Source organism: Prionailurus bengalensis, chromosome A3 (genome assembly GCF_016509475.1).
Source record: "Prionailurus bengalensis isolate Pbe53 chromosome A3, Fcat_Pben_1.1_paternal_pri, whole genome shotgun sequence".
Lineage (NCBI taxonomy): Eukaryota > Metazoa > Chordata > Mammalia > Carnivora > Felidae > Prionailurus > Prionailurus bengalensis.
Window position 1 is genome coordinate 114988787 of NC_057354.1, and position 72089 is coordinate 115060875.

At 40.0% G+C, this 72089-nt stretch overlaps 1 long non-coding RNA gene across 1 annotated transcript in view; it reads left to right on the forward strand.

Moving 5' to 3' along the window:
• Window positions 1-2176, forward strand: part of LOC122497283 — a 16530-nt gene extending 14354 nt beyond the window's left edge. Inside the window, exon 3 of the long non-coding RNA XR_006301071.1 lies at window positions 2027-2176. This is a non-coding gene — a long non-coding RNA (uncharacterized LOC122497283). The remainder of the gene's footprint in view (window positions 1-2026) is intronic.
• Window positions 2177-72089: the final 69913 nt, after the last annotated feature.

Sequence of the window (72089 nt, forward strand, 5' to 3'; positions counted from 1 at the left end):
GCAGAATCACCTGAGACAGACAGGCAGTTAGTTACAGTCTTGGATCCCACCCTCGACTTACTGAATTAGAATCTCCAGGGGAGGGTTTTGGGAGTCTGCATTTTTTTTATAAGCACCTGAAAATGATCTGTATCAATTAGCCAAGTTTAGGAAACGCTGATGAAAACGTCAAGGAGACGTCAGAGAGGTTTCCCCAGTCATCTGTAATTGTTTCGCTCATTGCTTGAAGAAATTTTCCATTTTACCGAATGTTCATTTAATGGTTTACAAGCAAAATTCACAATATTTTGTCTTATGGCTTCCAGTTCAGAAGACAACAGGAAAACTGTGGAGATGAGAAAAAGTGGCAACAAAAAATTGGAACAAGATACCTGAAAAAAAAAAGTGAGTTCCGTTAGCAAATGAAACATTAAATGCTTATCCACATTTTGTATTATGAAATTATTGAAGCCTGGGTAAACTTTGATTTTAGTTGTAGACTTTGAAAATCAGCATTAAACCTTAAACACCAGTGTTAAACACCAGAAAAATGTTTCCAGGAATGCTTTGCAAAGTTGGAAATCTTGATTAATGGAGTGGCCAATTTCATCATGCTAGGAGCCACAGAATGTTTTTATTTATTTTGTTTATCTATTTATTTTTAGTTTCAAGTTTTTATTTAAATTCCATTTGGTTAACATATAGTGTAATATCAGTTTCAGGTGTAGAATTTAGTGATTCATCACTTACATAACAACACCCAGCACTCATCACAACAAGTTCCCTCCTTAATACCCATCACCCATATAGCCCATCCCTCCACCCACCTCCCCTCCAGCAACCCTCAGTATGTTCTCTATAGTTAAGAAATCTTCTTTATCCATTCATCAGTCAATGGACATTGGGCCCTTTCCATAATTTGGCTGTTATTGATAATGCTGCTATAAACATCGGGGTGCATGTATCCCTTTGAATCAGTATTTTTGTATCCTTTGGGTAAATACCTAGTAGTGCAATTGCTGGATTATAGGGTAGTTCTATTTTTTAACTTCTTGAGGAAACTCCATACTGTTTTCCAAAGCGGCTGCATCAGTTTGCATTCCCACCAATGTCGGAGGGTTCCCCTTTCTCCACATCCTTGCCAACATCTGTTGTTTCCTGTGTTGTTAATTTTAGCTATTCTGACAGGTGTGAGGTGATATCTCATTGCAGTTTTTATGCATATTCATATGCACTCTATGATGATGAGTGATGTTGAGAATCTTTTCATGTGTCTGTTAGCCCTCTGGATGTCTTCTTTGGAAAAATGTTCATGTCCTCTGCCCATTTTTTTAACTGGGTTATTTGTATTTCGGGTGTTGAGTTTGATATGTTCTTCATATATTTTGGATACTAACCCTTTAATAGATATGTGATTTGCAAATATCTTCTTCCATTCCAAAGGTTGCCTTTTAATTTTGCTGCTTGTTTCCTTTGCTGTGCAGAACTTTTGTATTATAATGAAGTCCCAATAGTTTATTTTTGCTTTTGTTTCCCTTGCCCCAGAGACAGATCTAGTAAGAATTTGGTATGGCTGATGTCAAAGAGGTTGCTGCCTGTGTTCTCCTCTAGAATTTTGATGGTTTCCTTTCTCACATGTAGGTCTTTTATCCCTTTTGAAATTATTTTTTGGTATCGTGTAAGAAAGTGGTCCAGTTTTATTCTTTTGCATGTCGTTGTTCGGTTTTCCCAGCACAATTTGTTGACGAGACTGTGTTTTTTTCCATTGGATATTCTTTCCTGCTTTGTCAAAGATTAGTTGACCGTATAATTGTGGGTTCATTTCTGGGTTTTCTCTTCTGATACGTTGATCTATGTGTCTGTTTTTGTGCCATAGTGTCTTGATCACTACAGATTTGAAATACAGCTTGAAGTCTGGAATTGTGATGGCTCCAGATTTGTTTTTCTTTTTCAAGAATTCTTTGGCTATTCGGAGTCTTTTGTGGTTCTATACAAAAATACCACCAGCATTTTTCACAGAGCTAGAACAAAAAGTCCTATGAAAAAGCTCTGTGAAAAATGCTGGTGATATTCTGATAGGGAATGCATTAAATGTTTAGATTGCTGTGGGTAGTATAGACATTTTAACAATACTTCTTCTTCCAATTCATGAGCGTGGAATGTTTTTCCATTTCTTTGTGTCCTCTTGAATTTCTTTCATAAGTGTTCTAAAATTTTCAGAGTAAAGATATTTTACCTCTTTAGTTAGGTTTATTTCTAGGTATGTTATGATTTTTGGTGCAGTTGTAAATGGGATCAATTCCTTGATTTCTCTTTCTGCTGTTTCATTATTAGTGTATAGAAATGCAACAGATTTCTGTACATTGATTTTGTATCCTGTGACTTCACTGAATTTGTGTATCATGGCTATTGCATTTTTCATTGTAGCCTGACTAGTTTTTAGGTATTTTATCTCTGCAGTAAGGGACTCCCTGGTGCCTTCTATGCTTCTTCAAGCTCATCTAGTATCCTTATGGTAAATTCTGGATCAGGCATATTACTCATACCTGTTTTGATTAGATCTCTGGCTTGACCTTTTCATGTTCTTTCCTTTGGGATGAATTCCTCCATCTTGGCATTTTGCCAAGGTCTCTGTCTTCTGTGTGTTGGGGGAGCCTATTATATTTCCTGCTCCTGAGAGTAATGGCTTTATGAAGAAGAGGTCATATACTGTCCAGAGTCTGATGCTTCAGGAAGTGTCTCTGGTGAATGCTGTGTGTACTCTACTACTGTGTTTTGGCTGCTCTTTCCCTCAGGTCAGTCCTCTGCAGAGTTTCTCCTTGCCTGCAGTGGAGAGTGTTTTGACCTTGGCCAAGTGTGTCAAATTTTAACTAGGTGTGCTCTGGTCTATTTGTTAAAAGAGACCTGATGCTATTTCCACTAGAGCTGAAGTTTTGCAGCTATGAAGTTTTGTCTATGGTTGGTAGACATGGTGCATGTGGGGGTTTGCTGGTCTTCTGGGGAAGAGGCCTGCTTCATTGCTTCTCAGGCACACTTGCCCAAGAAAAGCAGCACCTGCAGAGTGCAGGGAGGCGGGGCTTGGTGTTGAGACATTTAGGCTGCCACTGTTGGTGCAGTGCTGCTTACTGAAGTTTATGTTGAGGAGCAGGGGAGAGAAATGGCATCAACCAGCTCCCTCATCTCCAGAGCGGGGGTTTGCACCCCGTGCTGTCTGGGAAGCCCTCCCAGAAGAGCAAACAGTCTCCCCTTGTGTGTCTCAATCATCCCTTAGATCCCTGCCTTCACTCTGTCTGTGGCTGGACCTTCTGCCCACCTGGCAGTGCAGTGCACCTGCGTTCTATCCCAGGAAGGCTGGCTGAGTTTTTAAATTTTTTTTTCAACGTTTATTTATTTTGGGGACAGAGAGAGACAGAGCATGAACGGGGGAGGGGCAGAGAGAGAGGGAGACACAGAATCGGAAACAGGCTCCAGGCTCTGAGCCATCAGCCCAGAGCCTGACGCAGGGCTCGAACTCACGGACCACGAGATCGTGACCTGGCTGAAGTCGAACACTTAACCGACTGCGCCACCCAGGCGCCCCCTGGCTGAGTTTTTAAACTAAGGACCTGGTGTGGTAGGGACCCTCACTGGTCCTCTGGGGAAGAGTCTCACTGCACTGGGACTGATGCAAATTTGTTCCAGGAAGACAGTCACACCAAAGTGCAGGGGTGTAGAGTTTGGAGTGAAGTGCAGCAAAGAGCCAGTCTCCAAGTTAGCCGCTCTCAGAACATGTCTCTGTACCTCTGCTGAGGGGTGAGGGAGGGTAATGGCACCTGCTGGCTTCTTTTGTCCCCAGAGAGGCAATGCCACATCTCCTAGATGAGCTCCCAGAAGAGGGAAGTGTCTTTCCCAGTGCATCCCAGGGGATCCTCAGATTAAAAAAAATTTTTTTAATGTTTATTTTTTTTTTTGAGAGAGAGAGACAGAGTGTGAGTGGGGGAAGGGGCAGACAGATAGAGAGACACTGGATCTGAAGCAGGCTCCAGGCTCTCAGTTGTCAGCACGGAGTCTGACACAGGGCTCTAACCCACGAACTGTGAGATCATGACTTGAGCTGAAGTCCGGCACTTAACCAACTGAGCCACCCAGGCACCCCACCAGGGGATCCTCAGATTGCCGACTCCAGTCTTTGAGCCTCGCTGGTTATAAAAACTCATGAAATTGAGCCCCTGTCATTTTCCCAGTCAGTGGATTTGGGGAGTTCTTTGTGCAACTCCCCTATGTGCTCTTCTCCCTGTCTCTCTGTCTCTCCTCTCTTCTCTTCTCTTTGCAGCACCAGGGGTTCCTCCCCTCCACAGCACCCATGATCCATTTCTCCCTCAAACCACATCTCTGCACCTCCTACCTTTCACTTATGTGGCCTCTTCTCTCCCTCTAGTTGTGTGGTTTGTTCTGTTAGTCCTCAGATCAATTTCTTGGGTATTGAGAATGATTTCTTATTGATCTAGCTGTGTTGGAGGGAGGAGGCAAGCCTAGGGTCCTACTCTGCCATCTTAGCTCCTCTTCCCACAGAGGTGTTGGTAAATTGATCTTGAGGACAAAAGTAAGGTGAAGTGAGGTTCTACCTCACAGAAGCTCCTCTCCAAGCTCAGAATGGAGAGTTGATTTCATGAGGAAACTTGACTTTGGATCTTCTGAGGATACTTGGGTTGGCTCAGTAAAGATCAGCTAGTGGTGTAGATTGGACTCGAGGTTTCCAAAGATCATTTCAAAAATTTTTTTTGGCAGTAAAATATACATAACAGAATTTACTATCTGAGCCAATTTTAAGTGTGTAGTTCAGTGTTATTGAGTACATTCACATTGTTGTACAACCATCACCACCTTCCATCTCCACAACGCTTCATCTTGCAAAACTGAACTGAAAACTGAAACTCTGGACCCATTAAAAAATGTAACTCCTCTATCTTCCTCCTCCCAGCCCCTGATAACCACCATTCTACTTTCTGTTTCTATGATTTTGACTACTCTAAGTACCTCTTATAAATGGAATTATGTAGTATTTGTCTCTGTGTCATCTTCCACTCTTAAAGCAGGGAAAATTTGTCTTATACCCTAGTTTTTCTCTCTTGTGCTCCCCCCCCCCACTTTTTCTTTCTTCCTCTCTCTCTTTCTATAGATAGAGAGGCATAATAGATTATATGATGTGTTTAATAGCTTATATGATATATATATTATATCATATACATATGCTTAGTCAGATATGCTATTTCTTTGGTGGTTATATCTCTAATATGTATATATTTCTCTTTCCCCACATATGAAACTTTTCAGAATGTTCATGCAAAAGACAGATTAAACACATTTTTATTCTTGCTAAACTGTTTTAAGAGTTACAAATCTTAATGCATATTTTCTTAATGAGATGTTAATATTTTCACAGAAGCAAATTCTTAGCAAAGAAGTAAATCGCAGACATCAGTGAGCAGGTGAAGGATATTTATATTAAGTGGGGAGGTGTGGGTAGAGATAAAAATTCCAAAGCCCAGGCCACAGCCCAGACCAATTAAGTGAGAATCTTGGAGGGTGTGTTCCAGACATCAGTGTTTTTTTCAACTCCTTCAATGACTTAAACGTGCAGCCAAAGTTGAGAATCACTGTCCAAAGTAAGGACTAAGGCAGTGGCTCACAGTCACTTCTGCACATTAGAATCAACTGGGGAGCTTAAAAAAAAAAGCACAGTGCTTGAGCTCTGTCTTAGACCAATTAAATCACAACTTTTGAGGAATAGAGTCTGGGAAATATTGTCTTTTAAAAAAACTTCCAGGTGATTCTAAATATAGCCAAGGGTTGAGAACCACTGAACTAAAAGATGGATATTCTGAGAAATTAGTAATAAATTTATTATTGTATTCTAAAGCAGGACCCATAATTGAGTTTGTGGATGAATTTTTTCAAACTTTAACAAAAACTAATTTTGATGCTTCATATATAGTTTCTGCTTATGGAAAAAAAGTAGAATGCTACTATAAAGTAAAATGGTGAACATGGCATGACATAAAGGAAATATGGAGAAATAGTAGAGACTTAGAGAACTCAGAAGTAGACCATAGTTTATACTAGAATTTTGGAAGTTCTTACTGTAAAAGTAATTTGCACTTAAAACAGATTGTTTAAAAAAGAGAAGCAAACAAATGATAGTAAAAGTCACCAGATATAACCACTCTTAACTTTTTAGTGTGTATGATTTATTTTTTCCATTTTTCATTTCCATATTTAAATGCATTGTACATAGTTAAAAAAGAGCTTTATTGTGGAGAACTTTGGGCATATGCAAAAGCACCCTGAATAGTATAATGACCTCAATTTCCCAGTTACTTTACTTCTGTTATCAACCCATAGTCCATCTTGTTTTATCTAAATCCTCCTCCACGTTTCTCTCTCTTAAATCACTGTTGAAGCAAATCCAAGATATATCATTTTATATATAGTTATTGTTTCAGTTAATATATTATGAATATTTTTTCATGTCAGTAACTATTTTCCTATTACTTAATTAAAAAAAATTTTTTTAAATTTACATCTAAATTAGTTAGCATATAGTGCAACAATGATTTCAGGAGTAGATTTCTCATTGCCCCTTACCCATTTAGCCCATCCCCCCTCCCACAACCTCTCCAGCAACCCTCTGTATATTCTCCATATTTATGAGTCTCTTCTGTTTTGTCCCCCTGCCTGTTTTTATATGATTTTTGTTTCCCTTTCCTTATGTTCATCTGCTTTGTGTCTTAAAGTCCTCATAGGAGTGAAGTCATGTATTTGTCTTTCTCTGACTAATTTCACTTAGCATAATACTCTCCAGTTCTATCCACGTAGCTGCAAAAGACAAGATTTCATTCTTTTTGATTGCCGAGTAATACTCCATTGTACATATATACCACATCTTCTTTATCCATTCATCCATCGATGGACATTTGGGTTCTTTCCATACTTAAGCTATTGTTGATAGTGCTGCTCTAAACATGGGGGTGCACGTGTCCCTTCAAAACAGCACACCTGTATCCTTTGGGTAAATACCTAGTCGTGCAATTGCTGGGTTGTAGGGTAGTTCTATTTTTAGTTTTTTTTGAGGAACCTCCATACTGTTTTCCAGAGTGGCTACACCAGCTTACATTGCCACCAACAATGCAAAAGAGATCCTCTTTCTCCGCATCCTCGCCAACATCTGTTGTTGCCTGAATTGTTAATGTTAGCCATTCTGACAGGTGTCAGGTGATACCTCATTGTGGTTTTGATTTGTATTTCCCTGATGATGAATGATGTTGAGCATTTTTTCATGTGTCGGTTGGCCATCTGGATGTCTTCTTTGGAGAAGTGTCTCTTCATGTCTTTTGACCATTTCTTCACTGGATTATTTGTGTTTTGGGTTTTGAGTTTGATAAGTTCTTTATAGATTTTGGATATTAACCATTTATCTCATATGTCATTTGCAAATATCTTCTCCTATTCTGTGGGTTGCCTTTTAGTTTTGCTGATTGTTTCCTTTGCTGTGCAGAAGCTTTTTATTTTGATGAGGTCCCAGTAGTTCATTTTTGCTTTTGTTTCCCTTGCCTTTGGAGATGTGTTGAATAAGAAGTTGCTACAGCCAAGATTAAAGAGGTTTTTGCCTGCTTTCTCCTTGAGGATTTTGATGGCTTCCTGTCTTACATTGAGGTCTTTCATCCATTTTGGGTTTATTTTTGTGGATGGTGTAAGAAAGTGGTCCAGGTTCATTCTTCTTCATGTGGCTGTCCAGTTTTCCCGGCACCACTTGCTAAAGAGATTGTCTTGATTCCATTGGATATTCTTTCCTGCTTTGTCAAAGATTAGTTGGCCATACGTTTGTGGGTCCATTTCTGGGTTCTCTTTTCTGTTCCTTTGATCTGAGTGTCTGTTCTTGTGCCAGTACCATACTGTCTTGATGATTTCAGCTTTGTAGTAGAGCTTGAAGTCCGGGATTGTGATGCCTCCTGCTTTGGTTTTCTTTTTCAAGATTGCTTTGGCTATTCGGGGTCTTTTCTGGTTCCATGCAAATTTTGGGATTATTTGTTCTAGCGCTGTGAAGAATGCTGGTGTTATTTTGATAGGGATTGCATTGAATACATAGATTGCTTTGAGTGGTATCAACATTTTAACAATATTTGTTCTTCCTATCCAGGAGCATGGATCTTTTTCCATTTTTTTTTTGTGTCTTCTTCAATTTCTTTCATAAGCTTTCTATAGTTTTCAGTGTATAGATTTTTCACCTCATTGATTAGATTTATTCTTAGGCATTTTATGGTTTTTGGTGCAATTGTAAATGGGATCAATTCTTTGATTTCTCTTTCTGTTGCTTCATTGTTGGTGTATAGGAATGCAACCGTTTTCTGTGGGTTGATTTTATATTCTGCAACTTTGCTGAATTCATGAATCAGTTCTAGCGGTTTTTTTGGTGGAATCTTTCAGATATTCCATGTAGAGCATCATGTCATCTGGGGAGAATGGAAGTTTGACCTGCTCCTGGCTGATTTGGATGCATTTTATTTCTTTGTGTTGTCTGATTGCAGAGACTAAGACTTCCAATACTATGTTGAATAACATGGCGACAGTGGACATCCCTGTCTTGTTCCTGACCTTAGGGGTAAAGCTCTCAGTTTTTCCCATTGATGATGATATTAGCGTTGGATCATCATATATGGCTTTTATTATCTTCAGATATGCTCCTTCTATCTCTACTTTCTTGAGGGTTTTTATCAAGAAAGGATGCTGTATTTTGTCAAATGCTTTCTGTGCATCTATTGAGAGGATCATATGGTTCTTGTCCTTTCTTTTATTGATGTGATGAATTACATTAATTGTTTTGCAGATAATGAACCAGCCCTGAATCCCAGGTATAAATCCCACTTGGTCGTGGTGGATACTTTTTTTAATGTATTGTTGGATCTGGCTGGCTAATACCTTGTTGAGGATTTTTGCATCCATGTGCGTCACAGAAATTGGTCTATAGCTCTCCTTTTTAGTGGGGTCCATATTTGGTTTTGGAATCAAAGTAATGCTGGCTTCATAGAAAGAGTTTGGAAGTTTTCCTTCCATTTCTATTTTTTGGAACAGTTTCAAGAAAATAGATGTTAATTCTTCCTTAAATGTTTGGTAGAATTCCCCTGGAAAGCCATCCGGCCCTGGACTCTTGTTTTTGGGGAACTTTTGATTACTACTTCTATTTCTATATTGGTTATGGGTCTGCTCAAATATTCTATTTCTTCCTGTTTCAGTTTTGGTAGTGTATATGTTTCTAGGAATTTGTCCATTTCTTCCAGATTGCCCATTTTATTGGCATATAATTGTTCATAATATTCTCTTATTATTGTTTGTATTTCTGCAGTGTTGGTTGTGATCTCTCCTCTTTCATTCTTGATTTAATTTATTTGGGTCCTTCCCTTTTTCTTCTTGATCAAACTGGCTAGTGGTTTATCGATTTTGTTAATTCTTTCAAAGAACCAGCTTCTGGTTTTATTGATCTGTTCTACTGTTTTTTGTTTTGTTTTGTTTTGTTTTGTTTCAATAGTATTAATTTCTGCTCTAATCTTTATTACTTCCTGTCTTCTGCTGGTTTTGGGTTTTATTTGCTGTTCTTTTTCCAGCTCTTTAAGGTGTAAGGTTAGGTTGTGTATCTGAGATCCTTCTTCCTTCTTTAGGAAGGCCTGGAGGCTATATACTTCCCTCTTATGACTGCCTTTGCTGTGTCCCAGAGGTTTTGGGTTGTGGTGTTATCATTTTCATTGGCTTCCATATACTTTTTAATTTCCTCTTTCACTTCTTGGTTAGCCCGTTCATTCTTTAGTAGGATGTTCTTCAGTCTCCAAGTATTTGTTACTTTTCCAAATTTTTTCTTGTGGTTGATTTTGAGTTTCATAGCATTGTAGTCTGAAAATATGTACGGTATGCTCTGGATCTTTTTGTATTTGCTGAGGGCTAATTTGAGTCCCATTTGTGGTCTATTCTGGAGAACGTTCCATGTGCACTGGAGAAGAATGTATATTGTGCTGCTTTAGGATGAAATGTTTTGAATATATCTGTTAAGTGCATCTGGTCCAGTGTGTCATTCAAAGCCATTGTTTCCTTGTTGATTTTGTGGTTAGATGATCTGTCCATTGCTGTGAGTGGGGTGTTGAAGTCTCCTACTATTATAGTATTACTGTCAATGAGTTTCTTTGTTTCTGATTAATTGATTTATATATTTGGGTGTTTCTGCCTTTGGAGCATAAATGTTTACAATTGTTAGGTCTTCTTGGTGGATAGACCCCTTAATTACAATATAATGCCCTTTTGTGTCTCTTGATATAGTCTTTATTTGAGAGTCTAGATTGTCTGATAGGAGTATGGCTACTCTGGCTTTCTATTGTTGACGATTGGCATGATAGATGGTTCATCATCCCCTTACTTTGAATCTGAAGGTGTCTTTAGGTCTAAAGTCAGTCTCTTGTAAACAGCATATAGATGGATGTAGTTTTCTTATCCATTCTGTTACCCTTTTTCTTTTGATTGGAGCATTGAGTCCGTTGACATTTAGACTGAGTACTGAAAGATATAAATTTACTGCCATTATGTTGCTTGTAGAGTTGGAGTTTCTGCTGGTGATCTCTGATCCTTTCTAATCCTTGTTGCTTTTGGTATGTATGTATGTATGTATGTATGTATATATGTATGTATTTATATTTTCATCTTTTCTCTCCTCAGAGAGTCCCCCTTAAAATTTCTTGCAGGGCTGGTTTGGTGATCACAATCTCCTTTAATTTTTGTTTGTCTGGGAAACTTTTTATCTCTTTTTCTATTTTGAATGATAGCCTCTCTGGATAAGAATTCTTGGCTGCATATTTTTCTGATTCAGCACATTGAATATATCCTGCCACTCCTTTCTGACCTGCCAATTTTCTGTGGATTGGTCTGCTGCAAACCTGATCTGTCTTCCCTTGTAGGTTAAAGACTTTTTACCCCTTGCTTCTTTCATGATTCTCTCCTTGCCTGAATATTTTGTGAATTTGACTATGATATGCCTTGTTGATGGCTGGTTTTTGTTGAACATAATGGGAGTCCTCTGTGCTCCTGAATTTTGATGTCTTTGTCTTTCCCCAGGTTAGGAAAGTTTTCTGCTATGATTTGCTCACATAACCCTTCTACCCCTATTTCTCTCTCTTCCTCTTCTGGGACTCCTGTGATTCTGATGTTGTTCTTTTTTAATGAGTCACTGATTTCTCTAATTCTTAAATCGTGCTCTTTGGCCTTAATCTCCCTCTGTTTTTCTGCTTCATTATTCTCCATAAGTTAGTCCTCTATATCACTGATTCTCTGTTCTGCCTCATCCATCCTTACTGCCGTGACATCCATCCGTGATTGTAGCTAAGTTTTAGCACTTTTTATTTCATCCTGACTAGTTTTTATTTCTTTATCTCTGCAGAAAGGGATTCTAATCTATTTTCGGCTCCAGCTAGTATTCTTTTTATCATTATTTTAAATTCTGGTTCAGACATCTTGCTTCTATCTGTGTTGGTTAAGTCCCTGGCTGTCGTGTCTTTGTGCTCTTTCTTCTGGGGTGAATTCATTAGTTTCATCATTTTGAAGGGAGAAAATGAAGTAATGAGGTAGAAAAAATGAAAATTAAAAAAATATTAAAATTAAAAAATTAAACACACACACACAAAATCGAATAAATGATGCTAGATCCTAGGTGTGTTTTGGTCTGGGTGTTGAAAGTGGCTTGATAGATTAGAGAAAAAAGGAAGAAAAGAAAAAAGAAAAACAAAGGATATTGTTTGAAAATTTGGAAAATTGAATACACTGAAGTAGACTAAAATGAAATGATGAAAGTAAAATAGAATTTGAAAAAATTTACACAAAAGTAAAGAATATAGTAGAAAAAATTAAAGAAAAAGATTTTTAATAAAAATTAAAAATAAAAATGAAAATTTTCTCTTTGTGTATTCAGAAAAAGAAAAGAAAAAGAGAAAACAGCAAAAAAAAAGGATATCATTTGAAAATTTGAAAAAGTAAATACACTACAGTAGACTAAAATAAAATGATGGAAGTAAAATAGAATTTGAAAAAATTTACACAAAAGTAAAACATATAGTAAAAAAATAGTAAAGAAAAGTATTTAAAAAAATTTTTTTTTCAACGTTTATTTATTTTTGGGACAGAGAGAGACAGAGCATGAACAGGGGAGGGGCAGATAGAGAGGGAGACACAGAATTGGAAACAGGCTCCAGGCTCTGAGCCATCAGCCCAGAGCCTGACGTGGGGCTCGAACTCACGGACCTCGAGATCGTGACCTGGCTGAAGTCGGACGCTTAACTGACTGCGCCACCCAGGCGCCCCAAAAGAAAAATATTTTTAATAAAAATTGAAAATAAAAATGAATTTTTTCTCTTTCTGTATTCAAGAAAAAGAAATGAAAAAGAGAGAAAAAAGAAAGAAAACTGAATAGGTGGAACTGCTAACAGACTGAAATTACTTCTTTTTCCCCCAGAAGTCAGACTATGAAGCGGTTTATACTCCATAAACTAAGCTGGCGGTGGTGAGGCTTGTGTTCTTGAAGAGCGAGGTTGGCCCAGATGGGTGGGGCTTAGTGTAATGGTTCCCTTCTCCACTAGATGGCGCTGCTAGCCTACTGGAGTGGATTGTTGTGGTGCTCATAGGTATGTATGCACACGCGCGGGAGTGGTGAAAATGGCGTCACCCAGCTCCCCAGTCTCTAGTATCAGTACTCTGTTCTCCCCGATCAGCAATCACGCACCCATCCTTTGTCTTCAGCTTTAATTCACTCCCTGTTTTTACACTGTCTGTGACCAAGCCTCAGGTAGTACCTCTCTCCTGCGTTTTGTCTCAGATGCGGCCATTTTTCCCAGCCCCTTACTTCTGAGGGACTGCTGCTTTGACTTGTTCTGCCCCTCTACAGGAGGGTCTCACCAAGCAGTGGCTAAATGACAGCTGCACCCAGGAAAGTTCGTGGGACTGTGCTGCTGCTGATGTCCAGAGACTGTGGCTGGGTGCCAGCCCACCCCAGAAAAAGTTTGCGACTTAGTGTAGCAGCAGCGTTTCAGGGATTATGGAAAATCACAACACACATCTGGCACCAGGCTTCACCCTTAATGACCTTGTTCTAGCACCAGCGAATATGGTGGTCTGGGGTCTGCTGGGTCCAGGTGGCTTCAACAGTCTCTACCAAATGTCCTTCCAGCAGTGGAACCGCTTTTCCCTATGTAGCCTGAGAACCTCCCGGACCCCACTCTGCTCCTAGGGATTCGCCCTTTCCACCAGAGCACTGCCAGTTATGGAGCTGCATGGTTGCAGACTCTGAGCTCCCCCTGTTTACAGTCTTAATGGAATTTAAACCCTCTCCTTTCTCCTTTCTCCATTTTTAGTTCAGTCCCTGCAGCTGTTTCCAATTTTCTACTTTCTCTCCAGCTACTTTTGGGGAGGGATGCTTTTCCCGTATTCTCCCCGTTGCCCCACCCCCCACCTCCATCCTCTCTCTGCCTGCAAAAGCAGCTCTGTGCCCTCCACGGCTTCTCTCTCCCCAAGTTCAGCTCTATGCACCATGTACCTGCTGAAATCTGTGGTTCAGGTTGTGCAGATTGTTGTGTCAATCCTCAGATCAGTTTTCTAGGTGTGCAGGATGGTTTAGTGTTGGTCTGGCTATATATCATGGACAGGAGACACGTAAAAAGTTCCATGCTGTTCTGCCATCTTGGCTCCCTCCCCTGTTAACTTAATTTTTAATGGCTATATAGTATTTCATCATATGGATGCATCATTATTTATTTGGACAGGCTGTATTGTTGCTTCTAGTATTTTATTACTAAGTACAGACCTTTAGTGAATATCCTTCTAAAAATACATTTTTGATTTTTAACAAAATCAATTATTAGAAGGGGAACTGGTGCTCAAGCTTTTGTATATTTTAGATAGTTTTTGACAGACTTTATCAACTGCCCCCTTAGTAAGCTTGTATCCTCTTGGCTATCTATGAAAAATGTCCTCTATTTCACATCTTTGCCAGTATTGAGTATTATTTCAAGAAGACTTTGCCATTTTGATAAGTAAGAAATAGTATTTTATTTATTTATGTATTAAAAATATTTATTATTTTTTGAGAGAAAGAGAGAGAGAGACAGATGTGAGCGGGGGAGGGACAGAGAGACAGGGAGACACACAATTCGAATCAGGCTTCAGACTCTGAGCTCTCAGCAAAGGGCCTGACCTGTGGGCTCCAACTGAAGAACCATGAGATTATGACCTGAGCCGAAGCCATACGCTTAACTGACTGAGCCACCCAGACACCCCCCAAAATAGCATTTTATTATTGCTTTAATTTAATTGCAGTTTTTTCTTGTGAGAATAGAATTCTCACAGAAAAAATTCAAATGTCATTACAGTAATATGTACATACGGTTACAAATGACAGTCTCCATGCCTAAATTTTTCTCATCCACAGGCCCCCAGAAGGCCACCGACTCTTTTAGCTATTTCTTCTGGTGGATACTTCTGTATCTCTAAATGATTCAATCTCTATTTATTAGTTGTTAAAGATAGACATTTTCCACGAGTTTTCTGTTATAATATTTGAGAATTTATATTTCATTTCCCATTTCAAATATTTATATCACTCTTTTTTGAAAGCTTCTTTATCAGTTACATATTAACCTTTTTATATCTTCTTCCATTAAGTAGAGTTGCTCACTTCATATTTGCTTGGTTTTAGAATTCAAGAATAGAAATCATTTTCCCTCAGAGCTTTATATCCACTGCTTTGTTGTCTGTTGGAATTTAGTGTTTCTGATGTGATGACCTAATATCTTTTGAATTTTTGTTACCTTTTGATGATCTGTCTTATTTTCTTTTTCCTCTTACTCTGGAAGTGTCTAGGATAACTTCTTTGTCATTAATATTCTTTTTTTTTTAATGCCTGAAGTTGGTTTCTTTCTTTCACATTGCCATGTGTTTAGTCCTGTGGAGTCCCATTCTCTCTAACTTTACCTGAGTTTTCTCACTTTTTCCTGTTGTGGACAACTTTCCCTAATACTTTCTTTGCCCCTTACCTTTAGCGTCTCTGACAATGGCACAAAATCAAGCAATCGATCACTGTTTATATATTGTTTGCTGTGGGGGATACAAAACAGGTAGGCTACATAATCTCTCTCTAAGAAACTTATACATTATAACTATATTATTTGGAGAGAGGTTCTAACATCAGTAAGTGGCCATGATAAAGTAGGAAATGTGTTTTTCTCAGGATCAGGGACTACACATTGTGTGAAGGTGGTATGTGAGTGGGAGCAGTAGTATTAGGATATACTATCACTAGTTGAACAATTAGTATGGGGGACATGCGTTTTTTCTTGCTCTAGTGGGGGAATTCTGTGTTAATCCTCAATAAAGGAAAGGCCATGGGTTAATCGTAACTACACAAGATCAATTCTCAGAGGGACTGAGGAAATACGAGTTTTGTATTTTTTCCTGATGGTCTGGTTTAGTCTGGGACAGAAATTAATGAAAGAGTAGTTAACAGTGACAATGAACTTTCCCAAATGTTTGATGTCTTAAAGAGCTTTGGAAATGTCTGTTTCTTACTCTACTTGAAATGAGCCAAACTCTCTGGTAGTACACAATAAGTTCTCCTTTGTTGAAAGTACCAGACATAACCAGCAGTCTGTGAGCATAATAAAAATATAACTTGCCCAACTTCTACAGAGAAAGAAGAGATAAGATCTGAATGCAAATGAAACCACATAAGATAAGCTGAATCTGTGTATGTTTCTTTTTAAACACTTAAAATAATCTAAAATAAAATAAAACAATCTATAATGATGTTTATTTTTTTAAATTTTATTAAAAAAAATTTTTAAGGTTCATTTATTTTTGAGACAGAGCGAGGCAGAGCATGAACAGGGGAGGGGCAGACAGAGAGGGAGACACAGAATCCGAAACAGGCTCCAGGCTCTGAGCTGTCAGCACAGAGCCCGACGCGGGGCTCAAACTCAAGGACCGTGAGATCATGACCTGAGCTGAAGTCAGAAGCTTAACCAACTGAGCCACCCAGGCGCCCCCAATGATGTTTTTTTTTTTATATAAAATGTTTGATACATTGAAAAATTTTTGAAACTTGTATGTAAGTTACAAGGCATAATAACAAAGTGAACAGCCATGAACCCATCATTCAGTTTAAGACCTAGAACATTACTAATACACTGAAGTTTCCCCTGTCTTTTTCCCGCTTGTCCATGTCCCTGTCTCTATCATCAAAGTGAATGTGATTGTAGATTTTAACTAATCATGCTAGTTTTTAATTTATTTTTTATTATTTTCCCCCTCCCTCCCACCCCCCCATCAAACCTCAGTTTATTCTCAGTTTTTAAGAGTCTCTTATGGTTTGCCTCCTTCCCTCTCTGTAACTATTTTTTCCCTTTTCCCTCCCCAATGGTCTTCTGTTAAGTTTCTCAGGACACACATAAGAGTGGAAACATATGGTATCCATCTTTCTCTGTATGACTTATTTCACTTTTCATAATACTCTCCAGTTCCATTCACATTGCTACAGAAGGACATATTTCATTCTTTCTCATTGCCAAGTAGTATTCCATAGTATATATAAACCACAATTTCTTTATCCATTCATCAGTTGATGGACATTTAGGCTCCTTCCATAATTTGGCTATTGTTGAAAGTACAGCTATAAACATTGGAGTACAAGTGCCCCTATGCATCAGCACTCCTGTATCCCTTGGGCAAATTCCTAGCAGTGCTATTGCTGGGTCATAGGGTAGGTCTATTTTTAATTTTTTGAGGAACCTCCACACTGTTTTCCAGAGTGGCTGTACCAGTTTGCATTCCCACCAACAGTGCAAGAGGGTTCCCGTTTCTCCACATCCTCTCCAGCATCTATAGTCTCCTGATTTGTTCATTTTGGCCACTCTGACTGGCGTGAAGTGCTATCTGAGTGTGGTTTTGATTTGCATTTCCCTGATGAGGAGTGACGTTGAGCATCTTTTCATGTGCCTGTTGGCCATATGGATGTCTTCTTTAGAGAAGTGTCTATGCATGTTTTCTGCCCATTTCTTCACTGGGTTATTTGTTTTTCGGGTGTGGAGTTTGGTGAGCTCTTTACAGATTTTGGATACTAGCTCTTTGTCCTATATGTCATTTGCAAATAGCTGTTCCCATTCCGTTGGTTGCCTTTTAGTTTTGTTGGTTGTTTCCTTTGCTGTGCAGAAGCTTTTTCTCTTCATAAGGTCCCAGTAGTTCATTTTTGCTTTTAATTCCCTTGCCTTTGGGGATGTGTCAAGTAAGACATTATTGCGGCTGAGGTCAGAGAGGTCTTTTCCTGCTTTCTCCTCTAGGGATTTGATGGTTTCCTGTCTCACATTAAGGTCCTTCATCCATTTTGAGTTTATTTTTGTGAAAGGTGTAAGAAAGTGGTCTAGTTTCAACCTTCTGCATGTTGCTGTCCAGTTCTCCCAGCACCATTTGTTAAAGAGACTGTCTTTTTTCCACTGTATATTCTTTCCTGATTTTCAAAGATTAGTTGGCCATACTTTTGTGGGTCCAATTCTAGGGTCTCTATTCTATTCCATTAGTCTATGTGTCTGTTTTTGTGCCAATATCATGCTGTCTTGATGATTATAGCTTTGTAGTAGAGTCTAAAGTCTGGGATTGTGATGCTTCCTGCTTTGGTCGTCTTCTTCAAAATTACTTTGGCTATTCAGGGTCTTTTGTGGTTCCATACAAATTTTAGGATTGCTTGTTGTAGCTTTCAGAAGAATGTTGGTGCAATTTTGATTGGGATTGCATTAAATGTGTAGATTACGTTGGGTAGTATTGACATTTTAACAATATTTATTCTTCCAATCCATGAGCATGGAATGTTTTTCGATTTCTTTGTATCTTCTTCAATTTCCTTCATCAGCTTTCTATAGTTTTCAGCATACAGATCTGTACATCTGTTCCTAGGTATTTTATGCTTCTTGGTGCAATTGTGAATGGGATCAGTTTCTTTATTTGTCTTTCTGTTGCTTCGTTATTAGTGTATAAGAATGCAACTGATTTCTGTACATTAATTTTGTATCTTTTGCAACTTTGCTGAATTCATGTATCAGTTCTAGCAGACTTTCGGTAGAGTCTTTTGGGTTTTCTGTGTAGAGTATCATGTCATCTGTGAAAAGTGAAAGCTTGACTTCATTTTTGCCGATTTTGGTGGCTTTGATTTCCTTTTGTTGTCTGATTGCTGACTAGAACTTCCAACACTATGTGAAACAACAGTGGTGAGAGTGGACATCCCTGTCGTGTTCCTGATCTGAGGGGGAAAGCTCTCAGTTTTTCCCCATTGAGGATGATATTAGCTGTAGACTTTTCAACGTTTATTTATTTTTGGGACAGAGAGAGACAGAGCATGAACGGGGGAGGGGCAGAGAGAGAGGGAGACACAGAATCGGAAACAGGCTCCAGGCTCTGAGCCATCAGCCCAGAGCCTGACGCGGGGCTCGAACTCACGGACCTCGAGATCATGACCTGGCTGAAGTCGGACGCTTAACTGACTGTGCCACCCAGGCGCCCCAGCTGTGGACTTTTCATAAATGGCTTTATGATGTTTAAGTATGTTCCTTCTATCCCAACTTTCTTGAGGGTTTTTAGTAAGAAACATGCTGAATTTTGTCAAATGCTTTTTCTGCATCGATTGACAGGATCATATGATTCTTTTCTTTTCTTTTATTAGTGTGATGTATCACATTGATTGATTTGTGAATAGTGAACCAGCCCTGCAGCCCAGGAATGAATCCCATTTGATCATGGTGAATAATTCTTTTTATACACTGTTGAATTTGATTTGCTAGTATCTTGTTGAGAATTTTGCATCCATATTCATCAGGGATATTGGCCTGCAGTTCTCTTTTTTTGCTGGGTCTCTGTCTGGTTTGGGAATCAAAGTCATGCTGGCTTCATAGAATGAGTCTGGAAGTTTTTCTTCCCTTTCTATTTTTTGGAACAGCTTGAGAAGGATAGGTATTATCTCTGCTTTAAATGTCTGGTAGAATTCCTCTGGGAAGCCATCTGGTCCTGGACTCTTATTTGTTGGTACATTTTTGATAACTGATTTAATTTCTCCACTAGTTATGGGTCTGTTCAAGTTTTCTATTTCTTCCTGTTTGAGTTTTGGAAGAGTGTGGGTATTTAGAAATTTGTCCATCTCTTCCAGGTTGTCTAGTTTGTTAGCATATAGTTTTTCATAGTATTCCCTGATAATTGCTTGTATTTCTGAGGGATTGGTTGTAATAATTCCATTTTCATTTGTGATTTTATCTATTTGGGTCATCTCCCTTTTCTTTTTGAGAAGCCTGGCTACAGGTTTATCAGTTTTGTTTATTTTTTCTTTTTTTCTTTTTTAATTTTTTTTTCAACGTTTATTTATTTTTGGGACAGAGAGAGACAGAGCATGAATGGGGGAGGGGCAGAGAGAGAGGGAGACACAGAATCGGAAACAGGCTCCAGGCTCTGAGCCATCAGCCCAGAGCCTGACGCGGGGCTCGAACTCACGGACCGCGAGATTGTGACCTGGCTGAAGTCGGACGCTTAACCAACTGCGCCACCCAGGCGCCCCTGTTTATTTTTTCAAAAACCAACTCTTGGTTTCATTGATCTGCTCTACAGTTTTTTTTTTTAGATTCTATATTGTTTATTTCTGCTCTTATCTTTATTATTTCTCTTCTTCTGCTGAGTTTGGGGTGTCTTTGCTGTTCTGCTTCTATTTCGATTAGGTGTGCTGTTAGATTTTGTATTTGGGATTTTTCTTGTTTCTTGAGATAGACCTGGATTGCAATGCATTTTCCTCTCAGGACTGCCTTCGCTGCATCCCAGAGATTTAGATTGTTGTATTTTCATTTTCATTTGTTTCCATGTAAATTTCAATTTCTTCTCTAAATGCCTGGTTGACCTATTCATTCTTTAGTAGGGTGTTCTTTAACCTCCATGCTTTTGGAGGTTTTCCAGACTTTTTCCTGTGATTGATTTCAAGCTTCATAGCATTGTGGTCTGAAAGTATGCATGGTATGATCTCAATTCTTGTATACTTATGAAGGGCTGTTTTGTGACCCAGTATGTGATCTACCTTGGAGAATGTCCATGTGCACTCGAGAAGAAAGTATATTCTGTTGCTTGGGATTCAGAGTTCTAAATATATCTGTGAAGTCCATCTGATCCAATGTATCATTCAGGGCCCTTGTTTCTTTGTTGATTCTGTCTAGATGATCTATCCATTGTTGTAAGTGGAGTATTAAAATCCCCTGCAATTACCACATTCTTATCAATAACGTTGCTTATGTTTGTGATTAATTATTTTATATATTTGTGGGCTCTCATATTTGGTGCATAGACATTTCTAATTGTTAGCTCTTCCTGATGAATAGACCCTGTAATTATATAATGCCCTTCTTCATCTCTTGTTACAGCCTTTAATTTAAAGTCTAGTTTGTCTGATATAAGTATGGCTACTCCAGCTTTCTTTTGACTTCCTGTAGCATGATAGCTAGTTCTCCATCCCCTCACTTTCAATCTAAAGGTGTCCTCAGGTCTAAAATGAGTCTCGTGTAGACAGCAAATAGATGGGTCTTGTTTTTTTATCCATCCTGATACCCTATGTCTTTTGGTTGGAGCATTTAGTCCATTTTGTATTCAGTGTTATCACAGAAAGATGTGGGTTTAGAGTCATTGTGATATGTATAGGTTTCATGCTTATAGTGGCGTCTCTGGTAGTTTGTGGTCCTTGCAACATTTCACTCACAGAGTCCCCCTTAGGATCTCTTATAAAGGGCTGGTTTAGTGGTGATGAATTCCTTCAGTTTTTGTTTGTTTGGGAAAACCTTTACCTTTCCTTCAATTCTGAATGACAGACTTGCCAGATAAAGGATTCTTGGCTGCATATTTTTTATGTTCATCACATTGGAAGTTTCCTGCCATTCCTTTCTGGTCTGCCAAGTTTCAGTAGATAGGTCTGCCACTTCTCTTATAGGTCTACCCCTGTAAGTTAGAGCCTGTTTATCCCTAGCTGCTTTCAGAATTTTCTCTTTATCCTTGTATTTTGTCAGTTTCACTATGATATGTCTTGCAGAAGATCGCTTCAAATTATGTCTGAAGGGAGTTTTCTATGCCTCTTGGATTTCAGTGTCTTTTTTCTTCTCCAGATCATGGAAGTTGTCAGCTATGATTTGTTCAAATATACCTTCAGCCCCTTTCTTTCTCTCTTCTTCTTCTGGAATTCCTATGATATGGATATTGTTGGATTTCATTGCATCACTTAGTTCTCTAATTCTCCCCTCATACTGGATTTTTTTAAATCTCTTTTTCAGCTTCCTCTTTTTCCATAATTTTATCTTCTAATTCACTTATTCTCTCCTCTGCCTCTTCAATCTGTGCTGTGGCCGCTTCCATTTTAATTTGTACCTCATTTATAGCATTTTTTTTAGTTCCTCATGCCTATTTCTTAATTTCTTGATCTCTGTAGCAGTAGATTCTCTGCTGTCCTCTATGCTTTTTTCAAGCCCAGCGATTAACTTTATGACTATTATTCTAAATTCTTGTTCCGTTATATTGCTTCAATTGGTTTGGATCAATTCTTTACCTGTCACTACTTCCTGGAGTTTCTATTAAGGAGAATTCTTCAGTTTTGTCATTTTGGATAGTGTCTGAGGTAGCTCCAAACTGCAGGGCACTTCCCCTGTGCTGTCCGGAGGAACTTGTATTGTTGGCTGCGGCCGTAGTCAGATCCAGTGTCTGCCCCAGCCCACCACTGGGCCACAGTCAGACTGGTGTGTACCTTATCTTCCCCTCTTCCAGGGGAAGGACTCACTGTGGAGTAGTGTGGCCCCTGTCTGGTCTACATGCACACTGCCATGCTTGTGGTGCTGCTTCAATGGGATCTGGCCAAGGGCGAATTAGATGGGGTGGATTCGCAGGCTGCACAGGGGTGGGAGGGGCAGACTTAGCTTGCTTTGTTGTCATTGGTCCCCTGCAGGAGGGGCCCTAAAGCACCCATATTAGTTTTTAAAAACTCTTTAAAAAATAGAAATTTGGGTCCAGAAATACAATATTGGAAGAACCTGAGAATAAGGTGAGTAAATTTTCGCTCTCTAGTATAACATAGTATATACAATTGTTGATGGACATTTGGTTTATGTCTCATTGTTGGATATTACATAAAACATGGCTAAGAAGCACATGTCTCACATGTGTACTTCTGTAGGGTATATAATAAAGAGTATAATTGCTCAGTCATAGGTTGGGCATATCTTCAATTTGAATAAATAATGATAAACATCTTCAAAGATAGTAGAACAAATTTAATCTCTCACTAGACATCTATGAAACCCCATTTGCACACAACTTTACCAACATTTGATATTGTTAAATTTCAAATTTTAGCCTTCATGAAATAACAGAAAATATATATGTTGGTCTATGTCCCCCCATTCCAGAATTTAGGCATAAAGCTCCAAAAACCCTTGTACATAATTTCCTAAGTGATAGAATCACTAGGAGCAATTTTTTTGTTTTAATATTTGGTCATTCGTATATTTTCAAGTTTGCTATTATACATGGTGCTACAATTAAAATGATAAAATATACTGAAAATATTTTTAAAAGGATTAAAATAAATGGAGACATATGCCATATTTATGCATAAGGAGATTCCATGTTGCAAACATGTCACTTTTCCTTGAGTTGATTCTTAGATTCAGTTCATTTCTCAAACAAACAAACAAAAACTCAGCAAGCTTGTTAATCATATTTTATTTGATTGAAATAGTTTTTGCATCCCTATGGGATAATTGATTTACTCAAAAGATTCTCAATAGATATAGTGCTATTAGGTGAAAGTTGTTTGGGGAAGGGTATTTACACAATGGCAAGGTATGCCACAGTTTGTTTGCTAATTGCAAAGGGAAATGCACTTTTACAATGGAGAGTTCTGTCAGTCTCTCTTTTACCAGGAAACAAACCAAGTATCAATAATGGTGGGACAGGGGCACCTGGGTAGCTCGGTCAGTTAAGCGTCCAACTTAGGCTCAGGTCTGATCTCACTGTTCCTGAGTTCAAGTCCTACATTGGGCTCTGTGCTGACAGCTCAGAGCCTGGAGCCTGCTTCTGATTCTGTGTCTGCCCTCTCCTCTGCTCACGCTCTGTCTCTCAAAAATGAGTACACGTTAAAAAAAAATTTAAAGAAAATAATGGTGGGACAATCCATTATGTTGTGACTCATGATGTGATGCAGTATAAAGAACCCAGTGAATCTGGATGGGGTCGGAAGATGGCGGCATAGGAGGATGCTGGGCTCACCGCATGTCCTGCTGATCACTTAGATTCCACCTACACCTGCCTAAATAACCCAGAAAACCGCCAGAGGATTAGCAGAACGGAGTCTCCGGAGCCAAGCGCAGACGGGAGGCCCACGGAAGAGGGTAGGAAGGGCGGAGAGGCGGTGCGCACTCCACAGACTGGCAGGAGGGAGCCGGGGTGGAGGGGCAGCCTGCCGGCCAAGCACAGCCCCCAGTCTGGCTGGCAAGAGCGGAGGGGCCGGACAGACTGTGTTCCAACAGCAAGCGTGACTTAGTGTCTGGGAGGTTATAAGTTAAGAGCTCTGCTCAGAAAGCAGGAAGGCTGGAGGACAAAGGGAGGGAGAGCTGCTGAGCCCCCAGACGACAGAGCTCAGTTTGGTGGGGAACAAAGGCGCTCGCCAGCGCCATCTCCCTCGCCCATCCCCCAGCCAAAATCCCAAAGGGAACCAGTTCCTGCCAGGGAACTTGCTCGCTCTGCGCAAACACCCAACTCTGTGCTTCTGCGGAGCCAAACCTCCGGCAGGAGATCTGACTCCCTCCTGCTGCCACAGGGCCCCTCCTGAAGTGGATCACCTAAGGAGAAGCGAGCTAAGCCTGCCCCTCCTGCCCCCGTGCACCTTGCCTACCCACCCCAGCTAATACGCCACATCCTCAGCACCACAAGCCTGGCAGTGTGCAAGTAGCCCAGACGGGCCACGCCACCCCACAGTGAATCCCGCCACTAGGAGAGGGGAAGAGAAGGCACACACCAGTCTGACTGTGGCCCCAGTGGGGGTCTGGAGGCAGACATCAGGTCTGACTGCGCCCCCCCCTCCCCCCACCAACTCCAGTTATACACCACAGCACAGGGGAAGTGCCCTGCAGGTCCACACCACTCCAGGGACTATCCAAAATGACCAAACGGAAGAATTCCCCTCAGAAGAATCTCCAGGAAATAACAACAGCTAATGAGCTGATCAAAAAGGATTTAAATAATATAACAGAAAGTGAATTTAGAATAATAGTCATAAAATTAATTGCTGGGCTTGAAAACAGTATAGAGGACAGCAGAGAATCTCTTGCTACAGAGATCAAGGGACTAAGGAACAGTCACGAGGAGCTGAAAAACGCTTTAAATGAAATGCAAAACAAAATGGAAACCACGACGGCTAGGATTGAAGAGGCAGAGGAGAGAATAGGTGAACTAGAAGCTAAAGTTATGGAAAAAGAGGAAGCTGAGAAAAAGAGAGATAAAAAAATCCAGGAGTATGAGGGGAAAATTAGAGAACTAAGTGATACACTAAAAAGAAATAATATGTGCATATTTGTATCCCAGAGGAGGAAGAGAGAGGGAAAGGTACTGAAGGGGTACTTGAAGAAATTATAGCTGAGAAATTCCCTGAACTGGGGAAGGAAAAAGGCATTGAAATCCAAGAGGCACAGAGAACTCCCTTCAGACGTAACTTGAATCGGTCTTCTGCACGACATATCATAGTGAAACTGGCAAAATACAAGGATAAAGAGAAAATTCTGAAAGCAGCAAGGGATAAACATGCCCTCACATATAAAGGGACACCTATAAGACTCGTGACTGATCTCTCTTTTGAAACTTGGCAGGCCAGAAAGGATTGGCACGAGATTTTCAGTGTGCTAAACAGAAAAAATATGCAGCCAAGAATCCTTTATCCAGCAAGTCTGTCATTTAGAATAGAAGGAGAGATAAAGGTCTTCCCAAACAAACAAAAACTGAAGGAATTTGTCACCACTAAACCAGCCCTACAAGAGATCCTAAGGGGGATCCTGTGAGACAAAGTGCCAGAGCCATCACTACAAGCATAAAACATACAGACATCACAATGACTCTAAACCCGTATCTTTCTATAATAACACTGAATGTAAATGGATTAAATGCACCAACCAAAAGACATAGGGTATCAGAATGGATAAAAAAACAAGACCCATCTATTTGCTGTCTACAAGAGACTCATTTTAGACCTGAGGACACCTTTAGATTGAGAGTGAGGGGATGGAGAACTATTTATCATGCTACTGGAAGCCAAAAGAAAGCTGGAGTAGCCATACTTATATCAGACAAACTAGACTTTAAATTAAAGGCTGTAACAAGAGATGAAGAAGGACATTATATAATAGTTACAGGGTCTATCCATCAGGAAGAGCTAACAATTATAAATGTCTATGCGCCGAATACCGGAGCCCCCAAATATATAAAACAATTACTCATAAACATAAGCAACCTTATCGATAAGAATGTGGTAATTGCAGGGGACTTTAACACTCCACTTACAGAAATGGATAGATCATCTAGACACACGGTCAATAAAGAAACAAGGGCCCTGAATGATACATTGGATCAGATGGACTTGACAGAGATATTTAGAACTCTGCATCCCAAAGCAACAGAATATACTTTCTTCTCGAGTGCACATGGAACATTCTCCAAGATAGATCATATACTGGGTCACAAAACAGCCCTTCATAAGTTTACAAGAATTGAAATTATACCATGCATACTTTCAGACCACAATGCTATGAAGCTTGAAATCAACCACAGGAGAAAGTCTGGAAAACCTCCAAAAGCATGGAGGTTAAAGAACACCCTACTCAAGAATGAATGGGTCAACCAGGCAATTAGAGAAGAAATTAAAAAATACATGGAAACAAATGAAAATGAAAATACAACAATCCAGACGCTTTGGGATGCAGCGAAGGCAGTCCTGAGAGGAAAATACATCGCAATCCAGGCCTATCTCAAGAAACAAGAAAAATCCCAAATACAAAATCTAACAGCACACCTAAAGGAACTAGAAGCATAACAGCAAAGGCAGCCTAAGCCCAGCAGAAGAAGAGAAATAATAAAGATCAGAGCAGAAATAAACAATATAGAATCTAAAAAAACTGTAGAGCAGATCAACGAAACCAAGAGTTGGTTTTTTGAAAAAATAAACAAAATTGACAAACCTCTAGCCAGGCTTCTCAAAAAGAAAAGGGAGATGACCCAAATAGATAAAATCATGAATGAAAATGGAATTATTACAACCCATCCCTCAGAGATACAAACAATTATCAGGGAATACTATGAAAAATTATATGCCAACAAATTGGACAACCTGGAAGAAATGGACAAATTCCTGAACACCCACACTCTTCCAAAACTCAATCAGGAGGAAAGAGAAAGCTTGAACAGACCCATAACCAGCGAAGAAATTGAATCGGTTATCAAAAATATCCCAACAAATAAGAGTCCAGGACCAGATGGCTTCCCAGGGGAGTTCTACCAGACGTTTAAAGCAGAGATAATACCTATCCTTCTCAAGCTATTCCAAGAAATAGAAAGGGAAGGAAAACTTCCAGACTCATTCTATGAAGCCAGTATTACTTTGATTCCTAAACCAGACAGAGACCCAGGAAAAAAAGAGAACTACAGGCCAATATCCCTGATGAATATGGATGCAAAAATTCTCAATAAGATACTAGCAAATCGAATTCAACAGCATATAAAAAGAATTATTCACCATGATCAAGTGGGATTCATTCCTGGGATGCAGGGCTGGTTCAACATCTGCAAATCAATCAACGTGATACATCACATTAATAAAAAAAAGAGAAGAACCATATGATCCTGTCAATCGATGCAGAAAAGGCCTTTGACAAAATCCAGCACCCTTTCTTAATAAAAACCCTTGAGAAAGTCGGGATAGAAGGAACATACTTAAACATCATAAAAGCCATTTATGAAAAGCCCACAGCTAACATCATCCTCAACGGGGAAAAACTGAGAGCTTTTTCCCTGAGATCAGGAACACGACAGGGATGCCCACTCTCACCGCTGTTGTTTAACATAGTGCTGGAAGTTCTAGCATCAGCAATCAGACAACAAAAGGAAATCAAAGGCATCAAAATTGGCAACGATGAAGTCAAGCTTTCGCTTTTTGCAGATGACATGATATTATACATGGAAAATCCGATAGACTCCACCAAAAGTCTGCTAGAACTGATACATGAATTCAGCAAAGTTGCAGGATACAAAATCAATGTACAGAAATCAGTTGCATTCTTATACACTAACAATGAAGCAACAGAAAGACAAATAAAGATACTGATCCCATTCACACTTGCACCAAGAAGCATAAAATACCTGGGAATAAATCTAACCAAAGATGTAAAAGATCTGTATGCTGAAAACTATAGAAAGCTGATGAAGGTAGTTGAAGAAGATATAAGGAAATGGAAAGACATTCCCTGCTCATGGATTGGAAGAATAAATACTGTAAAAATGTCAATACTACCCAAAGCTATCTACACATTCAATGCAATCCCAATCAAAATTGCACTAGCATTCTTCTCAAAACTAGAACAAGCAATCCTAAAATTCGTATGGAACCACAAAAGGCCCCGAATAGCCAAAGTAATTCTGAAGAAGACCAAAGCGGGAGGCATCACAATCCCAGGCTTTAGACTCTACTACAAAGCTGTAATCATCAAGACAGCATGGTATTGGCACAAAAACAGACACACAGTCCAATGGAATAGAATAGAAACCCCAGAACTAGACCCACAAACATATGGCCAACTCATCTTTTTTTTTTTTTTTAACTTTTTTTTTAACGTTTTTATTTATTTTTGGGACAGAGAGAGACAGAGCATGAACAGGGGAGGGGCAGAGAGAGAGGGAGACACAGAATCGGAAACAGGCTCCAGGCTCCGAGCCATCAGCCCAGAGCCTGACGTGGGGCTCGAACTCCCGGACCTCGAGATCGTGACCTGGCTGAAGTCGGACGCTTAACCCACTGTGCCACCCAGGCGCCCCTGGCCAACTCATCTTTGACAAAGCAGGAAAGAACATCCAATGGAAAAAAGACAGTCTCTTTAACAAATGGTGCTGGGAGAACTGGACAGCAACATGCAGAAGGTTGAAACTAGACCACTTTCTCACACCATTCACAAAAATAAATTCAAAATGGATAAAGGACCTGAATGTGAGACAGGAAACCATCAAAACCCTAGAGGAGAAAGCAGGAAAAGACCTCTCTGATCAGCCGTAGCAATCTCTTACTCGACACATCCCCAAAGGCAAGGGAATTAAAATAAAAAATGAACTACTGGGACCTTATGAAGATAAAAAGCTTCTGCACAGCAAAGGAAAGAACCAACAAAACTAAAAGGCAACCAACGGAATGGGAAAAGATATTTGCAAATGACATATCAGACAAAGGGCTAATATGCAAAATCTATAAAGAGCTCACCAAACTCCACACCCGAAAAACAAATAACCCAGTGAAGAAATGGGCAGAAAACATGAATAGACACTTCTCTAAAGAAGACATCCGGATGGCCAACAGGCACATGAAAAGATGTTCAGCGTCGCTCCTTATCAGGGAAATACAAATCAAAACCACACTCAGATATCACCTCACACCAGTCAGTGGCCAAAATGAACAAATCAGGAGACTATAGATGCTGGCGAGGATGTGAAGAAATGGGAACCCTCTTGCACTGTTGGTAGGAATGCAAACTGGTGCAGCCGCTCTGGAAAGCAGTGTGGAGGTTCCTCAGAAAATTAAAAATAGACCTACCCTATGACCCAGCAATAGCACTGCTAGGAATTTATCCAAGGGATACAGGAGTACTGATGCATAGGGCCACTTGTACCCCAATGTTCATAGCAGCACTCTCAACAATAGCCAAATTATGGAAAGAGCCTAAATGTCCATCAACTGATGAATGGATAAAGAAATTGTGGTTTATATACACAATGGAATACTACGTGGCAATGAGAAAGAATGAAATATGGCCTTTTGTAGCAACGTGGATGGAACTGGAGAGTGTGATGCTAAGTGAAATAAGCCATACAGAGAAAGACAGATACCATATGGTTTCACTCTTATGTGGATCCTGAGAAACTTAACAGAAACCCATGGGGGAGGGGGAAAAAAAAAAGAGGTTAGAGTGGGAGAGAGCCAAAGCATAAGAGACTCTTAAAAACTGAGAACAAACTGAGGGTTGATGGGGGGCAGGAGGGAGAGGATGGTGGGTGATGGGTATTGAGGAGAGCACCTTTTGGGATGAGCACTGGGTATTGTATGGAAACCAATTTGACAATAAATTTTATATATTGAAAAAAAAAAATGACTAATCTGATTAAAAAAAAAAAAAGAACCCGGTGATAACTATAATGTATTTGTGCCCAAAGTATATAATATGAACTTAACCACACTTTTAAGAACAATTTCCCACTTATAGGGAATATAGGATATAGAGGAAAAAGTTAAATAACACTATCTAGAAATTATCAGACAAATCCAGAACGTGGGTCAATCTATAGGACAACTAACTTGATAGCTAAAAGTCAATGTTATGAAAAAAAATGGCAAGGGGACTATTCTAGAATACAAGAAACTTAAGAGCCATAATAATCAAATATGATATGATGATGTATGTGCCTTGATTGGATCTGGGTACAAAAAATTACTAGTTTTTAAAGACATTTTTGGATAATTGGGGAAATTTAAATATGGGCTAAATATGAGATGAATATAGGGAATTGCTATTTTTCTTAGGTTTGATAATTGCATTCTAGTTTTGGAGGAGGATACTCTTAGTAAATTAACACTGAAATACTTAAGAGTGAAGTGCCATAATGCTTATTATTTTCAAATGTGTAGAAATGAAAATAATCTTTCCAAATATATTTATATATGTATAAAGCAAATTTGGGATATATTAAAAATTAGTGAATCTAGCTTGTGATTATACAGGTGATCATTGCACTATTTTTTCTGTATGTTTGAAGTTTTCCCCAAAATTATAGAAAAAACACATCAAATTAGATTATGAAAATTTCAATGGGACTTTTCATAGAACTTAGCAAGTTAATTCTAAAATTTAGTTGGAAGGGATGCCTGGGTGGCTCAAATGGTTAATTGTCTGACTCTTGATTTCAGCTGAGATATTATGGTCATGAGATTGAGTCCCTCAATGGGCTCTGTGCTGGGCACTGAGCCTGCTTAAGATTCTCTCCCCCTCTGCCTCTTCCTCACTCGAGTGCATGCTGTGTCTCTCAAAAAAACAAAAGATACAAAATCCTTAATAACAATAAAGGACTGAAATATTACTATATTAATTTTATGAATCTGTATACATAAAAAATCATAAAATGAAGAGACATAACATAAACTAGAAGAATTTTCCATACATATAACACAAATAAAAGATAAGAAATGTGAAATGCAACAAAAAACCAAACAAACAACTTCTAAAAATCAGTGAAAAAAAGTTAACCCAACAGAAAGGCAGACAAAAGATGTGAGTATTTTTGATAGAGAGGTTGAATGAAGTTGAACATTCATTTTTGAATGTCTCTGTTCTGAGCCCAGCATAGGGTGATAAGTAAACAAAACAAATAAATAGCTTTGCTCTTGAACAACTAATATTTTAGTGGATAACACTGGTAAAGAGAAATAAGAACTCAAAACTGAAATAGAAACTGAGTCAATAGTGTGGTGGAAAGAGTGCAGGCTCTGTGGTCAAACTCCTAGATACAATCTCAGCTCCTCTGAATGGCATCTCATGTGCATTCCTCTGATTCTCTAAGCTTCCATTTCCTCTTCTGGGAATAAAAACACCTACCCCATATGGTTGTTGAGGAAGTTAAATGAGATAATGATACATGCAAAGCACTTAGCATGATGTCTGTTATGTAATAATCACTCAATAAATATTAGATCTTCTTAATCTTCTATTATTAATAACAATCCCACAGAATGGGTGTAATCAATTAAATTCTGAAACCACCATTTCAGAACATTTTGCAACACATTTGCACCAGCAATGCTGGCAACTGGACTCTGGATTCTGCAGCTGCCCTAGTTATTCCCAGAAACTCAGCTGTTGCAAAGCCAAGTTCAGTTCCTTACAGAAAAAGCCAAACATCCACTAATAGAGCAGGACATTGATTAGCTCATTAGTGAGAATAGATAAAATGAGAAGAGAATCCAGAGAGAAGAGTGTCTCTAAGAACCTCAACCTCTAAGAGATCAACAGAGGCAGTGAATCCCATAGAAGACACTGAAAAGCAGCAGCAAAGAGTTGGAGAGACAATTGGCAGGGCAGTGATTTGGAAGTGCTTTGGAGCTAAGGGAAGAAAGGGCTCTGGGATAGGGTGGTTAATTAACAGTGCAGATGCTGGTGAGAGGAGCAGTAAGGACTCACAAATGTCTTCTGGGCTTAGCAAGAAGGAGGTTATTTGTGACCTTGCTGAAAACATTTTTGCAGGGTTGGGATGAGGGTAAGGAGGGGAACAGAAGCCAGATTACTATGGGCTGTAGAATGAGTGGGAGGTAAGGATAGAAGTAGTTGAGTTTAGACAACTCACAAGAGTGTTGGTAGGGAAGGGAAGGAGAGAACCAGAAGGACATGAACTCAAGATACCTCAGGGAGTTTATTTTGTTTTGCTTAAAGTTGGGAGAGATTTGAGGACGTTTAAATGCAGATGTGAAAGAATCTGAAAAAATGAAAAGTTTGGGGAGTGGAAGCAAGAGATGATACAGAGATAATAAGCTCCTGAGGAAGAGTAGCAAATGTGTATGGAGAGTCTAGTGTCCTAGAGACACTCTCTGAAAAATAACAGGTGGTCCCTGACTTCCACAAAATATTGACTCAAGGAAAGTGGTTTTACCTCTCTCTTCCACTCTCTCCTCTTTGCCCAAAGTGGTAACTTCTTTTAATTGGAAAACAAGGAGGACTGAATTTAATAAATATGTCCAACTTTAGATTTTATGTTATGAAATATAAGGTAATAAGAATGTTCTAAATGTTCTAAATCCTGAATGCTGTCACCTGGGACATGTTCTGAGAACTACCTCTCGAATGGTAGCATGTAGTCGTGAACAGAATTGGGGAGAGGCACATGAGAGACCTCAAAGATACTAATAATGCTCTTTTTCTGACAGTGGATGACAGGCACGGAAATGTTAGTTGTACCATTTTTCTTTATAGTTACTCTATTACATGTGCTCGATATTTAATAAGAGCAATTTAAAAATTGCTTTATAATACAGCAGAAGATGTGTCAGCATTTGATGTTTCAGTTCTTAGGTTGGAGAGTGGGCTCTTGAGTATGTGTTTTATATGCATACACATTATACACATACATCTACACTTTTGTATCTTATCAGATCTTACAAAACATAGTCATTGAAAAACCAGAGAGAGGCAAGTCCTCCATGAACTTGGTGATGATTATCAGTTTGGAAATCTTAATTAGGAAATTCCTGCTTCTGTGTGGGGATAGCTTCAGGGAGATCAGAAGGAATGAGTGGGAGGAAGAATTTGCTTCTGAGTCAGAGTTCTACAGTATTTGCATTGACCTTTGTGATCTGTCGTTGTTTGCCAGAGGTGAGGCCATGTAAGCCTTGGGACAAGTGACTGGGGCCACTGGTTCCAGTTGACAGACTGGGTCAAGGCTGATGTAACTTATGTGCCCTTACTTGGTCTCTATCTCCCTGTTGTGCCCACTGCCTCCCAGGAAACTTCAAAGCCATTTTTGGCCCCAGGGCTACTTTTTGGATCATGGCTGCCTGCTCAGAGGCCCCTGGTCTTCCTTCCTGTGGACCTGAGAGTCCAGTCTGCTTTCTTCTCTTACACAGCATCACCTCCTCTAGTCCTTAATGTTCCCTGCGCTGAAGACTGACTATGAAACGGGATGGGTTTCTTCAACTTCTTCAAAAGTAACCACCAAGTTCCCTTTTATTTTAGCTTTTTCTCTTTTAATCACTCCAAGCAAACAGGCAGGAGAGAACCTAAATTCTAGAAGTGGGGAAACAGAGGATCTTGAAATCCTTCAGCCTTCTTCTGGAGCTGGATCCTGGTCTGTAGCCCCTGATTTCCTTCTGAAACGCTCTGCTTTCTATTTTAAATTGAGATGTGGAGGGGCGCCTGGGTGGCGCAGTCGGTTAAGCGTCCGACTTCAGCCAGGTCACGATCTCGCAGTCTGGGAGTTCGAGCTCCGTGTCAGGCTCTGGGCTGATGGCTCAGAGCCTGGAGCCTGTTTCCGATTCTGTGTCTCCCTCTCTCTCTGCCCCTCCCCCGTTCATGCTCTGTCTCTCTCTGTCCCAAAAATAAATAAACGTTAAATTGAGATGTGGATAGGTGGGGTTGACCTCCCACTTCCAGATGCTCCGTGGAGGCCCAGATGGCTGCCATGAAAATGGCATGCTCACATCTATGGTCTGGAGCATAACTGAGAGAAGTCCCCAACGACTGCCCCTTCAGCTTGCAACACTACTGCAGCTCATGTTTCCTGCAGGCTCCTCCTCATCAGTGACCGGTTGATGGTGGGCTTCCTAAGGCTGGGCCATTCAGGGGAGATGTAGCTGTCTGCTACCAGTGACTCTGGTACAAGGATTCCCCACTGACTTGGCTGAATCTTTTTTGGAACTTCTTGGAAATCTGAAACTCTTGCAAGCCAGCCCTCTTCTCTTGCCTCTCTCCTTCCATAAGTGCCAGACCTGCATTCTCGCCTTCTCATGCTCCCTACATATCACTCTTCCATTTTGAATCCCATCTTGCTGTCTGCTTCTTGGCAAACCTTAGTTAATTAATTAGTAATTAATTAACTAACACACTCCCTCTTTGGTAGCACAGAGGCCCATGAGAACAACATAAATAGGATCAAGATGTCCCTTCTGGAATTTAGGTTGCTGAGATGCTTCAGTGTGGGGCATACACATCTTCATGAGTTAGGTGGAGATGTGATATCCTAGGGGCTTTATTACATTTCCCTGTGTATCTGGGACTCAAAGTCATCCTTCAGCCCTTTGTCAGAGACCTGGAGCCTAGAGGCTGGTGCTGGAGGAGGAACCAGCAGCAGGAGTGGCAAGAAGCCCAGGCAGGTCTGGCTCCATCTCTGGGGGTGCTGGAGCAGACCCTGGTGCACCAGTGTCCAGGTAGAGAGGCAGAGGATCAGAGCATACCAGTATACCAGCATACCAGAGCATACCAGAGCATACCAGAGCATACCAGAGCAAACCAGCATACCAGAGCATACCAGAGCATAGCAGTATGGAAGTGTCTGGGCAGGTGGAAGATGGCTGAGGTGGGGGGTATGACAAATAGCACCCTCCCTCTCAGGGATGAGCCCAAGACTTGTATCCCTAAAGACAGAAACAGAGTTGATCCCTGGTCCCTGGGGAACTGGACAATATCTGGGAGAAAATGGACACAGTTACCAGCCAGGTTGGTTCAGGGGCATCATTGGCCTTGCAGCACGAAGGCAGGGCTCCTTGGCTATTCTCCTGAGTAGGAGAAAAAGTAGAATCAGAGGCTAAGGTAGAATGAGAATGGGGTTGGTGGAGGGAGAGAAAGAGGGGCCCAGGAGCAGAGGGGTCACTACAGGAGTGGGGAGGGGTGGCTGCTGGTTAGGTATGAGGCTGTGCTGTGAACCTTGTGGGAGACCACAAGGCGACCATGTGCTGTATTCGTGGGGGGCCTGGTGGGGGGCACTGGGCAGGCTTAATTGGGGTATGTGCTACTCTGTGATAGTGGTCAGCTGAGGTCTGTGTTTTGATGAGCATGACAGGCATGTGGATATTTTCCAAAGTGCCATGATTGGTTCAGTCAGCCCTTGAGCAGTACTGTGAGCTGGAGAGGCTTGAAGGGCCCGGACAGATGTTGAAAGTCCCTGATAATGAAAAGTGAGGACATTTGTGCACCAGCTGCTTTCTGTAGCTGTTAATCCCAGTCTCCTTTTCAAATCCATCTTCAGTCCTAACTGCTGCAAATGGGAAAACCAATGCGCTAAGCCTCCTCCCCGACTCAGGCTTCACAAAGATACACACAGCCAAAAATCTCTAGATGGGGAGGAAGGAGTAGCCACGCCCTCTGTAATGCAGGTGCTGCTCTGGCAATGCCCAAATATACAGAGCTGGCTGAGGGACAGCAGAACTGGTGTGGGAACTGGACAAATTCCAGACAGCACAGGGGTGCTAGTGGCAGGCAGTGGGCAGGGAGAGGGGGGCGGTTATCCCAAAGAGGTAAATCAGAAAAACAACACTTCCTGTGGTTCCTCCTGAAATCACGACTTCCTGCTTCTGCCTTCTTTGGGCCTCTGTGGCCGCTGGCTTCACGACACATCAGGAGGAGGGGCGTTGAGGGTGTAGATGCTAGTTAAGTATTTGGATTCCCAGGTTTCTCTTCCATGCACGCTGCTTTCTAATCTTGAGATGATGACTCTAGGGTCTTTTTTAATGGTCCTGTTTAGGAGACAGAGGCACAGAGGAAAGTGCATCCTAAATCTGGGGATTCGGCCTGCTGACCTACTCTTCCATTGGCCCTCTGCTGAAAATGTGTCTTTTGATTTGTGCCTGGTGATTTCCATCCATGGTATGATTGCAGACTTTGTTGTAACCTGTGGGCACCTTACTGTGATAGAAATATAGAATGTTGCATGTAACTCAAAGGACCATTTCAAAAGTCAGGGAAGGGGTCAAGTGCCAGCTATTTTCTAGGTACCATGCCTGACATTTTACACACATTATCTCATTTATTTGTTAGAGCCACCACAGGTAGGTAATATTATTTCCTTTTGCACAGTAGGAAAATCAGGTTCACATAGGTTAAGTTAACTCAGCTCAAATCTTAGCTCTGCTAAGACTTATTTGAACACCCTTTGGTGGACATTAAAGCCCTCAACCTTTCTTTTCTCAAAGAAGGGCTACATCGCTTTTGAGATCAGCAAGGCACTTCATCTTGGGAGGAGGAAACAACAGCCCTGAGGTATGAAGTGCCTTGCTGAAAGTCACACGGGGAATTATAGTAGGCTTGTGGTGGGTCTCAGGACTCCTAGGTTCTGTTCTGGGGCTCTTTTTGTCCAGCCGTGCAGGTGCCTGACTGTGACAGGAACCCAGGATCCTGTGAGCCCCACTGACGTCTCCTGCATAGAGTTCTTCCTGGTGGAAGTCCCTCCCATGGAGTTTGTACTCTGGACCATGTTCTGCCCTTCTCGGTTAGCTCCACTGGCCAAACTCAAGCCTGTATCTCACTGCCAAGATCTCAGACCTTTATATTATCTGTCTCTCATTTGCTATTTCTCCTACATGAGAATAGGAAAAGTACTTGACCCTTGAACAACACAGGTTTGAACTGCAAGGGTCCACTTCTATGTGGATTTCTTTGGATAGACGCTGTACAGTACTGTAAATGTCTTTTTCTTATGATTTTCTTCATAACATTATCTCTTCTCTAGCTTACTTTATTGTAAGAACACAATATGTAATACATACAAAATACGAAACAGGTGTTAATTGTTTACGTTCTTGGCAAGGCTTCCGGTCAACAGTAGGCTATTAGTAGCTAAGTATTTGAGGAATCAAAAGTTATATGCAGGTTTTTGACTGTGCAGGGGTCAGTGCCCCTAATCCCTGAGTTGTCCAAGGATCAACTGCACCTCAAAGCAGACATTTATGAGTCAGCTCTTTTAGGTGAGGTTTTAACAAAAGTTTCTCTTGAAATAGAAGTCAGGCTTTTTGTTTTAATGGTTGTCTATGAAAACTTATTCTCATTTATAAAGTAAAAGAGGAAGGTTGCCAGGTGGAGGCAGAGAATGTGGAGAAGTAAACAACTCAGTGGGCAGCAGGCTGTGTTCTTTGACCCGGCAAACTCCCTCGGGGTCACAGTTTGTGCCCAGCAGCCTGGGGACACCGTGGGGACCATGGACCTGCACATTCTTCCTCCTCACCCCCACAACCTCACAGTGTTCTGGGAATATGTTCTGAGCTTTCTTCTTTCCACACCTTCTCTCATGAAATCCCCTCTGCCAGGGATGCCCTCCCTGATTTTCTCCTCAATTCCTATTCTGCTGTTCTAAAACCAAGTGCAAGTGCTGCCTCTTTCATGAACACTTTTTTAATATATATATATATACCTCACATGATAACTGCTCTCCCCTGTCAGACTTCCCAGTGCTTGGTGTCTCTTATGCTGTTCCACTAAATGTTGCCCTGCTTTGTGCTGCCGTCACTTTCTGTCTTAGCTGCAGCAGCAGGGGACACCGTACTGAATCTGACAACTGGGTCTTTGACATGAGGCCTGTACTGAAAACCCTTGGGTGGCCTTCCACGACCTAATTTCTCAGTGCCTTTCATGTGAAGAACCTTATAGTTACTCTCCCACCGTCCTCAACTTCTTCCCTTCTTTATGCAGTTCTGCTCGGGGGAGAACGCTTTCATCGAGTGGTCATTTTAGAGCATATGGTGGAGTGTTGGCACAAAAGGAAATCCTGTTTCTTTCTTGGTCAGGGTCCATTTGGAATCCTGGAAGAGTAACTCCTGTCCTCTGTTGACCAAGGACAAATGGAGTCACTTATGTTAAGGGACTTGGTTTTCACTGGGCTAACTGTATTTCTGTGCTGGAAGCTGTGGAACTGGCGAGCTTGAAGAGGAGGCAAGACAAGAGAAAGAATAGAAAGGGAGGGTCTCTGGGAGGAGGGCCAAGTGCTCCTCAAAAGGAATTTAAGAGAAATCTCAGGGCAGACAAGGATGAGGAAGCTGGAGGGACAGTTCAGGGGAGCTGAAGCCCCAAGCTGCATACTCAGAGATTTGCTAATTCTCAGAGGGGAAAGTGGTGCAACCATTCAGCTTCATTCAGAGTGACAGGGATCCAGGCAAAAGAGGCTTGACTATCTAAGAGGCTAAGAGGGCTAAGAGAACATTCACAGCTTTGGACTGGAAGGGGACCTGGAAAAGGAAAACACCATGTAAGGTGATAACCCTTGTGAAAAAGAAAACCACAGGTCCCCAACAGAGTCACTAATGTTGAGGCATCACATCAGTATACAAAGACTTAATACCTATCCCAGTTTCAGTTTCACCCCCTCCCCTGGGAATGTAATCTTTAACCAGCCAAACTGGAGTTTCCTTGTCAATACTAGGAAGTAATCTACTGAAGGACCCCTTCTCTTCCCCTTAGGAGGCTCACCTGGCCTAAAGCAGGAGATTGCCAGCAATCTCCTCCCACCTCTTTATTTTACTTTTTTAAAATATAATTTATTGTCAAGTTAGCTAACATACAGTGTATACAGTGTGCTCTTGGCTTCGGGAGTAGATTCCCATGATTCATCGCTTACATACAACACCCACTGCTCATCCCAACAAGTGCCCTCCTCAATGCCCATCACCCTTTTTCCCCTCTCCCCCACCCCCACATCAACCCTCAGTTTGTTCTCTGTATTTAAACCTTTCTTTTCTGCAACTTGACAGAGGTCCTTTCTGTTTGCTAGATGGGATGCTGCCGGATTCATGAATCCTATACTGAAGCCAATTAATCTTCAAATTTACTTGATTGAATTTTGTTTTATAACACCTAGAACTCTGAATTTACCTAATTTTAACTGCACTGGGTAGTTTCTACACCCAGTAATTTCCTAACAAGACTATAAAGTAACTTGTGGACTGAACAGTTCATTGCTAGAAAGGCCACGGTGAAGGGAGAACCGAGGGAGAGAAGGCCCTGCACTTCTGACTGATGCAGACAGACCCAGAGGGTAGATGAAGTGACTTCAGGGTTTCCTGCATCATGTCCCTCGGCAGGCAGTGTCCAGCATGTGCCCAAATGACAGCCCCCCCCCCCCCCCCCCGTCCAATCTGTCCAAATTGTCAGATCTGGACAATTTGATCTGGAACCATCTAGTTGTATTATAGCCCACCCCTGTGTTGTGTCCCACCTATGGATCCCTTAGGATCACCTGGTTTTGAAGGTCAGGATAAAGGTCTCTATTAGAGATTTCTCCATGATCAGATAGAAAAATATACTTCTTAAGTGGTTGGACTCTGCTGTGCATTCTTTCCCTAGCAGTGTCTGACAGGGCCCAGTACTTGTCTCAAACCTCACGTGCTGGGAGGGACCCTTCAGCTCAGGTTTCAGTCTAATTAGTCCCATGGGCTTTCACAGGCTTCTGGGAAAAGGAAAGAGGAAAGTTATTGTGTATAAGATGGGTATTCTTTTTTTTTTTTTTTTTTTCTGCCCCACAATACCGTTGATCACACTCCCTATGCAGTATCTTTCATCCCTATGACTTTTTCATTCCATAACTGGAAGACCATATCTCCTACTCTCCTTCACCCATTTTGTTCATCCTCCAACCCCCTCCCCTCTGGCAACCACCAACTTATTCTCTGAATTTATTGCTCTGTTTCTGTTTTTGGTAGTTTGTTTTTTATTTGTTTTGGTTTTTAAAGTCCATATGTAAGTAAAATCATATGGTATTTATCTTTCTCTGACTTATTTCACTTAGCATAGTATCATCTATGTCCATTCATGTTTTCACAAAAGGCAAGGTCTCATTCTTTTTTTTTTTTAATGTTTATTTATTTTTTAGAGAGAGAGAGAGAAAGAGAGAGAGAGCGAGCTAGCAAGGGTGGGGCAGAGAGAGGGAAACAGAGGATCCAAGGCTGGCTCTGCACTGACAGCAGAGAGCTCAATGTGGGGCTCATACTCACAAACAATGAGAGCATGACCTGAGCTGAAGTTGGATGCTTAACTGACTGAGCCACCCAGGCACCTCTAAATCTCATTCTTTTTTATGGCTGAGTAATAGTTTATACATATTTCTCATATATATCATATATATGTGATATATATGCCACATTGTCTTTATCCATTCATCTATTGATGTACACTTAATGTTGCTTCCATATCTTGGTTATTGTGAATAATGCAATAAACCTAGGGGTGCATATGACTTTTAGAATGAACGTTTCCATTTTCTTTGGGTAAATACCTGAGTGGAATTAGTAGATTCTATGGTATTTCTATTTTTATTTTCTTTTTTAAAAAATATAATTTATTGTCAAATTGGCTAACATATAGCGTGTGAAGTGTGCTCTTGGTTTTTGGGGTAGATTCCCGTGGTTTATCACTTACATACACCCAGTGCTCATCCCAACAAGTGCCCTTCTCAATGCCCATCACCCATTTCCCCCTCTCCCCCCCCCCAGTTTGTTCTCTTTATTTAAGAGTCTCTTATAGTTTGCCTCCTTCCCTCTGTGTAACTATTTTTGTCCCCTTCCCTTCCCCCATGGTCTTCTGTTAAGTTTCTCAAGATCCACATGTAAGTGAAAACATATGATATCTGTCCTTCTCTGACTGACTTATTTCACTCAGCATAATACCTCCCAGTTCCATCCATGTTGCTGTAAAGGGCATTATTTCATTCTTTCTCATTGCCAAGTAGTATTCCATTGTATATATAAACCACATCTTTTTTATCCATTCATCAATTGATGGACATTTAGGCTCTTTCCATAATTTAGGTATTGTTGAAAGTGCTGCTATAAACATTGGGGTACATGTGCCCCTACGAATCAGCACTCCTATATCCCTTGGATAGATTCCTAGTAGTGCTATTGCCGGGTTGTATGGCAGTTCTATTTTTAATTTTTTGAGGAACCTCCACACTGTTTTCCAGAGTAGATACACCAATTTACATTCCTGCCAATCATGTAGCAGGGTTCTTTTTCTCCATATCCTTACCAACACTTGTTATTTCTTTTGTTTTTTAGTTTAGCCATTCTCGCAGATATGAGGTGATATCTTATTGTGGTTTCAATTTGCATCATCCTGATGATGAATGGCATTGAGCATCTTTTCATGGGTCTGTTGGCCATCTGTCTTCTTTGGAAAAATGTCTATTCAAGTCCTCTGCCCCTTTTTTTTTTTTTGAATAATAATATTTAACTTGTTTAATTTAATGGATATGAGAACTCTGCCCCCAACAAATAGTGGTTCTCCATTCTTTTTTTTTTTTACTTTTTTTAAATATTTTTTTTCAATATATGAAGTTTATTGTCGTATTGGTTTCCATACAACACCCAGTGCTCATCCCAAAAGGTGCCCTCCTCAATACCCATCACCCACCCTCCCCTCCCTCCCACCCCCCATCAACCCTCAGTTTGTTCTGTTTTTAAGAGTCTCTTATGCTTTGGCTCTCTCCCACTCTAACCTCTTTTTTTTTCCCCCTCCCCCATGGGTTTCTGTTAAGTTTCTCAGGATCCACATAAGAGTGAAACCATATGGTATCTGTCTTTCTCTGTATGGCTTATTTCACTTAGCATCACACTCTCCAGTTCCATCCATGTTGCTACAAAGGGCCATATCTCATTCTTTCTCATTGCCACGTAGTACATAAACCACAATTTCTTTATCCATTCATCAGTTGATTGACATTTAGGCTCCTTCCATAATTTGGCTATTGTTGAGAGTGCTGCTATAAACATTGGGGTAAAAGTGTCCCTATGCATCAGTACTCCTGTATCCCTTGGCTAAATTCCTAGCAGTGCTATTGCTGGGTCATAGGGTAGGTCTATTTTTAATTTTCTGAGGAACCTCCACACTGTTTTCCAGAGCGGCTGCACCAATTTGCATTCCTACCAACAGTGCAAGAGGGTTCCCATTTCTCCACATCCTCTCCAGCATCTATAGTCTCCTGATTTGTTCATTTTGGCCACTCTGACTGGTGTGAGGTCATATCTCAATGTGGTTTTGATTTGTATTTCCCTGATGAGGAGCGACGTTGAGCATCTTTTCATGTGCCTGTTGGCCATCCGGATGTCTTCTTTAGAGAAGTGTCTATGCATGTTTTCTGCCCATTTCTTCACTGGGTTATTTGTTTTTCGGGTGTGGAGTTTGGTGAGCTCTTTATAGATTTTGGATACTAGCCCTTTGTCCAATATGTCATCTGCAAATATCTTTTCCCATTCCATTGGTTGCCTTTTAGTTTTGTTGGTTGTTTCCTTTGCTGTCCTCTGCCCATTTTTAAAATTGGATTATTTGTTTTTGATGTTGAGTTGCATAGGTTCATTATATATTTTGCATATTAACTCCTTATCAGATAGCTCATTTGCAAATATCTTCTCCAATTCAATAGGCTACCTTTTTGTTTTGTTGATGGATTCCTTCACTATGCAAAACGTTTTATTTTGGTGTAGTCCCAATAGTTTCCTTTTGCTTTTCTTTCCCTTGCTTTAGGAGACCTATGTAGAAAAATGTTGCTGAGGCTGATTACTGCCTATGTTTTCTTTAAGGGGTTTTATAGCTTCGGGTCTTACATTTAGGTCTTTAATCCATTTTGAGTTTATTTTTGTGTATGGTGTAAGAAACTGGTCCAGTTTCATTCTTTTGCATGTGACTGTCAAGTTTTCCCAACACTATTTGTTAAAGAGACCATCCTTTCCCTATTGTATATCCTTGCCTCCTTTGTTGAAGATTAATTGACCATATAATTGTGGGTTTACTTCTGGGCTCTGTATCCTGTTCCATTGATCTGTGTGTCTGTTGGTACAATTTCTTAAATATCTGGAATAATTTACAAGTGAAGCTTTCTTGTCCCAGAGATTTCTATGTGGGAGGATAGAATTAACAGTTCAGTTTCTTTCAATTTCTTCATAGATAACAGTTCAATTTCTTTCATAGATACTATGATATCTTTTATATTCATGAATTTGGTTATATGTGCCTTCTCTTTTTACTAGAGGTCTATCAATTTTACTGAATTTTTCAAAAAATGGATTTTTGGCTTTGTTTTCCTTTGTAAGATTGTTTTCTATTTTATTAATGTCTACTCTTTAGAAATCTCTTTTTATTCTTTTAGGTTTAATTTGCTCTGTTTTTCTTTTTCTTTTTTTTTTTTTTTGTCCCTAAACATTCTTTTATTATTTTTTTTTTATTTTTTTTTTCTGAAATTTATTGACAAATTGGTTTCCATACAACACCCAGTGCTCATCCCAAAAGGTGCCCTCCTCAATACCCATCACCCACCCTCTCCTCCCTCCCACCCCCCATCAACCCTCAGTTTGTTCTCCGTTTTTTACAGTCTCTTATGCTTTGGCTCTCTCCCATTCTAACCTCTTTTTTTTTTTTTTTTCCTTCCCCTCCCCCATGGGTTCCTGCCAAGTTTCTCAGGATCCACATAAGAGTGAGACCATATGGTATCTGTCTTTCTCTGTATGGCTTATTTCACTTAGCATCACACTCTCCAGTTCCATCCACGTTGCTACAAAAGGCCATATTTCATTTTTTCTCATTGCCACGTAATATTCCATTGTGTATATAAACCACAATTTCTTTATCCATTCATCAGTTGATGGACATTTAGGCTCTTTCCATAATTTGGCTATTGTTGAGAGTGCTGCTATGAACATTGGGGTACAAGTGGCCCTATGCATCAGTGCTCCTGTATCCCTTGGATAAATTCCTAGCAGTGCTATTGCTGGGTCATAGGGTAGGTCTATTTTTAATTTTCTGAGGAACCTCCACACTGCTTTCCAGAGCGGCTGCACCAATTTGCATTCCCACCAACAGTGCAAGAGGGTTCCCGTTTCTCCACATCCTCTCCAGCATCTATAGTCTCCTGATTTGTTCATTTTGGCCACTCTGACTGGCGTGAGGTGATACCTGAGTGTGGTTTTGATTTGTATTTCCCTGATAAGGAGCGACGCTGAACATCTTTTCATGTGCCTGTTGGCCATCCGGATGTCTTCTTTAGAGAAGTGTCTATTCATGTTTTCTGCCCATTTCTTCACTGGGTTATTTGTTTTTCGGGTGTGGAGTTTGGTGAGCTCTTTATAGATTTTGGATACTAGCCCTTTGTCCGATATGTCATTTGCGAATATCTTTTCCCATTCCGTTGGTTGCCTTTTAGTTTTGTTGGTTGTTTCCTTTGCTGTGCAGAAGCTTTTTATCTTCATAAGGTCCCAGTAATTCACTTTTGCTTTTAATTCCCTTGCCTTTGGGGATGTGTCGAGTAAGAGATTGCTACGTCTGAGGTCAGAGAGGTCTTTTCCTGCTTTCTCCTCTAAGGTTTTGATGGTTTCCTGTCTCACATTTAGGTCCTTTATCCATTTTGAGTTTATTTTTGTGAATGGTGTGAGAAAGTGGTCTAGTTTCAACCTTCTGCATGTTGCTGTCCAGTTCTCCCAGCACCATTTGTTAAAGAGGCTGTCTTTTTTCCATTGGATGTTCTTTCCTGCTTTGTCAAAGATGAGTTGGCCATACGTTTGTGGGTCTAGTTCTGGGGTTTCTATTCTATTCCATTGGTCTATGTGTCTGTTTTGGTGCCAATACCATGCTGTCTTGATGATGACAGCTTTGTAGTAGAGGCTAAAGTCTGGGATTGTGATGCCTCCTGCTTTGGTCTTCTTCTTCAAAATTCCTTTGGCTATTCGGGGCCTTTTGTGGTTCCATATGAATTTTAGGATTGCTTGTTCTAGTTTCGAGAAGAATGCTGGTGCAATTTTGATTGGGATTGCATTGAATGTGTAGATAGCTTTGGGTAGTATTGACATTTTGACAATATTTATTTTTCCAATCCATGAGCAGGGAATGTCTTTCCATTTCTTTAAATCTTCTTCAATTTCCTTCAGAAGCTTTCTATAGTTTTCAGCATACAGATCCTTTACATCTTTGGTTAGATTTATTCCTAGGTATTTTATGCTTCTTGGTGCAATTGTGAATGGGATCAGTTTCTTTATTTGTCTTTCTGTTGCTTCATTGTTAGTGTATAAGAATGCAACTGATTTCTGTACATTGATTTTGTATCCTGCAACTTTGCTGAATTCCTGTATCAGTTCTAGCAGACTTTTGGTGGAGTCTATCGGATTTTCCATGTATAATATCATGTCATCTGCAAAAAGCGAAAGCTTGACTTCATCTTTGCCAATTTTGATGCCTTTGATTTCCTTTTGTTGTCTGATTGCTGATGCTAGAACTTCCAGCACTATGTTAAACAGCAGCGGTGAGAGTGGGCATCCTTGTCGTGTTCCTGATCTCAGGGAAAAAGCTTTCAGTTTTTCCCCGTTGAGGATGATGTTAGCTGTGGGCTTTTCATAAATGGCTTTTATGATCTTTAAGTATGTTCCTTCTATCCCGACTTTCTCAAGGGTTTTTATTAAGAAAGGGTGCTGGATTTTGTCGAAGGCCTTTTCTGCATCGATTGACAGGATCATATGGTTCTTCTCTCTTTTTTTGTTAATGTGATGTATCACGTTGATTGATTTGCGAATGTTGAACCAGCCCTGCATCCCAGGAATGAATCCCACTTGATCATGGTGAATAATTCTTTTTATATGCCGTTGAATTCGATTTGCTAGTATCTTATTGAGAATTTTTGCATCCATATTCATCAGGGATATTGGCCTGTAGTTCTCTTTTTTGACTGGGTCTCTGTCTGGTTTAGGAATCAAAGTAATACTGGCTTCATAGAATGAGTCTGGAAGTTTTCCTTCCCTTTCTATTTCTTGGAATAGCTTGAGAAGGATAGGTATTATCTCTGCTTTAAACGTCTGGTAGAACTCCCCTGGGAAGCCATCTGGTCCTGGACTCTTATTTGTTGGGAGATTTTTGATAACCGATTCAATTTCTTCGCTGGTTATGGGTCTGTTCAAGCTTTCTATTTCCTCCTGATTGAGTTTTGGAAGCGTGTGGGTGTTCAGGAATTCGTCCATTTCTTCCAGGTTGTCCAATTTGTTGGCATATAAGTTTTCATAGTATTCCCTGATAATTGTTTGTATCTCTGAGGGATTGGTTGTAATAATTCCATTTTCATTCATGATTTTATCTATTTGGGTCATCTCCCTTTTCTTTTTGAGAAGCCTGGCTAGAGGTTTGTCAATTTTGTTTATTTTTTCAAAAAACCAACTCTTGGTTTCGTTGATCTGCTCTACAGTTTTTTTAGTTTCTATATTGTTTATTTCTGCTCTGATCTTTATTATTTCTCTTCTTCTGCTGGGCTTAGGCTGCCTTTGCTGTTCTGCTTCTAGTTCCTTTAGGTGTGCTGTTAGATTTTGTATTTGGGATTTTTCTTGTTTCTTGAGATAGGCCTGGATTGCAATGTATTTTCCTCTCAGGACTGCCTTTGCTGCGTCCCAAAGCGTTTGGATTGTTGTATTTTCATTTTCGTTTGTTTCCATATATTTTTTAATTTCTTCTCTAATTGCCTGGTTGACCCACTCATTCGTTAGTAGGGTGTTCTTTAACCTCCATGCTTTTGGAGGTTTTCCAGACTATTTTTCTGTGGTTGATTTCAAGCTTCATGGCATTGTGGTCTGAAAGTAAGCATGGTATAATTTCAATTCTTGTAAACTTATGAAGGGCTGTTTTGTGACCCAGTATATGATCTATCTTGGAGAATGTTCCATGTGCACTCGAGAAGAAAGTATATTCTGTTGCTTTGGGATGCAGAGTTCTAAATATATCTGTCAAGTCCATCTCATCCAATGTCTCATTCAGGGCCCTTGTTTCTTTATTGACCGTGTGTCTAGATGATCTATCCATTTCTGTAAGTGGTGTATTAAAGTCCCCTGCAATTACCACATTCTTATCAATAAGGTTGCTTATGTTTATGAGTAATTGTTTTATATATTTGGGGGCTCCGGTATTCGGTGCATAGACATTTATAATTGTTAGCTCTTCCTGATGGATAGACCCTGTAACTATTATATAATGTCCTTCTTCATCTCTTGTTACAGCCTTTAATTTAAAGTCTAGTTTGTCTGATATAAGTATGGCTACTCCAGCTTTCTTTTGGCTTCCAGTCGCATGATAAATAGTTCTCCATCCCCTCACTCTCAATCTAAAGGTGTCCTCAGGTCTAAAATGAGTCTCTTGTAGACAGCAAATAGATGGGTCTTGTTTTTTTATCCATTCTGATACCCTATGTCTTTTGGTTGGTGCATTTAATCCATTTACATTCAGTGTTATTATAGAAAGATACGGGTTTAGAGTCATTGTGATGTCTGTATGTTTTATGCTTATAGTGATGTCTCTGGGACTTTGTCTCACAGGGTCCCCCTTAGGATCTCTTGTAGGGCTGGTTTAGTGGTGACAAATTCCTTCAGTTTTTGTTTGTTTGGGAAGACCTTTATCTCTCCTTCTATTCTAAATGACAGACTTGCTGGATAAAGGATTCTTGGCTGCATATTTTTTCTGTCTAGCACCCTGAAAATCTCTTGCCAATTCTTTCTGGCCTGCCAAGTTTCAAAAGAGAGATCAGTCACGAGTCTTATAGGTGTCCCTTTATATGTGAGGGCACGTTTACCCCTTGCTGCTTTCAGAATTTTCTCTTTATCCTTGTATTTTGCCAGTTTCACTATGATATGTCGTGCAGAAGATCGATTCAAGTTACGTCTGAAGGGAGTTCTCTGTGCCTCTTGGATTTCAATGCCTTTTTCCTTCCCCAGTTCAGGGAAGTTCTCAGCTATGATTTCTTCAAGTACCCCTTCAGCCCCTTTCCCTCTCTCTTCCTCCTCTGGGATACCAATTATGCGTATATTATTTCTTTTTAGTGTATCACTTAATTCTCTAATTTTCCCCTCATACTCCTGGATTTTTTTATCTCTCTTTTTCTCAGCTTCCTCTTTTTCCATAACTTTATCTTCTAGTTCACCTATTCTCTCCTCTGCCTCTTCAAGCCGAGCTGTGGTGGTTTCCATTTTGTTATGCATTTCGTTTAAAGCGTTTTTCAGCTCCTCGTGACTGTTCCTTAGTCCCTTGATCTCTGTAGCAAGAGATTCTCTGCTGTCCTGTATACTGTTTTCAAGCCCAGCGATTAATTTTATGACTATTATTCTAAATTCACTTTCTGTTATATTATTTAAATCCTTTTTGATCAGCTCATTAGCTGTTGTTATTTCCTGGAGATTCTTCTGAGGGGAGTTCTTCCGCTTGGTCATTTTGGATAGTCCCTGGCGTGGTGAGGACCTGCAGGGCACTTCCCCTGTGCTGTGGTGTATACCTGGAGTTGGTGGGCGGGGCCGCAGTCAGACCTGATGTCTGCCCCCAGCCCACCGCTGGGGCCACAGTCAGACTGGTGTGTGCCTTCTCTTCCCCTCTCCTAGGGGCGGGATTCACTGTGGAGTGGTGTGGCTCGTCTGGGCTACTTGCACCCTGCCAGGCTTGTGATGCTGGGGATCTGGCGTATTAGCTGGGGTGGGTAGGCAAGGTGCTCGGGGGCAGGAGGGGCAGGCTTAGATCGCTTCTCCTTAGGTGATCCACTTCAGGAGGGGCCCTGTGGCAGCGGGAGGGAGTCAGATCCGCTGCCGGAGGTTTGGCTCCGCCTAAGCGCAGAGTTGGGTGTTTGCGCGGAGCGAGCAAGTTCCCTGGCAGGAACCGGTTCCCTTTGGGATTTCGGCTGGGGGATGGGCGGGGGAAATGGCGCTGGCGAGCGCCTTTGTTCCCCACCAAACTGAGCTCTGTTGTCAGGGGGCTCAGCAGCTCTCCCTCCCTTTGTCCTCCAGCCTTCCCGCTTTCCGAGCAGAGCTGTTAATTTCTGACCTCCCAGACGCTAAGTCGCGCTTGCTGTCGGAACACAGTCCGCCCGGCCCCTCCGCTTTTGCAAGCCCGACTCGGGGGCTCTGCTTGGCCGGCGAGCCGCCCCTCCGCCCCGGCTCCCTCCCGCCAGTCCGTGGAGCGCGCACCGCCTCGCCGCCCTTCCTACCCTCTTCCGTGGGCCTCTCGTCTGCTCTTGGCTCCGGCGACTCTGTTCTGCTAATCCTCTGGCGGTTTTCCTGGTTATTTAGGTAGGTGTAGGTGGAATCTAAGTGATCAGCAGGACGTGCGGTGAGCCCAGCGTCCTCCTAAGCCGCCATCTTGCCGCCCTAGAGGATGCTCTGTTTTTCTAATCTATTGAATCTGATACTTTAGTTATTGATTTGCAGTTTTTCTTCTTATTGAATATGTACATTTAATGTTGTGTAGAATCTTCTTTAAGTACTTCTTAGTTGTGTTTGCAAGTTCCAATGTCATGTTTTTATTTGTGCATTCTTTCCTCAAAATACTTTCTAATTTTATTTGCAATTTATGCTTTGACCTTTGGGTTATTATAAGTATTACTGCTTAGGAGCTCCTGGGTGGCTCAATCCGTGGAGTGGCCAACTTCGGCTCAGGTCATGATCTCATGGCTTGTGAGTTTGAACCCCACGTTGGGCTCTGTGCTGATGGCTCAGAGCCTAGAGCCTGCTTTGGATTCTGTGTCTACTTCTTTCTCTGCCCCTCCTCTGCTCGCACTCTCTCTCTTTCAATTTTTTTTTCAACGTTTATTTATTTTTGGGACAGAGAGAGACAGAGCATGAACGGGAGATCTTTCAAAATGAACATTAAAAAAATTAAAAATAATTAAAAATAAAGAAGTATTATGGCTTGATTTCCAAGCATTTGGAGATTATTGTCATATTGATTTATAGTTTAATTTTACTATGGTTAGTATGCTGAGTAATTTCTATGCTTTCAAATTTGTTGAGCCTTGCTATTATGAGTCACTGTGTTCAACCGTACCTCTCAAAAGCTGTAGAAGTCTTCACCCTCAGTACCTGTCAGTGTGATATTATTTGGAAATAGAGTGTTTGCAGATTACCAAATTAAGATGAGGTCTTTGGATGGCCCTAATCCAGTATGACCGTGTGTTTATAAAAAGCGCAAATTTGGATACAGAGACTAAAACATACCAGGAGAACACCATGTAAAGATGGAGGTAGAGATTGGGGGTGATGTGTCTACAAGTAAGGAACACCAAAGACTGCCAACAAACCCCCAGAAGCTGGGAGAGAGTCACAGAACAAATTCTTCCTTGCAGACTACAGAAGGAATCACTCTGCTGACACCTTAATCTCAGATTTCTAGCCTATACAAGTGTGAGACAATAAATTTTTGTTGTTTAAGCCACCCAGTTTGTGGTACTTTGTTATGGCAGCAATAGGAAATTAATACACTTGCTTCACGATTCAGCAAATGTTTAGTTTTGCCAAATGTTCCATGGGTATTTGAAAAGACTGTTTTTTGTGCCATTTTGGGGTGCATTATTCTATACTTGTATATTAATGAGGTTAAATTTGTTTATTGTGTTCTATAGGTTTTCTAGAGCCTTACTGATTTCTTGGATGCTTGTTCTGTCAGCTATCAGAAGAGGTATGTTAAAATCTGTCTTAATGATTTTGGGTCTGCCTGCTTCTGTTTTAAGTGTTTAAATTTTTGTTTCATTCTGTGTTCTTAGATACATATATATTTAAGATTGTCATATGGTCTTGGTAAACTGGTATCTTTATCATTATGAAATTATTCCTTTTTTTCTCTAGTAATATTTTTTGTTCTTCAGTATTTGTCTGATATTACTGTAGTTATACCAACATTTTTGGGGTGAGTGCATTGTATATCTTTTCCCAACCTTTCATTTTCAATCTTTCTGTGATCCTATACTGAAGATTTGTCTCTTGTAAGTAGCATCTAGCTAGGTAAAAAGCTTCTGCACAGTAAATGAAACAGTCAACAAAACTAAAAGGCAACCGATGGAATGGGCAAAGATATTTGCAAACTGGATAATGGGGTTAGTATCCAAAGATATTTGCCTATCAGAAAAAGGGTTAGTATCCAAAAATCTATAAATAGTTTATCCAACTATATACCCCAGAAAACAAATAATCTAGTGAAGAAATGGGCAGAAGACAGTAATAGACACTTTAAAAAATATTTATTTTTAAATTTTTTATTTTTATTTTTATTATTTTTATTTTTTCCCATATTATAAAAGTTTTATTTATTTATTTATTAAAATGAAATTCATTTTCAAATTGGTTTCCGTACAACACCCAGTGCTCATCCCCACAGGTGCCCACCTCAATGCCCATCACCCACTTTCCCTCCCTCCCACCCTCCCATCAACCCTCAGGGTATTCTCAGTTTTTAAGAGTCTCTTATGGTTTGCCTCCTTCACTCTCTATAACTTTTTTTCCCCCTCCCCTTCCTGCATGGTTTTCTGTTAAGTTTCTCAGGATCCACATAAAAGTGAAAACATATGGTATCTGTCTTTCTCTGTATGACTTATTTCACTTAACATAACACTCTCCAGTTCCATCCACGTTGCTACAAAAGGCCATATTTCGTTCTTTCTCATTGCCAAGTAGTATTCCATTGTATATATAAACCACAACATCTTTTAAAAAAAATTTTTTTTTTTTTTTTAGCATTCATTTATTTTTGAGACAGAGCGAAACAAAGCATGAACGGGGGAGGGTCAGAGAGAGGGAGACACAGAATCTGAAACAGGCTCCAGGCTCTGAACTGTCAGCACAGAGCCCGACGCGGGGCTCGAACTCACGGACCGCGAGATCACGACCTGGGCCGAAGTCGGATGCTCAACCGACTGAGCCACCCAGGCACCCCTAAACCACAACATCTTTATCCATTCATCAATTGATGGACATTTAGACTCTTTCAATAATTTGGCTATTGTTGAAAGTGCTGCTGTAAACATTGGGGTACAAGTGCCCCTATGCATCAGCACTCCTGTATCCCTTGGCTAAATTCCTAGCAGTGCTATTGCTGGGTCACAGGGTAGATCTATTTTTAATTTTTTGAGGAACCTCCACACTGTTTTCCAGAGTGGCTGCACCAATTTGCATTCCCACTACAAATGCAAGAGGTTTCCCATTTCTCCACATCCTCTCCAGCATCTATAGTCTCCTGATTTGTTCATTTTGGCCACTCTGACTGGCGTGAGGTGATATCTGAGTGTGGTCTGGATTTGTATTTCCCTGATGAGGAGTGACGTTGAACATGTTTTCATGTGCCTGTTGACCATCCGGATGTCTTCTTTAGAGAAGTGTCTATTCATGTTTTCTGCCCATTTCTTCACTGGATTATTTGTTTTTTGGGTGTGGAGTTTGGTGAGTTCTTTATAGATTTTGGATACTAGCTCTTTGTCCGATATGTCATTTGCAAATATCTTTTTCCATCCTGTCAGTTGCCTTTTAGTTTTGTTGATTGTTTCCTTTGCAGTGCAGAAGCTTTTTATCTTGATGTGGTCCCAATAGTTCATTTTTGCCTTTAATTCCCTTGCCTTTGGAGATGTGTCGAGTAAGAAATTGCTGCGGCTGAGGTCAGAGAGGTTTTTTTCCTGCTTTCTCCTCTAGGGGTTTGATGGTTTCCTGTCTCACATTCAGGTCCTTCATCCATTTTCAGTTTATTTTTGTGAATGGTGTAAGAAAGTGGTCTAGTTTCAACCTTCTGCATGTTGCTGTCCAGTTCTCCCAGCACCATTTGTTAAAGAGACTGTCTTTTTTCCACTGGATATTCTTTCCTGCTTTTCAAAGGTTAGTTGGCCATACTTTTGTGGGTTCAATTCTAGGGTCTCTATTCTATTCCATTAGTCTATATGTCTGTTTTTGTGCCAATACCATTCTGTCTTGATGATTATAGCTTTGTAGTAGAGTCTAAAGTCTGGGATTGTGATGCCTCCTGCTTTGGTCATCTTCTTCAAAATTACTTTGGCTATTCAGGGCCTTTTGTGGTTCCCTATGAATTTTAGGATTGCTTGTTCCAGTTTTGAGAAGAATGCTGGTGCAATTTTGATTGGGATTGCATTGAATGTGTAGATTACGTTGGGTGGTATTGACATTTTGACAATATTTATTCTTCCAATCCATGAGCATGGAATGCTTTTCCATTTCTTTGATTCTTCTTCAATATCCTTCATCAGCTTTCTATAGTTTTCAGCATACAGATCTTTTATGTCTTTAGTTAGGTTTATTCCTAGGTATTTTATGCTTCTTGGTGCAATGTGAATGGGATCAGTGTCTTTCTGTTGCTTCATTATTAGTGTATAAGAATGCAACTGATTTCTGTACATTAATTTTGTATCCTGCGACTTTGCTGAATTCATGTATCAGTTCTAGCAGACTTTTGGTGGAGTCTATCGGATTTTCCATGTATAATATCATGTCATCTGCAAAAAGTGAAAGCTTGACTTCATCTTTGCCAATTTTGGTGCCTTTGATTTCCTTTTGTTGTCTGATTGCTGATGCTAGAACTTCCAACACTATATAGAACAACAGTGGTGAGTGTACTTCCCTGTCGTGCTCCTGATCTCAGGGAGAAAGCTCTCAGTTTTTCCCCATTGAGGATGATATTAGCTGTGGACTTTTCATAAATGGCTTTATGATGTTTAAGTATGTTCCTTCTATCCCAACTTTCTCGAGGGTTTTTATTAAGAATAGATGCTGAATTTTGTCAAATGCTTTTTCTGCATTGTTTGGCAGGATCATATGATTCTTTTCTTTTCTTTTTTTAATGTGATATATCACATTGATTGATTTGTGAATAGTGAACCAGCTCTGCAGCCCAGGAATGAATCCCATTTGATCATGGTGAATAATTCTTTTTATACGCTGTTGAATTTGATTTGCTAGTATCTTGTTGAGAATTTTGCATCCATATTCATCAGGGATATTGGCCTGTAGTTCTTTTTTTTTTCTGGGTCCCTGTCTGGTTTGGGAATCAAAGTCATGCTGGCTTCATAGAATGAGTTTGGAAGTTTTCCTTCCCTTTCTATTTTTTGGAACAGCTTGAGAAGGATAGGTATTATCTCTGCTTTAAATGTCTGGTAGAATTCCCCAGGGAAGCCATCTGGTCCTGGACTCTTATTTTCTGGGAGATTGTTGATAACTGATTCAATTTCTTCACTACTTATGGGTCTGTTCAAGTTTTCTATTTCTTCCTGTTTGAGTTTTAGAAGTGTGTGGGTGCTTAGGAATTTGTCCATTTCTTCCAGGTTATCCAGTTTGTTGGCATATAATTTCTCATAGTATTCCCTGATAATTGCTTGTATTTCTGAGGGATTGGTTGTAATAGTTCCATTTTCATTTGTGATTTTATCTGTTTGGGTCCTCTTCCTTTTATTTTGGAGAAGCCTGGCTAGAGGTTTATCAATTTTGTTTAATTCAAAAAACCAACTCTTGGTTTCATTGATCTGCTCTACTGTTTTTTAGATTCCATATTGTTTATTTCTGCTCTGATCTTTATTATTTCTCTTCTTCTTCTGGGTTTGGGGTGTCTTTGCTGATCTGCTTCTATTTCAATTAGGTGTGCTGTTAGATTTTGTATTTGGGATTTTTCTTGTTTCTTGAGATAGGCCTGGAATGCAATGCATTTTCCTCTCAGGACTGCCTTTGCTGCATCCCAAAGCATTTGGATTGTTGTATTTTCATTCTCATTTGTTTCCATATATTTTTAAATTTCTTCTCTAATTGCCTGGTTGACCCATTCATTCTTTAGTCAGTGTTCTTTAACCTCCATGCATTTGGAGGTTTTGCAGACTTTTTCCTATGGTTGATTTCAAGCTTCATAGCATTGTGGTCTGAAATATGCATGGTATATCTCAATTCTTTTATACTTATTAAGGGCTGATTTGTGACCCAGTATGTGATCTATCTTGGAGAATGTTCCATGTGCACTCGAGAAGAAAGTATATTCTGTTGCTTTGGGATGCAGAGTTCTAAATATATCTGTGAAGTCCATCTGATCCAATGTATCATTCAGGGCCCTTGTTTCTTTATTGATTCTGTGTCTAGATGATCTGTCCATTGTTGTAAGTGGAGTATTAAAGTCCTCTGCAATTACCACATTCTTATCAACAATGTTGCTTATGTTTGTGATTAATTATTTTATATATTTGTGGGCTCCCATATTTGGTGCATAGACATTTCTAATTGTTAGCTCTTCCTGATGGATAGACCCTGTAATTATTATATAATGCCCTTATTCATCTCTTGTTACAGCCTTAATTTAAAGTCTAGTTTGTCTGATACAAGTATGGCTACTCCAGCTTTCTTTTGACTTCCTGTAGCATGATAGATGGTTCTCCATCCCCTCACTTTCAATCTGAAGGTGTCCTCAGGTCTAAAATGGGTCTCTTGTAGACAGCAAATAGATGGGTCTTGTCTTTTTTATCCATGTTGATACCCTATGTCTTCTGGTTGGAGCATTTAGTCCATTTTACATTCAGTGTTATTATTGAAAGATATGAGTTTAGATCATTGTGATGTGTGTAGGTTTCATGCTTATAGTGGCGTCCCTGTAGTTTGTGGTCCTTGCAATATTTCATTCACAGAGTCCCCCTTAGGATCTCTTGTAGGGCTGGTTTAGTGGTGATGAATTCCTTCAGTTTTTGTTTGTTTGGGAAAACCTTTATCTCTCCTTCTATTCTGAATGACAGACTTGCTGGATAAAGGATTCTTGGCTGCATTTTTTTTCTGTTCATCACATTGAAGATTTTCTGCCAGGGAAATGGCGCTTTCCAGACCCTTGGTTCCCCCACCAAGCTCTGTCCTTCCGGGACTCACACCTCTCCATCACAGTGTCCTCTCGCCCTCCCCGCTCTCCCAGAGCAGAGCTGTTGACTTCTAACATTTCAGATGTTATGTCCTGCTGGCTGTCAGAACTCATGCAGCCCAGCCTCTCAGCTTTTGCAAGCCAGAATTTGGGGGTTCTGCCTTGCCCGGAGGGCTACCCCTCCACCACCTGGCTCCCTCCCGCCAGTCTGTGTAAGCACGTACCGCCTCTCCGCTCTTCCTACCCTCTTCTGTGGGCCTCTTGTCTATGCTTGGCTCCAGAGACCCCATTTTGCTAGTCTTCCTGTGGTTTTCTGGGTTATTTAGGCAGATTTGGGTGGAATCTAAGCGATCAGCAGGATGAGGTGAGCCCAGCATCCTCCCCTGCTGCCATCTTCCCTAATCGCCATCAAATTTTTATTTTTATTTTTTTGAGAGAGAGAAAGCACAAGTGGGGGAGGGGCAGAGAGAGATGAAGACAGGGGATCCAAAGTGTGCTCTGTGCTGACAGCAGACGGCCCAATGTGGGGCTCATTTTCACCAACCGTGTGATCTTGACCTTAGCCAAAGTCAGACACTCAACTGACTGAGCCACCAATAGATGCTTTTCCAAAGAAGACATCCAGATGGCCAACAAACACATGAAAAGCTGCTCCACATCACTCATCATCAGGAAAATACAAATCAAAACCACAATGAGATACCACCTCACACCTGTCAGAATGGCTAAAATTAATAACTCAAGAAACAACAGATGTTGGCAAGGAGAAAGGGTAACACTTTTGCACTGTTGGTGGGAATGCAAACTGGTACAGTCACTCTAGAAAACAGTATGGAGGTTCCTCAAAAAAATTACAAATAGAACTACCTTACGATGCAGCAGTTGCACTACTAGGTATTAATCCAAAGGATACAAAAATGTGGATTTGAAGGGGTACATGCACCCCAACGTTTATAGCAGTACTGTCAACAATAACCAAATTAGAGAAAAATCCCAAATACCCTTTGACTAATGAACGATAAAGAAGATATGGTGTATATATACAATGGAATACGACTTGGCAATCAAAAAGAATGAATTCTTGCCATTTCCAACAATGGATGGAACTAGAGTGTATTATGCTAAGTTAGTCAGAGAAAGACAAGTATCACATGATTTCACTCATATGTGGAATTTAAGAAACACAACAGATGAACATAGGGGAAGGAAAGGAACGATAAGATAAAAACAGAGAGGAGGGCAACCATAAGAGACTTTAAATACAGAGAACAAACCGAGGGTTGCTGGAGGGGTGGTGGACTGGGAGATGGGCTAAATGGGTGATGGGCATTAAGGAATGCACTTTGCAGGATGAGCCCTGGGTGTTCTATGTAAGTGATGAATCTCCGGGTTCTACTCCTGAAACTAATACTGCACTGTATGGTAACTAACTTGAACTTAAATGAAACAATTTTTAAAAATAGGTAGCATCTAGCTTTTTAAAAATTCAATTTGATTTTTTCTTTTAATTAGAGATTTAGCCAATTTATAAGTAGTGGAGTTATGGATAAATTTGGATTATCTACCATCTTATTGTTTGTTTTCTATTTGACCTACCTGTTTTATGTTATTCTTTCTTTCCTTTCTTGTCTTCTTTTGTATTAACCAAAATAATTTTTTATTATCTTACTCCTATCCTCTGTATTAATTTGTTATTTCTATTTTTTAACTACTCTTTTTAAATTTTCTTTAACGTTTACTTATTTTAGAGAGAGAGAGAGAGAGCATGAGTGGGAGAGGGACAGAGAAAGACAGAGGCACAGAATCCAAAGTAGGCTTCAGGCTTTGAGTTGTCAGCACAGAGCCTGATGCGGGGCTCGAACCCACAAACCATGAGATCACGATGTAAGCCAAAGTCAGACACCCAACTTGACTGAGCCACCCAAGCGCACCTCCTTTACTATTCTTTTAGTAATTATCACAGAGATTACAACACACATCCTTGACTTACACACTTTAGTATAAATAATTCTACCATTCTGTTGATAAAAATAGAGCCTTGGAATAATTAAACTATATACAAACCCTTCCTGCCTTTGCATTGTTGTTGTCACTACTTTACTTCTCTCTATATTTTAAACCTCACAAATTCAAATCTTAGTTAGTAAGGAAATGCTAGTTTCTTGACACTGAAATGCACCTTTCCCCAACTTTACCTAAACTGGCATTGGCAAACTCAGTGGTAAGTTGGTTCTTTTTAGTTCACTCCTGAAAACTTATCCTATCTGCATACATTTTAGACTTTAACTGTACACTTTAGCTCCAGAAATTCTAATTTGACAACTATAATTTAGGAAATGATTTCTAAATTTCCCTGGTTTGGGTGTACCTTTATTGTCCTGAAAACTGGAATAACAATTTTAAAACAAAGCACTTATCAGAGTTAGCAGTTGCTGGGACAGAAATCCAATGTTAGCAGTGCAGTGTTTTGAGTGCTTCTTTGCACTGCTTCTTACTGGTCACCCACAGTGTTAGGGATTGGAGGACCAGGGCCCCCATTTTGTTCTTGGCCCACTTGAATACCTAGCCCCAAATTCTCAAGGTCATTTTTTGTTAGTTTACAAAAGTAACATTTAGATACTACGTCCCCAACTTTTTCTTTCAGTATCGAGCTAATCTACTCCTCCACAAAAGGGAAGAGCTTTAATCTCTCAAAATTGAATCGGAGAGTCTCTGGACATGAGGCAAAGTGGAGATTTCAAGCTTAAAGGATAAGGAATATTTTTAAGCAGTGAGACAAAAATTCCTCTTTGTTTATTTGGCTCCTGGAAAGCATCCCCGAGGCACTAGTTTTGAAACACTTTTCTGGAAATACTAATATCTTCAGAGTAAATATCTAGCAATACTGACATTTGAGTCTCCAGTGAAAAGTGGACTAACCACATGATCACTTTTTAGAGAAGCCATCCAGCAGTCATGTCCTGCTTATGCACATAGAACTCTTAAATTTTTTAGTGTGCCCCTCTCACATAAAAGTAGAAACCCAAGGATCATCAGACAGTTTTTAAAGAGACCTTAATATGAAGGGGACCCAAATAAGAGTACAACAACAAAAATGATGAACAGTAAAAAGAGCTAGAGGAAAAGAGATGATGCAAGGAAAAAGGTCAACCAAATAAACTATAATAAATATTTTTAAAGAGATAATACCATGTTGTAATAACAGGCAAGAACAAGATGCTTCCTAAGAGAGTAACTGAAGATCAAGAAAGAGCTCCTGGAAGATAAAAAAATAGGACAGCTAAAATAAAAGAGTCAGTGAAAGGGTTGGAAGAAGAAATTGAAGAAATAATCACAGAGATAGAACAGAGGTAAAGAGAAGGAAAATAAGACATAAAGTCTAAAGAAGTTAGAGAACTAAATTTATGAGACCCTGTATGTGATTCATAGGAATTGCAGAGAATGAACCTCCAAGTTAAGTTGAGAGAGAAGAAATTATATTTAAAAAATGAGGAATGTTTCCATAACTGAAGAAAATAACTCTCCAGGTTTAAGTGATTGAGTGTCCCACAAGGAATGAGAAATGACAGAACACTAGAAACATCATTATTTGGGATATTACTCTAGGTGATGGTTCTAAAAACATCTGGAGAGAAGAGTCACATGCAAAAGATAACAAATAAGAATAGCATCTAATTTCTTAACCTCAACATTTGACAGCTAGATGACAGTGGGAAAAGGCAATTCTGAATGAAGTTAAAAAAATTTTTTTCATGTTTATTTTTGAGAGAGAGAGACAGACAGAGTGTGAGTGGGGGAGGGGCAGAGAGAGAGGAAGACACAGAATCTGAAGCAGGTTCCAAACTCCGACCTGTCAGCACAGATCCTGACGCAGGGCTCGAACCCAGGAACCACAAGATCATGACCTGAGCCGAAGTTGGACGCTCAACGAACTGAGCCTCCCAGGTGCCCCTGAATGAAAATGTTTCTTCACCTAGAATTTTATATTTGAGTGAAGTGTGAAATTAGATGAACATTTTTTTTTGACATGCAAGATCTCAAAAACTTTACCTACCACACAGGAATTTATCAGAGAATGTGTTCCACTAAATAAGTGAAAAAAACAAGAAAGAAGGGGCACCTGGGTGGCTCAGTCAGTTAAGCCTCCGACTTCAGCTTAGGTCATGATCTCACAGTCCATGAGTTCAAGCCCCACATCGGGCTCTATGCTGACAGCTCAGAGCCTGTAGCTGGCTTTGGATTCTGTGTCTCCCTCTCTCTCTGCCCCTCCCCTACTCATGCTCTGTCTCTCAAAAACGAATAAATGTTAAAAAATAAATAAATAAAAGAAAGAAGAAGATACAGGATCCAAGAAAGAGAGGATCCAGTTTAGAATAGCATTAATGGACAATTGTCAAATGATAGCTGTGCAACAGTCCTGGAGAAGCAACATGTGCAGAGAGAAGCAAGAGACTGGGGGCGCTCTGGAAGGGCAGTGTGTGGTTGAGAGAGAGAGAGAGAGAGAAAGAGAGTCAATGAAATATTTGTAAGACAGGCAAAGAAGATCCACCCTTTATATAATTGAAGACCATGAAAAACAAAAATGAAACAAGCAGAATATGTAAAAATTATAATTCAAGAAAAAAAAATCAGGGGTGCCTGGGTGGTTCAGTCGGTTAAGCGCCAGGCTTCAGCTCAGGTCATGATCTCACGGTTCATGGGTTCAAGCTCTGGGTCGGGCTCTGTGCTGACAGCTCAGAGCCTGGAGCCTGTTTCTGTTTCTGTGTCTCCCTCTCTCTCTGCCCCTCCCCTGCTCACGCTCTGTCTGTCTCTCTCTCTCTCTCTCAAAAATAAACATTAAATTTTTTTTTAAAAAGTCTGATGAAATAAAACCCGCATTTACATGTTGAAAAGTACGCACCATGATTTTGGGAAAATTTTCCTATTACAGTAATTCTAGACATGTCCTAACAAAATGATTATATCTTGAAGATAAAGGAAAAAAATCTGAGCCTCCAGGTGAAAACCCAAATCACTTACAGAAGGAAGAATGTTAGGGCTTTATCAGACATATAATGCAGACATTCAATGCAGAAAGTTGTTAAAGAACTTCTATGGGATACAAAAGGAAATATGTGTGAACTAATGATTTCATATCCAACCAACTTGTTTTTCTTTTTAAATTTTAAAAAATTAATTAATTTATTTTGAGAGAGAGAGTAGAAGTGGGCGAGGGACAGAGAGAGAGAGAAAATCCTGAGCAGGCTTTGCTGATGTGGGGCTTGAACCGATGAACTGTGAGATCATGACCTGAGCCAAAACCAAGAGTTGGTCGCTTAACTGACTAAGCCACCCAGGCGCCCCAACCAACTTATTTTTCAAATGTCAAGGACACATAAAAGTTATTTTGAACATGCAAGTACTTGTTGACTTATCCTGTGTAATCTGCTGGAGGATAGGCTTCAGCCCAAGAGATGATTGGAGAAACTTAGGCCCAAGAATGGATGGTGGGCACTGGATACAGTTAACTATAGACCTAAGATTAAGTAAAAGGAGGAAATAAGATTGGAAGAGCAGTATCTAAATGTCGTGTGTAAGCTATAGTATAAAACATCCAAACTATAAAAATATGAGAGAAAGAGGAAAGGGGGAAGAAAATAAGATAAGCGAAGTGATTGCCACACAGGTGGGAATTGAAGTATATGATGTAAACTGTCACATCCAATAGTAGAAGCCAACATAACGTTAAACACGCTAAGCTAAGTGCTAAATATATTATTCAGTGACACCACAGGAGCAGAGTACTCCCAGCAGCCAGATTTTGTTTTTTTCCACAGAAAGGAGCAGGGCAGGCAGCTTGGGAGAGATGGCTGGTTTCAGGTCTGGGACAGAGAATGTAGAATATGAGCCTGGAATAACTTGTTTTGCAGAAAACAAGTCAGCACTCAAGTGTAATGGAATCATGTCAAAAAGACACAGGAGCCAGTCTGGAGGGTTCCCAATGGCCAAAGTGGGACAATTTGAGGATCCAAAAAAACCCCCCAAAACCAAAACCCCCCAAAACCCCAATGACTATAAATGATGAAAACATATTGAACACACACAAAGTCAGTAAATGTCTACTTGTACTGAGAAAAATCCCAAACAAAGAAAACCTTGCTTACTAATCATTGGGGGTGACTACTACAGAAAGTTTTTATTCTGGATACAGTAATTAAGGGGAAAGAATTAAGCACAGAGTAGGAATTTATATCAGGACAACTGTGTTGTTCAGTACAGAAGAACTGAAGAATGTCTGCTAAAAAATAAAAAGAGCTGAGGAACTAGTTGGTCACAAAGTGTCACTGCCCAGAGCCACTACTAGTCCCAAGGGCAAAAATCAGAATTTGCAGTGGAGGGATGTGGTAATCACTACCTCACCCCAATGATCAAATCAACATTCAATGGAGGGATAACCAGATGCCATGGGCTATCTCCAGCTGTGTTACACAGTGACACACACAGTGTCATCTATGAAGCATTCTTGCCAAAAATGTTTAAACACAATCTCATTTAGGGCCTTTAGACCTAACTACAGTTGGTTAGAAATGCAGAGGGTACAGAAAAAAAAAACAAAACAAAAAAACAAGGAAACAAATAGACAAATCCAGAATGTGCCTGTTCTACAAGACAATTACTTTGGCCTCTTCAGTAACAGAAGAAGGAAAAAGGAGGGGGTGGCTGTTCTCATTTAAAAGGGACCTCAGAGACACATCTACCAAATGTGTGTATGGTACTTGATTGGATGTTCATTCAGATAAATCAGTTATAAAAGGTATTTGGGGGGGTGCAGGTAACTGGAAAATTTGAATATAGACTAGGTATTAGTTGATATTAGGAGATTATTATGAATTTTGTTATGTGTGAAAAATGCTATTGTAATTATGTAAACAGGTCCTCAGTTTTCAGAGATGCATACTGATATACAGGGGTGAGATAAAATATCTGGTATTTGAAATACTTTGGCAGAAGAAAATTAAAAGAAACAAATATTGCAAAATATTAACAATTTTAAAGTCTAGGTGATGGGTATATGAGTGTTCATAATACCATTTTCTCTCCTCTTCTATATGTTTGAAGGTTGCAATAATAAAAATTTAAAAAACATTTTATAGCTGAAGATGTCTGACAACTGAAATGTCTTGTTGCCTGAACGTGTTTCTGGTTTGTCTTTGAGATTGGTGGAGAGGGAACTGGAAATTATTGGCTAGAATAATAACATTGTTCCTTCACTGGCCGTGAGCTTCAAGGTCTTTTAATCACAAGGTTGGGAAGTGGCCAGCAGGGCAACTGGCCAGGACATAGATCACAGGGTGTGACTGTCTTTCTGAGGATTTCTTTCTTAGTTCCTGTTTTAGGCTTTGAGTTCTGTGTCACTGGGTTCAAACTGTCCTGGATGAAGTCCCTTAAGCAATGGAGCCATCATTCAGATGGACTTTCACAGCTTGTGGCCTTCCCTAGACCCCTTTAGCGAGGCTCAGCTGGGATCAATTATTTGTTACCTTTAACTCTGACAGTCATTTATCCTCACATACTTGTATCTCTAGCCCATTAGAAACTTGGGGCTTAGAAGAAAGCCTGAAGCTCCATAGAACTGTATCCTTCCTCTGGGAAACCCCAGAGTTGGGGGGAAATGGACACTTTGGTATTTAAATAGTTGACATTCTAATTTTTAACCTCAGCAGATTATATACAGGTCCACTGTAGTATAGAGTGAAAATTCAGGTGATCCTTCCCTTTACAGCTGAAGATCTTGAGATGCAGAAAAAGTAAGGAATTCATTAGTGGTAGAACTGGGCCCCAACTGTCATCATTCTGAGTTCAAGCTCTTTCCAACCTACCCTACTTCCTACTGAGTCGTTCCAAATTCCTTGCCTCTATTCAGGTCCTTCCCTGGGAAGGTTTTTAGATGTTTCTGTTCTCATGCACCTTGCAAACTACTTGGATAAACATTAAAAGGACCAGATTGTGTTTTACTTGAAAAATTGGGGGTGTCATGGCACCTATAACATAGGGCAACCTACGGAAGAGACAAATAAGTAGTGAGTGCAGATGTCAGAGGCTGCTGCTGGCAAAAAGGCATAGAGGGAGGCTGGCTGAACCTTCAGGTGGTGTCACAGTGGGATCCTCAAATTGTAGTCAATCTTGTAGGGCAAATAAATGGCTTTGTCTGTAATTTCAGAGACCACAAGACCATCCAGGCCCAATCCACCCAAGCAAAATTCACAAGAGATTTCTGTGTAAACCAGAATGCCATTTATTTATTTATTTATTTATTTATTTATTTATTTATTTGGTTTTCAATAGGAGGACATGCCTGTCCACAGGCCTCAAATATTTGTGCCTGTGTTCAGAGCATCCTCTCCTCAGGAGATAAAGAATCAAAACCATTACCAGCATTTTGCCTGGTGAATTTTGAACCAGAGCAAAGGATGTTGGGTAGATTGGGAGGGTAGAGTATGTTAATGTGATCAGACCATCAACTCATCGAGTTCAGTGTCTTCACTATACCTCCTTTGGACTAGGGTTGGTGGGGGGGAGGTGAATAACATTTACTAAAACTTGCTCTTTGGTTTCATGTGTTCACGTACGTTAGTATGGCTGATTAGATAATTTTTTTCCTTCAAGTTTATTCATACCTTGATTTGATTCCTAGGTCATTCTTCCTGCTTTGACCAAGCAATTATCATGTCCCTTTAGGTAAAGATATTATGAGACTGTTTCTAGTTCAACTTCTAGATGGTAATTTAGTTTACAGTCCCAGGGGCATTGTTCTGTAGCTACCAGCCAGACACTGAGCAAATGGGGAGTGATCTTGGCCAGTGGTTCCCAGACAGGGAATCCCAGTGGGGCTATGACTGAGAGAAAGTTTTCCCTGGTCAGAAGTCATTTAGGAAGCTCTGCTTAAGGCTGTGTTGGCTCTGTCAGTCATTTCTCCATGGTTTTTACCAGTGCCTCCATCTCTGAAGGACCATTTTGAATAGGACTCTCATGTTACCCATCACCTTGGCAAAGTTGTCTTCTCTCTAGGTGCCCATGTAGGATAAACCTATCCATAAAAAGGCATATAGAATGGTACCTATATTTGGAACAATGGCTATACCACAAGTGGCTTCTAGAGTTATTGCTCTGACCTCACAGACAGTAAGCTTGAGACACATGGATGTGATGTGAGGTGAGATGGCGTGAGGTGATGATACTCAAATATAATATCAGATCAATAGTTGATACTAGAACTTTGAAACATATGCCAGTATGTTTTCAGCTCCAAATTAAATTTCCAGAAGCTAGAAATAGGTCAAGGTGTCTTATGGTTAATCCAGAATCAGGAAACCAAAGTTGAGTGCCAAAGCAGACCTATGTGATCTCAACTAAATAATACTTCAGGAGGCAGGAAAACACCTTGACTATGGATCAACAATGGCTCACCCACGTCCTCCCATCCACATGCCCATCGTCAGAGCCCACCTGGCCTCTTGGGCTGTGCTGAAACCTTTGTTGGCCTAACTGCGTCTCAGTCAGATACAATGAGATGCCAAAAGGGTGTTTGAAACACACCCTCAGCTGGCACCTGTGCACATGCTCTCTCTAGCTTGTCTCTCCCACTGGTCTACTGGCTGCGGCGAAAAACCTTGCTTCCTGAAAGAATGAACCACACTATGAAACACTAGCTGCCGTTGTGCTTTGAGCACACATTTCCCGCTGGGCTCCAGGCAGGCCCTGTCTTTCAGGATAGGAAGGCCGCGTGAGTGGCTTTCCAGGTAAGAACCATCTGATATCAAGCCCTTTCTGGCCAGGTTCTGCTTGAGCTCTGAACCCACCCTGGCACCCCAAATTCTGATTAGCGTCAAAGGCAGAGGTTTAAGGGAAGGCTTATTGGAGAAAGCACAATGAAGCTCACTGTGGACGTACGTCCACACTGGCCACAAGCTTCTGTTCGAAGAAGCCATAGGGACTCCTCCTGACCATAAAGCTAGTCTAGATTCCCAATGTCAAACATGGCCCTGGGACAGTGAGCCTGGAATTTGAGCTTGGTTCTGGAAAAGAGATTTCAGCTGCTCATCTCCAGGACTTTGCCAGTCTGCGGTGACATTTCCACTGGAGTGCCACAAAATGTCAGTGTCAGGCCATCAGCTGTTATTTCTAGAATGGAAAAGACTCTCCTTTATTCTGTAATTGTATTGTTCTACTTTTTTGATGTGAAAATATTACTTTCTTAAATGAAATTATTATAATGACAAATGTTAGGTTTTTAAAAAAATGTATTCAATTAACAAAGTAAAAAGTTGGCTATTCATGTATCCCAATTAAAAGAAATAAGCATAGTCTGTGAAATTTCGAAGTGTAAGAACCACTGTTTTTTTGGTATTCCAAGGAAAAATTGGTTTCCCAGAGGCAGGGGACTTGAAGTGAGTGTTTTTAAGAAGAGGTGGGTTTAGAGCTTCTTGCTTCTAGATTCATTCAGCTCCTACTCCCTACATGCACAATTCCTTTATTAGACCTCATCTGCCCTTACTCTTGACCCAGTTTCCTCCTTATGTGGACCTGCTTCTCCAAGAACACAGTGAACTTGGCTCAGCAGAGCTGTGGTGTGTGTCCAACCCCATAGCTTATATCCTTTGATGTTTGCCCTTCTGCCTGACTAATGGACTCTCCATTCCCCTTCAGGACACAGAAGGGATGTCTCCTGTTCTTTCTAATGATATTTTTGGCTGACTACTAGGGGAAAGGATCACATTAGTACATAAAATGTCCCATGGAACAGATTCTAATTTGGTGATATGATTTGAAATCTATGTGTAACCCTCAAGTATCTTCCAGAAAGATACGCTATTATGTTTAAATCCTGAGTCATTCTTCAGGGGTTTTCCAGAAAAAAAATTAAATCCAGTTGAAACTTGATATCCCCTGGGAGCAGTAGCTTATTAGCATAGTTTAATAGAGCTGAGTAGTCCATTATTATAAAAGAATTCATTTGATTGCACTGCTGGTGGGAATGCAAAATGGTGCAGCCACTGTAGAAAACAGTACAGAGGTTCCTCAAAAAATTAAAAATGAACTACCCTATGACCCAGCAATTGCACTACTAGGTATTTATCCAAGGGATACAGGTGTGCTGTTTCGAAGGGGCACATGCACCCCAATGTTTATAGCAACACTATCGACAATAGCCAAAGTATGGAAAAAGCCCAAATGTCCATTGACAGATGAATGGATAAAGAAGATGTGGTGTATATATACAATGGAGTATTACTCGGCAATCAAAAAGAATGAAATCTTGTCATTTGCAACTATGTGAATGGAACTAGAGGTATTATGCTAAGCGAAATGCTTAGAGAAAGGCAAGTATCCCATGACTTCACTTATATGAGGAATTTAAGATATAGAACAGATGAACATGAGGGAAGGGAAGCAAAAATAATATAAAAACAGGGAGGGGGACAAAACATTAGAGACTAATGTCAGTTTTCTTTTCTAACTAGCTTAGGTTTCCATTCTGTGTAGAGTCAGTTTCTGAAGAAAGCAATGATGCGTATGTGAGTGTGTATGTTTGTCTGTGTGTCCCTAAGCATAGGAAGGTAATGATGATTTATGAATAAGAGGACAGGAATTAAAAGAATGTATTACAGGCCCCAAAATGTATGGATTAGAGGGATTAGCCACAAATTTTGCCTGCTTCACAATTCTGACCAGGGTTGGCCGTTAGGATGAAGAAAAGGCCTTTTCCCTAGCATCTGGGGAAAAGTCAAATTGAAGTCCCAATTCCATATGTGTAAATATTTAAAAGTTATAAAGCAAGCCAATGAACTATCAAATAAATTATGTTCTGCCTTCTAATTTGGCAAACATATAGTTAATTCTCATAACTTGTAAATTTTATATTTTCAAATTTGCCTCCCTCTGAAATTTATTTGTAAGCCCTAAATCAGTATTTGTAGCACTTTTGTGGTCACTCACTACATGCACAGAGTAATGAAAAATATGAGTTGCCCAATATGCATGTTCCCAACTGAGGTCAAACAAGGCAACACTTTGCCTTTTTTTTTTTTAATGTTTATTTATTTTTGAGAGAGAGAGAGACAGAGAGAGAATGAGAGTGGGAGAGGGGCAGAGAGACAGGGAGACAGGATCGGAAGCTGGAAGCGCAAAGCCCAGTGCTGGGCTCAAACTCATGGACTGTGAGATCATGACCTGAGCCCAAGTCAGATGCTTAACCAACTGAGCCACCCAGGTGCCCCACTTCTTAAACAAAAATCAAGATATAATTGACATATAACAACATTATGTTTGTTTCAAGTACATAACATAATGATTTGATAGTTATATATATTGTAGGATAATCATCACAAGAAAATTTAATTAATTTCCATCTCCACATATAGTAACAACATTTTTTTCTTGTGATGAGAACTCTTCAGATGTATTTTATTAATATATCTTAATACTACTTAATATATAATACAGTAGTATTAACTATAGTTACCATGCTGTACTTTACATCCTTAGGTATTATATACTTCATAATTGGAAGTTACTTATCTTTTTCCCACCCCTACCTCCAGTCCAAACTTTTCTCTGTATCCATGAGTTCATTTAAAAAAGAAATACTACTACATGGGGCGCCTGGGTGGCTCAGTCGGTTAAGCGTCTGACTTCGGCTCAGGTCGTGATCTCACGGTCCATGAGTTTGAGCCCCGCATCGGGCTCTGTGCTGACAGCTCAGAACCTGGAGCCTGTTTCAGATTCTGTGTCTCCCTCTCTCTGACTCTCCCCCATTCATGCTCTGTCTCTCTCTGTCTCAAAAATAAATAAACATTAAAAAAAATACTATGCATATAAGTGAGACCATACAATATTTGCCTCTCTTTTATCTGGCTTATTTCACTTAGCCATAATGCCCTCAAGGTCCATCCATGTAGTCACAAATTGCAAGTTTTCCTTCTTTTTTTATGGCTGAATAATATTCCTATACATATATAAATAAAATTACCACATTTTGTTAGGTTGCATCCATATTTTGGCCATTGTAAATAATACTGCAATAAACATGAAGGTATATATGTCTTTTCAAGTGTTTTGTTTCCTTCAGATAAATACTCAGAAGTGGGATTGCTAGATCGTATAGTAGTTGTATTTTTAATTTCTTGAGGAGCCTCTATATAGTTTTCTATAGTGGCTACATCAATTTACATTGTCAGCAACAGAGCCCAAGTGTTGCCTTTTCTCCACGTCCTTGTCAACATTTGTTATTTCTTTATAAGAGCCATTCTAACAAACATGAGGTGATATCTCATTGTGGTTTTTTAAAATTTATTATTTATTTTTTAAATTTACATGAAGTTAGTTAGCATATAGTGCAACAATGATTGAGGAGTAGATTCCTTAATGCCCCTTACCCATTTAGCCCATCCCCCCTCCCACAACCCTCCAGTAACCCTCTGTTCTCCATATTTAAGAGTCTCTTAGGTTTTTTCCCCGTCCCTGTTTTTATTATTTTTATTTCCCTTCCCTTATGTTCATCTGTTCTATGTCTTAAAGTCCTGATGTGAGTGAAGTCATATGATACTTGTCTTTCTCTAACTTCACTTAGCATAATACCCTCTAGTTCCTTACTGTGCTTTTGATTTCTATTTCCCTAATGCTGCGTGACGAACCTGTAGCCAACTGTATGTCTTCTTTGGAAAAATGTCTATTCAGATCCTCTGCTCATTTTTTGATTGGATTATTTGTGTGTGTATCTGTTTGTATGTTTTTTACTATTGAGTTGCATGATTTCTTTATATATTTTGGATATTAGCTCCTTATCAGATACATGATTTACAAATATTATTTTCCCACTTAGTAGGTTGTCTTTTCATTCTGTTGATACTTTCTTTGCTGTGTAGAGGCTTTTTAGTTTGACATAGCTTGTTTATTTTTGCTATTGTTGCCTTTAATTTTTATTTCAAAACTGAAAAATCATCACCAAGACCAATGTCAAGGATCTTGCTGCCTGTGTTTTCTTCTTGCGGTTTTGGGGTTTCAGGTCTTATGTCCAAGTCTTTAACCCATTTCGAATTAATTTTTGTTTATGATGTAAGAGAATGGTCCAGTTTCATTCTTTTGCATGTGTCTGTCTGGTTTTTCCAACACTATTGAAGAGACTGTCCTTTTTCCACACTATATGCTTGGGTCCTTTGTCATAAATTTATTGATTGCATATACGTGGGTTTATTTCTGTATTCTGTATTCTGTTTCACTGATCTGTATGTCTGTTTTTATGCCAATGCTATACTGTTTTGATTACTGTAGCTTTGCAATATAGTTTTAAATCAGGAAGTGTAATGCCTCTAGCTTTATTCTTCTTTCTCAAAATTTCCATAACAGTTTGGGGTCTTTTGTGGTGCCATATAAATTTTAGGATTGTTTGTTCTGGTTCTGTAAAAAAATGCCGTTGGAATTTTTCTTTTTTCCCCAAGTTTTTATTTAACTAATATACAGTGTAGTATCTGTTTCAGGTGTAGAATTTAGCGATTCAGCACTTAGAACACCTGTTGCTCATCACAAGTGCCCTCCTTAATCCCCATCATCTGTTTAACTTATCCTCTCTAAGTAACCATCAATTTGTTCTCTATAGTTAGGGGCCAGTTTCTTGGTTTTCTTCTCTTTTTCTTCCCCCTATGTTCATTTGTTTTGTTTCTTAAATTCCACATGTGACTGAAATCATATGGTATTTGTCTTTCTCTCACTGACTTATTTCACTTAGCATAATACTCATCTATACACACACACACACACACACACACACACACACACACACACAGATATTACCTCATGTAGCCAGAATGGATAAAATCAATAACACAGGAAATGATAGGTGTTGGTGAGGATGCAGAGAAAGGGGAACCCTCTTACACTGCTGACTGGAATGCAAACTGGTGCAGCCACTCTGGAAAACAGTATGTGAGGTTCCTTAAAAGTTAAATAGGGATGCCTGGGTGGCTTAATCAGTTGAGTATCTGACTGTTGATTTTGGCTCAGGGCATGATCTTGTGGTTCATGAGTTTGAGCCCTGCATTTGGCTCTGTGCTGGCAGGGCGGAACCTGCTTGGGATTCCCCCTCTCTCTCTGTCCCTCCCCTGCTTGTGCACACTCTCTCAAAATAAATAAATAAACTTTAAAAAGTTAAAAATAGAACTACTCTATGATCCAGCAATTGCACTACTAGGTATTTACCCAGAGGGTATAAAAATAATAATTTGAAGGGATACATGCACCCTGATGTTTATAGAAGCCATTGGAATTTTGACAGGGATTACACTGAATCTGTAGATTGCTTTGTGTGGTATGGGCATTTTAAGTATATATATATATATATATATATATATATATATATAGAGAGAGAGAGAGAGAGAGAGAGAGGCACAGAAGTAGACCTTTATGGAAACTTAATATGTTAGAGTGATGCTGCACATTAGTGGGAACAGGATAGACCATTAACTATATATTGCTGGAATAATTAGCTCCTTAAATGGGAAAAAATGAAATGGGATCTCTACTTCATACCCTATACAAAATCAAATTCAGGTAGAGTAAAACCTTAATAAAAACAGCTAACACTTCTGTAATACTTTTTATACACTTGACCTTGTTCTAGCACTTTACACACATTTATTCGTTTCATCATTGCATTTATCTTTAATTATAGGGGCTATTATTATCACCATTTTTTTCTTTTAAAAAAATTAATTAATTAATTAATTAATTAAAATTTTTGTTTACATCCAAGTTAGCATATAGTGCAACAATGATTCAGGAGTAGATTCCTTAATGCCCCTTACCAATTTAGCCCATCCCCCCTCCCACAACCCCTCCAGCAACCTTCTGTTTGTTCTCTGTATTTAAGAGTCTCTTATGTTTTGTCCCTCTCCCTGTTTTTTTTATTATTTTTGTTTCCCTTCCCTTATGTTCATCTGGTTTTTTTTTATCTTAACGTCCTCATATGAGTGAAGATGTTTGTCTTTCTCTGACTAATTTCCCTTAGCATAGTATCCTCTAATTCCATCCACATGGTTGCAAATGGCAAGATTTCATTCTTTTTGATTGCCTAGTAATACTCCATTGTGTATATACATATACCACATCTTCTTTATCCATTCATCTATTGATAGACATTTGGGCTCTTTCCATACTTTGGCTATTGTCAACAGTGTTGCTATAAACATTGGGGTGCATGTGCCCCTTCGAAGCAGCACACCTGTATCCCTTGGATAAATACCTGGTAGTGCAATCGCTGGGTCATAGGGTAGTTCTATTTTTAATTTTTTGAGGAACCTCCACACTGTTTTCCAGATGGCTGTACCAATTTGCATTCCCACCAACAGCGCAAGAGGGTTCCCGTTTCTCCACATCCGCGCCAGCGTCTGTTGTTTCATGAGTCGTTAATTTTAGCACTCTGACTGATGTGAGGTGTTATCTCAGTGTGGTTTTGATTTGTATTTCCTTGATGATGAGTGACGTTGAGCATCTTTTCATGTGTCTTTTGGCAATCTGGATGTCTTCTTTGGAAAAGTGTCTCTTCATGTCTTCTGCCCA